This window comes from Haliotis asinina, chromosome 9 (genome assembly GCF_037392515.1).
Source record: "Haliotis asinina isolate JCU_RB_2024 chromosome 9, JCU_Hal_asi_v2, whole genome shotgun sequence".
In the NCBI taxonomy this organism is placed as follows: Eukaryota; Metazoa; Mollusca; class Gastropoda; order Lepetellida; family Haliotidae; genus Haliotis; species Haliotis asinina.
In genome coordinates this window covers 26470756-26542685 of record NC_090288.1, presented here as the reverse complement: position 1 = coordinate 26542685, position 71930 = coordinate 26470756, and the positions used below count along the sequence as shown (strand labels likewise).

Sequence of the window (71930 nt, the reverse complement as noted above, 5' to 3'; positions counted from 1 at the left end):
TACAAAATATTGTCAACATTAGTAATCACACACAGATTTCAAAACGAAAATAGACTGAACATATTGAACAAATATTGTATTCTGTGTCTTTCTAATTGACTGTATCAAGCTTTTCTCTACTGCACTACTAACCATTTTCTAAAATGACTACATTATCATGACAATGAAAGTTACCCCAGAAAGCCCTTTTTCAAATGCATACGCATGACACTTTGGGATCATCAGTTTGGGCTGAATCTGGACATGAAAAGGCATGTAGTTTACTTACTGGTCAAGAATCCAGAAAAAGCCCAGTTGATCCATCCTCCAATGACGATCATTGGAAGAACATTGGTGATGTTGCCTTTCATCATGTCTGTCATCATTGTTGGGTCTGGGGAGTGTACAATGAAGCTTCAGTTTCAATTTAAATTTCTATAATAAGTTAATTGTAAAAGTTACTATTTCTTTCAAAACAATAGTCATGGTAATACATATAAACATACTCTAATGTTAAAGGTATCAAGATGCATAACACAATACACAAGCACGCCTTGATCAGATTTACCTGTCATTGGATTCTTGACTTGAGCTTCCCTCTTTTCTGTCTTAAAAAATCCCTTTTCAGCATTGTTGAAGAAATTCTTGCGAACCAAGAATGACTGGAAAACAATAATAATAATGCATTATGAACTTACTCTCATCATCATTTGCAACAATGTTTAGGTAAGGAGTGAAATAATGTAACATGTGGATATGGTCATAAAGTATTCTAAATCACTCTTAAGCACTATTTTCAGAATCAGTACAATGCCTTTGATCATAGGTTGATACACGAGCCAAAAATCTTTCTGTCTTTTATTATCAGTATGTTTAAATGAATTAAAGTACCTGTTTGGGTATATATTTTCCATTTTCTCTCAGTATTCTGCTTCTGATGAGTGCATGGCTATAACAAAGCAAACAATTAATATAAACATTTTGCATGCATACAGAAGACAAGAATTGAAAAGCGGCAGTTAGGTTACAAAATGTTGTATCATGCTGATACGGCATAGAGACCACTTAACAAAACAATACCTGCCTCGCAACAAATGAAACATAATTACTGTAGTTCTTATTGTCATGATTGTTGAGCTGTTTGAGAGGCATTCTAGAAGTTGCTGAGATAAAGATGACAAGAATTTTTTATGGATGATCAACTTCTTTATTGCAGGGTAGCGACGTTTCGGTATAGATTCTTATACCGTTTTCAAGCGTATAAAACGGTATAAGAATGGTATAAGAATCTATACCGAAACGTCGCTACCCTGCAATAAAGAAGTTGATCATCCATAAAAAATTCTTGTCATCTTCATGATTGTTGAGGTAAAACCGCGTTTTATCCCTATAAGGAAATATTCAACACACAGAAAGTCACAAAGGATAAGGGCTCGGGAAGGGAATCAAAAGTCTAAGGATAGAGTTTAGGGAAACATATCCCACTAGATTTCTAAGGAAATAAATTCAAGAGAAACACTAGCCACAGATCAAGGTGGGAGAATTAAAATATGTGAAAAGTCTTCACTGTAAACCGGCCAAAAGAAAATACTTCTATTCATCAGACATACCTGTCAGATACTTGCTGTAATTCGGACTTCTTTTCTGAGGATATCAATATTGTGACATAATGTCTAATTATGCCAATTAGAAATGTGATTAAAACTATAGGCAAGAAAACCCAAACTCTTATGTTGGAATCAAGTAGCAGTTCCGCCATGTTGGTTTTCAGAGGAAGTGACCGCGAATAGTCGGGAGCATTTATTTTAACGTATGAATAATTGCATAATAACATCCTAGATTATGAAGACTTTGTTAATCAAAGATATGGGTTCAGACTGTCAAGAAGTATTGAAAAAATAGAAAATATTTGTTCACGACGGAACATACGTCCATGATCGCTGTCAATCATATTTAATGAATTAAATACACATTGAAACAATCCGTCCCTTGGCAATCCGCACCGGCCGGGTACTACCATCAACAGACGGTGCTCGTCAATTTGACATGGTCGAAATAACTATCATTAAATGTGATGTACATTGTTGTGTCATTCCGTCATGGAAGAGAAAAAATCCAAAGTTTTAGAATATGAAAAATTCCTAAATGAAACGTTGAGAGAGGATTTAAGGTATCTTTATGAAACATTCTTCAATATTTTATCAGTAATGTCTTTGATTAGGTTTTGTTTCTTTTAAAGTTGATCATCTTCATCAGATTTCTTTAAGGGGAATACTGCACTTTACCGGGCGCGCCTTTTCAGATTAATTTGCGCTCCCTACAGATCGACAAGGGTACCTGATTCTAACCCCAAGCCCTAACCGTAACCCCAAGCCCTAGACCTAAGCGTAAAGGATGCCTAACCCTAACCCTAAGGATCGTAAGGTCGCTGCCCCCATAGACTGCTTTCTAGCCGACATAAGATGTGTTGAACTCATGGATTGGAAAAGAAAGCTTTTTTTATCGTATATCACGAATCAAATTTATCTAGTACAACACTATCACAGTTCCGATTAAGAAAACTGCACAGAGCAGAATGGAATCATCAGTGGCTAAGGCTTGGGTACATTTCTGTATTATGATTTTGGCGAGGGTAAGTTTATGCATACAGAAACATACCTGGGGTACGTATCTGTAGTACCCAACAATGGCCCCATCTATAGGTGACACCTAGACACAGGATACAACCACAAATATACAGAACATATTACTGTAGGTCATGTGCATCAAAGAAGGTATTGCTGAATATATCAAGTGATTCCTTGTTATGCTTAACAGGTCAGTGATTAACAGATAATGGTGTAGTGTTGCACAGGTGTGAGCCTGCTTGGCGTAACAGGATCTGGTGGTCAGGCATGCCAACCTGTTTGCTGCATTTCATCATATCCCAAAGGGCCCACATTGATGCTCATGATGTCAGTCACTTGATTGTCGTGTTTGGGCCAGATTATTTACAGACTGCCATCAAAGCTCGAATATTGCAGAGTGCAGCACTTAACAGCAAACAAACAAAGATATGAAGCTGTAAAGTTCATACACGTGAAGACCATGCATATAGCTAACATCCAAGAATGACATGTGATTTTTGTCAACAGGAAAATTCTTGATGAAAGGGACAAAGTGTATAGTCAGATTGCTGAATACCTCCAACTGAAGACAGTCATTGAGAAAACAAAGGTAAAATTGTAACCTTTATTACAAGCTGATAACATCCTTTCAGTTTCATTCAATGATATGTTTGACTATATCTCAAAATGTAACCCTGTTAAAAGCAGTTTAGCAAACTTTACAGATCTTTTTTGTAAAGCATGGGCAAAGACATTGGATGAGTTTGTTTTTTCACTGGGGATCATACAACTCGTACAGAAAGAGTCTACCCACAATGTTGACTGCAAGTATTTCTACATCCAGTCATAGGTGGGCTCAATCCAGGGGGCCTTGATCTTCCTGGATCACTAGCCTGGTGCTTAAGAAAGATTACCCAGCCTGTGTCTGTGTGAGCCTAGATAGCCTTCAGTAGTACTATGCACACTGTCTCACACCATGTCCCACTGAATCAGGTCAACAACTTATATTATAGTTTGACATTGTAGTTCTGCTTTTATGATGATGTTTATATTATCTTCTCTCCAGGATGCTGATGGTGGAGAGATAAAGACACAGGTAGATCTGGGCTGTAACTTCTATGTTCAAGCAAAAGTGTAAGTCAGCATTTTCTTCCAATGTAGACAAAGATGGAAAATCATATTTCTTGGCAGACAAATATGGAAAACCAAGGACCATTTGCACAAATACATTTCTGTGACTTTTTTCTAGTGTTTCAGTGTAAGACCTTAGCTTTTGAAATTGCTTACAGATGTATAACTGAAAGCTGGTGTGATTTGTGATAAAATAAGGAATGAGGGCACAACTTCCCAACAACTGAAAGTTCAGAGTTGTTTGAGTTGGGCAGGCCAGAAAAAGATGATCCTCAAATTGAACCTGGTTGCCCAAGTTATATTTCTAAGTTCGTTGGTATCATGCCAAGTTATTTATGTGTTTATATGGTAAATGACTCATAAATTGCATTTTCTTGACAAAAAACAAACAAGCATCATTGTTTCAAATGTGAATTAATTTAGCAAACTAAAAACATCAAGCATGAAATTAAATACTCAGCAATATCCCTAGCCTGTGATATATGAAAAAGAGCCTGTTAAACTTGCAACGTTCCATTTATCAGTTAACATCATCAAAATGATGTATTTTCTGAAAGATTTTAATAGCAAAGGTTTAGATCAATACCTGCCTAAAATATATCTTCTCAGGTGTTATTCATATGAAGCTTCCAATAGGGAGGTATTTAAGACAATCAGACCGGTGGAGATTTTTTTCAGGCAGCCAGTCAGGAAAATTGGCAGCATTGGGCGTGCAGTTATTTCGATCACTGCTTCACATACTGAATTGACGTAAAATAAAGTGAATACTTTCTATAGCAGCGCTTAACCGACTCTCCCTACTGTGCGCACATTTGCTACTGGGTCAACAAGCTTATTATTATGAAAAGCTTTTTGTTAAAGAGACAGCACATGCTTCATACAATAGTAATCTCTGGGGATCCTTTGGGATACTTCTCCTCTGTCACAAACTAAAGCTTATGATGTGTTGGTAGTTTAAGTGTCTGACACAGATGGGTACACCCTGTAGCTGGATCAGCTGCTTGCATTTTCCATCAGTTTGGAGTATGCAGTTTCTTGTGGCAGCTGCACTTACAGAATACAGATAGTTATTGTTCTTTCTCTTTATAATACTCCACACGTTTGCAATGTGCATTTTCTGTTGACAGCATCACCTACAGGTATGTGCCAGTAACAGGCATGTTACCAACATTCATGACACATGAAGACCTGTGTTAGAACTGGCTTTCAGCGACCCATGCTTGTCGTAGTGAGTGACTAACAGGATTGCTAGGCTGGTTAACACATATTGTATCCCTGTTGTGTAGGTCACAGTGTTGATCACTGGAATGTCTGGTCCAGACTTGAACATTTACAGACTGATGCCAAATAACTGGAATACTGCTGAGTGTGGCATTGAAAAACAAACAAAAGACAAAGAAACATCTGACACTAGTAGTACAGACCTGTTTACCCACTGACATTTGACCAATAATGTGTCAGTTTCTTGTTTGTTTGCAGACCTGATACCTCCAGGATATGTGTAGCTGTAGGATTCGGTTTCTTTGTGGAGTTCACCCTTGATGAGGCCCTCAAGTTCATTGACAAGAAGACAGCAGCTCTGACACGCAGAACAGATGATCTGTCTAAAGATGCAGCTAAAGTCAAAGCCCACATCAGGCTGGTTCTGGAGGTGAGTTCGACAAATGTCCACTGTCACTGCCAGGTGACAGTGTTGTTACATAGTTTCTGAAAAGATAATGACTGCATCAGACCTCAAGTATAACAGCTTGTGACATGTATATAGGTCTGGCATTTATGGGACGGGGAATCAGAAATTGTGTTGGTCCGTCAGTTCTGCTTCTAAGTTGACACACATTTTTTCAAAATTTATTTGCGAATTTTTTTTGCAGAAACAACTTTAGTTATATTTAGGAAGCTTTCCAAGTTCTTGTAAGAGATATTTATCAAGACTAGGATGTTTTCTTAAAGATTATATGACTGTTCCAAATTACTTTTCAAAATTATCTTTAACTTCCATACTACTATGTGAACAAATAGATTCCACTGTGCTCTGTAGTTGGGTGGGCTGGGTAGGGGAGTGATATGTGTATATGTGTATGTTGTGTTTTAAATGGCACCAGACAAAGTGGAAAATAGTCCAGTGTGATAATTATTACTATTTGTATTACTCATCTGAAGATATCTTTGTGGCATTCAGGGTTTGATACTCATGAAGATCCGAAATAGAATATTGATTTTCAGGAACCCATGCTTGTCATCATGGGCGACTAACGGGATTGGGTGGTCACACTCATCGACTTGGTTGACACATGTCATCAGTTCCTAATTGCGCAGATCGATTCTCGTTCTCTTGATCACTGACTTGTGGGGCCCAGACTCAGTTATTTACAGCTGCTGTTATGTAGCTGAAATATTGCTGAATTCACTCACACATTCAGGGTTATAACGGTGCTTAGCCACTTTTGTTTATTGCGTGAGGTGAGCTGGTCAGACTCAGTAACTTGGATAGATGTGTACCTTGAACCCAGACAGCACCTGTTGCTTGTAATGTCAATCACTTTTTTATCTGATCCAGCCACTTTCGAGTTAGCTGTTAATCATTGAACAAGCTACATGGATTAGCTACCAGTTAGCATCAGAACCTTGGTGTTGTGTATTATTGTACCTGATTGTCAGTCAGTTTGTCAGGTGAACTATAAGGGGAAGTGTCTTGACCTAAGTGTCCAGGATAGCTATGTGGATCATTCAGTTAGTATTCAGTTTATACTGTTGACTATTCTCAGGGCTTGAGAGAGGTGCAGCTGATCAGTGACAAACCTGATGTGGAATACCATGACCCCCAGGCCTGATGAAGCACACAGTGAAATGAGAGGTGGGTTGGATGGACCCCTTGGCCTGATTCCTGACCTCCTATGCCTGATGTACCGCACCCTGCCCCTTTCTGCCCTGATGGACTAGGTGTATATCATGAGCCATTGTCTATCACGTCTGTGGAGAAATGCACCATCATTTATCAGACCTGTGTTGAAATGAACCATTGTTTTTCAGATCTGTGGTAAAATGAACCATACTCTATCAGGCCTGTGGTGAAGTGAATTACTTATTATTGACTGTTTCCTCCCGTAGATGCTTCAAGAATACTCCCCATGAAATGGACATCCTTTATATATCCATATTTCCAAACCGAGACAGTGTACAAAGTATTGTGGAATGGAGACATTGTATATACATGATTGATGTCAATAAAACACATGACCTTACATCATGTTGTAGACTTCATCTTTCATCAGTATATTGCATCCAGTAAAGTGGCACCAAACACATAGAGACACCAACACTTCTGGTCCAGTTGGAACACGTTTAATTCCTTACATTATACAGTGACCTGATAGCACACCTGGAGAACCCACTAAGTAATGCTGGCTAGGTGTACATCAGTGAAAACTGGTCCTGCTGCAAGTCATTGATGCAAAGCACATGTGAAGACTGGCGACTACTTTGATGTGATTTAATAAACACTTTCCATGCAAAACACTTGCCATAGAGTAGGAGACTGTATAGTTCCTTTATTGTTACAGGCATTCTCTTCCCACAGAGGTTACTTGTCATATCTTCCTACGAACCTCTGTTCTAATACGGCCATATTTCGCAGTTCTCATAAAATCCCCTAGCGACATAAAATGGCAGCAGATATATCTCCCTTTTTTCTGTCCAATCAGAATACGTGTTACATCGACTTAGATTCAACTTGACAAATGCAAACAAAGTGAGAAACAAAAATGACATGACTGAGTTCTGTCTAGAAGAAACATTTGAGTATCGTGCTCGTGAAGAGGTTCTAGTTTTCATGATGCATACGGAAATTACCGAGATCTTTTGAAACAAGGTCGCTGATTGCACTACTAAATCTGATTGCCTCCAATCACGAATCTTGAACACTCGCACCATGAAAGAGTCGTATTAGAACAGAGGTGATGTAGGAAGATGTGACAAGTAACCACTGTGGGAAGAGAATGTGTTACAGGCTGTTGGTCTGAGATCCGAGACACGTAACTAGATAGTACAGTGGTCAAGTGTAACATTATTTGAAGTGTACATATGGCCAAGATAAGTCAAGCTTATTAAAATATTACAAGCTAAGCAGAATGTGTCCTGGTTGAAGACATACTCATCTGTAGATTAGGTCTATGAGAATTGAACTGCCAACCTATACAAATTGTTTGTCACTCATCTATCTTTACAAGCAGGCAGGGTAAGAGAAGCCAAGTAACAGTGACAGACAATGGGAGAGCTGACACAGAGGGGTGAGTGAATGAGTGTAATTTTATGCCACACTCCACAATATTCCAGCTCTATGGTGGTGGTCTGTAAATAATCTGAACCAGACAATCGAGTGATCAACAACATGAGCATCAATCTGTGCAACTGGGAACTGATGATGTGTCAACCAAGTCAGCATGACTGACCACCCATTCCTGTTAATCACCTCTTACAACAAGCAGTTGCCTTTTTTTGTCAAGCATGGGTTGCTGAAGACCTATTCTACCCCAGAGCTTCATGGTCTGCACAGAGGGGAAGAGCAGGACAGACCAGCAGAGAGGCAAGGCAGGGAGGCACTGATACTGATCCTGCTGTCTGCTGCCCAAGTGTCAGCTCAACTTCAGTGCCTACCCCTGGTAACCGCTGTTGGACTCAATGTAAACTGTTAGTCCTGCCTTACGTACTAGTACATCGAGAAAATCATCCATTCTTTGTATGCCAGCAACCCATAAGGTTTGAGGGGTGGTGGGGTAGCCTAATGATCAAAGTGTCCACTCATCATGAAGAAGACCCAGGTTTGATTCCCTGAATGGGTACAGTGTATGAAGTCCATGTCTGGTGTCCCCCAGCCATGATATTGCTGGAATATTGCTAAAAGTGGCGTAAAAATGAATCTCACCCATGTGTCTGCTGGGTTTGATATGATTGATATCAGTAGACACGACAGTGAGATTCTATTTATCATCAAAATCATTCTTCATTAGTTTTCAATTAAAAATCTTTCAACACTGTACTACCATCAGACTTGCAGTGCAGTGATCTCATAGCATTGTGACATCATAGTCAGGCATTGTACAAAATCTGCTGCCAAAACGATATCTCCAAAGAGGTGTCATGATTTCTCACACAAGCGATATCTCCTGTGGAACACAGTTTGGGATGATAAAACCATACTCCCTCACTCATGAGATCTGGATTGACCTGCACAAGAGGTGTTACACAAGCTAAGCAAGTTGACCTCAACTGACAAAAGATGTCCAGACATGAATATCCACAGACTATTGTTATGCAGCTGGAATGTTGCTGACTGCAGTACATTTGACAACAAACCAACCAAACGTTCAGCAAGGTTAATACAAAACAAAGATAACTTCTAATCCAGTGTTTACTTCTGGAGTCCTAAGGCAGTTCAGTGCAAATGCTCACTGCATCTACCTAGCATAACAAGAAAATCCCACTCTATAATCTAATAATCTTGACCTAGGGGTAAACTTCACCAAACATTTCTCAAAGTAGACCACCATACTTCTGAGGGTATATGCTTTGGTCAGTGACTAAAGTACCTCATACTTATGGTCACCTTGACCCTTGACCTTTCTCCATGGCCACTTAGAAGAATGTCATGGTAAGACATACGTAAATGTCAATGACATTCTCATTGTTAGAAGACAAAAGCAAAATAGGTCAACAACTTGAAACAGTTATTATTTACTGAGCCCATTAATGTGTTGTTATCCATGTATATTAGGAAATATGTATGTGACATAAAAAAATGTCGTCATTAAATTGAAAGTGCAGATGTATTTTGGGTGAATTCTTTCCTTTTTGATGAAATATTTCATATAACATATATACTGTCCTTTTGAAATAAACATGGTTCCAGGAATATTTTCACTGAAATGATCCTCTTGATCTCGAGATGGACATGAAGTGTCATTGTGATGTCCAAATGTTCAACAGAGAAATATGTAAATTTAATAGTTTAATATATGTATGCATAAACATGGATTTTTATCCCATACAACTCCAATGAAATAAAGAAACTGCTCTTTTCATACAGTGATGGGAGACCTATCATTATTTGTGGGTATTGCAATGCACAACTTTGATGATTCTTTGACTTGTTTTTAGGATTATATTATAATCTATATTTTATCCCAAACACTTCTCAACCAGACTGTCTCACTCTATCCTTCCTTTAACCTAGCCTATTGTGCAATGCTTCAGCCCTAAATGATTTTCTCCATTCACGCTCTCACAAGAGCTCCTTTGCAGTTTAACATATTTGTTAAAATCAAAATGCTATATAAACAGAGACTAATAATTAGTCCAAGGTGGCAATCATGGCTGAGGACTAGACTGAATTGAACACACTCACAGAGTCACAGTTTTCACGACATCATGGCATGAGAAGCATTAGATGGTGAAAGGACGTAGATAAAAAAATGTCTATCCTTAATGTTTGTTATCACAGTAAACTGTGTGTAGTCATCATGTGCCAAGCTGCATTCATATATCATCATGTTTGTGCCAGTTATAGTCAGTAGTGGGTGGTATTCTAGTCGTAGCAGACGTGGATCAATCAAATTTCAAACCAAGGGAAGATAACCAGTTGTGGCAAGTTATCTTGACTGTTCCCTTCCTTGTGTGTGCATATATCTTCCCTGCTCCTTGACTGGTGAGAAAACCTGAAACAAAACCCATTTCAACAAACATATACCTCAGATTGCCTCAAGTATAATGGTGTTCATCTTTTGGTGTAGTACAAATATATCCAAGTAACATACTGCTATAATATGCTTTCTTTATACCAGCCATATTACATGAACTTACACATGTCTGTGCTGTTGGTTTGTGTGTAAGGGTAGATAGTGAAACGTGCTGTTTGTGTTGACTTCATAAACTTATGTGCAATCTGTACGATCTGACTGTATCTCTTAGATAGCATATCAAGGACTCTTGATGGTAAATCTTTGGGATGCTTCATTATGAGATGGACAAGTGACAGGCCTTGTACGAGACTCTCGTGGTTATCTTTATATCCACATAAAGCAATCACTCATCTTCTGATGCATCACAACAAGTCAGATAGTATGAAAGTTAAATTTAAAAAAAAAAATGCCAAATCAAAATCAAACTTTCTGATCTTGCATGGTCAACACATTAACATGTTTTCTGTGCCTAATTTGTGGCAACTTACTTTCCTCCAAGTAGTTATTGCAGGTTAATCAATGATCTAGGGTATACAAAAGTATGGCCTGATCAGTGTTGACACAAAGACCTAAAGTCACCAGGTACAGTCAAAGAAATAGCTTTAAAGTGACATGCCTGTCATGCTGTTATTAGGGTACCTTCATGTTTAAATTGTCCTGCGTGAGATGAAGTTTTGTGGTCAAACTTGATGTCATCGTCAACAGCCACTGAATCAGCTATGACCGTGATGTCAGATTTTAGATCTTTTCTGCATTTGAGATTGATGTCACCTGCAAGTACAAACACTCCACTGATGCACTGCAGACGACTCAGATAATACATGTAACATACCATCACACACAACACTTGTATAGCAGATGCACACGTAACATGTAAAACATTATTGCACAATGTAAGTAAAACATCATAAAATATGTTAAAATATCATCACACAAAATAAGTAAAACAATGACACACCAAAAGTAAAATATTATACCATGTAAGTAAAATATACAACTTATAAAACAGCATCACATAATGCATGTAAAACATCGCCAAACATGACGTGTAGAACGTCGCCAAACATGACGTGTAGAACGTCGCCAAACATGACGTGTAGAACGTCGCCAAACATGACATTAACTAACAATACATGCATATCCACAAGTAACATGTAAATAATTAGCACACATATGTGAAATGTGACATCCCTTTACATGTAAGACATCATTTTATTACAAACCCATTTAATTTTACAACAGTAATACAGCCATGCAATATGGCAAGCTAAGGCCAATTCCATATTGCACTCTGATTTCTGTAAAGCATGACTGGATTGCCAATGAATTTACATATATAAGACAGTGAGATCTCTTATGAGTGCCCCAAATACAGTCTTTGAACCATGATAGTTATCAGATGGGAGTTGTTTTGTGTCAAACATTATTCTGTTTAGTTTCATTCATGACCTGAAACTGGCACAGGATTGTTTCAAAAATCAAATTCAAAGACATTTGAAAGACGTTGTGATCACTAAAGATGGTGTGCCCAAATAGTATCTTAGAACCATTATGTAAACAGTCATACTAGTGCATTTAGGGATTATGTATTGAATGTATTGAATGAGAAGATTTCATGATAGGAGAAAAACGAGAAGAATGACATCTTCTTGTTTAATACACAAGGTCCAAATGCATATAAAGTGTGACTCGAATGGGTCTGAACATCATAACGATCTGCTGTTTGCCATACACAGTGCAACATCACCTGATCAATTTGCTACATCAGTCTGTTGATATTAGCGTTGGTGTAATAATATCTCACTGTATTTTTTTCCATGGTAGCAGAATGTCTCCAAGAGACTCAGCAACTGTATCTGCTGCGCGATACTATCATGAGGATATGTGAAGAAGACGGCAACGATTTTTCAAGAATTCCAGGCATATAGTTGCGTGTGCAGCATTTCTCTTATGGAATAATCCCTACTCAGGATATTCCACAATGTTTTGTGGCTCAAGAATGAGACACGAAATGCTCCTTTTTTGTCCTATTAAAATTCGAGGCATGATCTCTTTGAAGCAGACAAAGACGCATTTTGCATGTGTATGTAAACATTTACAATGTGACACCAAAAATGGAATTTGATTGGCCGCGCCACTTCCTACTTGCCAAATAACTAGAACAGGCTCTACACACTTGCGACATAACCAATGCAGGTTTGAGCAGCCGCTTTGTAGTGATTGTTCAACTCAGTTAATCACTCAGATGACACAACTTGGTCGAGTTCGCATATCAATTTGACAGGCCAACCCGTTTAGTAGGAAGTTCAGTATATGTCAGTGGTAGAGATAAAACATCACTACACAAGCCACATATAAAGCATCACCATATATACAAACAGCCACACATGCATTGTCCACACAGTTCACCTCACTGTCATGAGAATCACAACTATAGATATTCTAACATATGGATACAAGTCACTCTAAAGACATACCTTCACCACAAGAGAGATCTACTTTGTCGTGGCGCTCTATGAAGATGTCAATATTGCCATCATCAATTGCAGCAGACAAATCTCCATTTAAAGTATCTGAAGGCAAGAAATGTATTTTAGGAAAATAGAACACATTAATTAGTATTCAAGCTGATAAGGTTGTCCTTTGATCTGTGTAATGTCTAATAAATGAAAAAAGTCACTCCTAAAAAATGTACCCAATAATTCAACTGTTAAAAGAAAAATGAAAAATCTAACGAAAAACAATATAGTAGTATGTAAGAGTGCATTCATTTGCCATGATTTTGTTTGAAAGGCTTGTTAACAACCATGACAAATTTGTACTTTAATGGTTAGATAGGTATACCGAAAACATTTACTATGATCCAAGTTTTGCATAATGTAATCAAGAAATATAAGTAGAAGAATTTATTTTTGATCATGCTCACCAAAATAATTAATACAAATGAAACATACATTATTTAGCTATGAAATCTACATGATCCGTGCAGACCCATGTAGGTCCCGGGGTAGAATAGGACTTAAGCATCCCATGCTTGCCATAAAAGGCGACTGTGCTTGTCGTAAGAGGCGACTAACGGGATCGGGTGGTCAGGCTTACTGACTTGGTTGACACATGTCACCGGTTCCCAATTGCGCAGATCGATGCTCATGTTGTTGGTCACTGGATTGTCTGGTCCACACTCCATTATTTACAGACTGCCACCATATAGCTGTAATATTGCTGAGTGTGGCGTAAAACTAAACTCACTCACATACACATGATCCATGCTAGTTTTTGAAAGCTGATAAAAGTGTGCCCATGTATGTGTTAGCCTCCGCTACTATGTCGATGTGTGTCAACCAAGTTAGTGAGTCTGACCACCATTAGTCACCTCTTGGGACAAGCATGTGTTAGAATTTGTCTTCAGCAACCCGTGGTTCTTGTACGAGGTGACTAATAGAATCTTGTTCAAAGTGTCGCAAACTTGTTTGACATGCATCACTGTATTAAAATTATGTAGCTCTATGCTCATAGTGCTGATCACTGGATTGTCTTGTCCAGACTAGATTTTTTACAGACCACTGCCATATGGCTGGTATTTTGCTGAGTGCGGCGATAAACAAGAAACAACCAAAACATCAGGTAATTTCCCTTAAGCTGCATTTGAAACTGAAGGGAGATAACTCAGATCACACGTGTCATCTTTCTTCTGTTCAATGGGTCTGTATGGCCTGTGAGAGGGAAGTGGATGGTTCGTGATAGTTTGTGTACCACTACATACCTACAATGAGGTTCCCAGTGTCAAGTTTAACATCTGTGCTTCCATGGCAAGAGCCAAGGTGAATATCACCGTGGCAACTATAGAAGTGACTTTTATCTGCATAGACGGCATCTATATGTAAATCCCCCGCCTCTGTGATGCACTCTACTGTGGAACCCTGGAAGCGCTTCCCCTTGATACACTGAAAGAAAGAGTTTTGCATGTTTGAACAATCAAACAAATAGCTATCAATTAAAAGAAATAGTTATAATTTTATCAAAAATAACACCATCACAAGAACAGAACTTTTTGACAATACTAAACACATATTACTGTTGAAAGTTTAAACATTTAACACTTTAGAAAGATTTGGGATTTATATCTTTTCCTGCACTAACCAACTTCAGTGAGAAAGTAATGTAATATCATATATGTCTCACCTGCTCACTGATTATTGAAAGATAACATTAAACAGCCTTTATTTTCAATTTTGTCTCAGGACCTGTTCAAACATTTATTTGTAGAATAAAAATGTAATTGCAAGATTTTATAATACTAAAACAGTTGAATAAACTCTAATACCAGAGCTCCAGATACGATTTGCTGCATGTTCGTGCTGTAGTCACAGTATTTTTTGGAGTAGGCACTATGAATGTTGAGTGAGTATTACAGTTACCGGAAGTTAGTGCTTTCAAATATATGGGAAGTTCATTGAATTTACTCAGTTAACTCAGCTGATTAAGCAGGTACGCACTCAGCTTCCAGGATGTCATACCTAATCAAAACAAACTTAAATATAATGGAAATGACTTCATGAAAAAATCACACATCCTATACTGACAGCACAACACTGATGCCATACAGTACACCTTGATAGCAACCAGTGTCTTTTTCATTGTGTAAGCAATTTCTGTGAATTTATTCTGTCTGCATATGTTTTAAAATTTTTGCATATCTTACAATTTAAATGCATAATTGGTATGCAACAATTATTTTTCAAAGAAAAATTGGAAATTTTTAATGTGCATTTTACCTGGATATGCAGTTTATCCACACATTTTTGCACAAATCCATGTGTTTTATTATAATATGAACAGACAGTCTATAGACAAACACAGAGACATAGACACACAGACACAGACACAGACACAGACACACACAGACAAGCACAAATAAAGATGATTGTCAAACATGAAACTTTTGATATCCAATTTCCCAAGTAGGGAATCTAACATTGAGTGACGAGCGAACACTTTCACCACTAGTTTTCCCCAACCCCACATTCCACATTGATGTAGCTGAGTGGGTGGGTGAGTGTGTTAGTGAGTCTGGTTTAGCCCTGCTGTTAGCAACAACATCCCAGCACGGGACACCAAGTATGTGCCAATGTGGGAACCCAGGTCTTTTCCATGACAAGCAAATGCATTAGGCACTAGGGTAATCTAGTGTGCTAGGATGTAGCGGCCAATGGCACAGTGTTGTTAAACTGACCAAACCCTGAAAGTCAAGGCAGCCTTGTCGCAACCTTAAATATAATATTTCTGGAATTAGGGGGTGCCTCTTTTTCAATTACTAAATGAGTAATCTTCAAGTACCCTGAACTCTCCACCCTCGAAAAAAACATGAACACACCCTCTACCAGTGAACTCTTAAGCTTAGAGTGAGTGAGTTTAGTTTTATGCCACTTTTGGCAATGTTCCACCAATATCATGGTGGGGACACCAGAAATGGGCTTCACACATAGTACTCATGTGGGGAAGTGAACCCGGGTCTTCGGCAAGACACATCAACGGTTTAACCACAAGGCTACCAAACTGTTCTCCTCTAGATTAGAAGCTTTATGAGCATAAAGTGTGGTGCAGTGTTTTTGTTTTGATGATACTGATTTAAAATAAGAAAACACCTGAGACTATACTAATGTTTCCTCAAATAACTGAAATACAACAACAGGACACACTGGTTTCCTTGGAAACATCGATTTACCCCTTTCCCTGCAGCTTTGAGTCTAATGTTTCCCTGCAGCAGAGCATCACTTGTGATACTCCCATTACCACATTCCACAGCCACCTTGCCACTCTGAAAGAAGCAATACATCTCATGGTTACTGGTTCAAAGTCTTTCAGTAGTTCTTGTATAAATTGCTTTTGTGAAATGGATCACAAGTTAGAGATTGGACAGGGAGTTATTTCATTGATAATCATGACTAATACTGAAAATGCAGTAAAATACATCTACAATGAACATGCAGCACAATAGATGTATTGAACTGATTCTTCTTCTCAAAGATTTGCTGGATATGTTCCATGTGTTCTGTCAAATTGTGTAAAACCACAGTTTAGGCCAAATAAAAAATAGTTTTGATTACACGTCTCTAAAATTTGGTTTTATACCTAAATTGTTTATTCAATCAAGCTTGAGGCCATCATGTTGATTTTCTCTGTCAGAATAACCAATGTCCATAGGTGCCGTGAAAAAACAATGGTATACTGGGAGCTTATTTCATTCATATTGCTTAAACAAAGCAGGAGCAACACCAGAATTCAAGGGTTGGTTTGGTAATCCGAACTACAACATTTTTTTAAGCTTTACACCACTTCTTGTTTCCTTTTCAAAATTGTATTTTGACAAATAGAAATTCTCTTGATCGGTTTTGAATTAAAATATTTTTCCTCAGTGTTTTCCCATAAAAATGGAATATTTACAATTATGTTTCAGAATATTTTTTTGTATTTGCATAAAATTATTACATTGTAAAAAATTGCAAAAATATGCCCTGGTTCCCAATTAACTTAAATAATGTATTCCTAAATATAGACGTTGCAATTCAACAAATGTTGATCCTATAAGTAAAGGATTACCTTAATATTCTTTAAAAGACAGTCTCCTCGTGTCAGCACCACGTCAATATCATCACACTCCGTCTTTTTGATGGACACGTCACATGGCTGTTTGTTCCTCACTCTCACATCTGAATAACATAGACTGAATCATTCACACATTCGTGACTACATTTAAATAACTGAAATCTTCAGGACATCAGACACTATTTCGACGGGACGTTCATGTTTGTACAAGTTGGTACATGATGACAATACATACAGCATCAAATAAGTTTAATGACGCAGTTGCTGAGGAGGATCTAGGATGAAATCATGAATGATGTGAAACCCAGATAATGCAGTGATTCATTCTCATCGTAACAAACATGTTACATGATCTCATGGACAGATGAAAGGTGTGATCACTCATTTTCTGTAAGTTCATTCATTTAGGTTGTATAACAAAAACATATACCCCTGGACAGGAATTTCTTTGTAAGGGTCCGTTCAAAATTTATGGATGGTGGGTGGGGTAATGATGATTTGTTTCCAAATGAACAACTTCAAATCAAGGTACATACTTGGGTTTACACATATTAGCAAGGTGTTGGAGACACAGGAGACAACACAGTGTTCATATTTCCACTTTGGAAGATACATGGCAGCTTTGCAAGTCTCGGAACATTGTATCTGTAGAAGAAAGATATCCTAAAAGCAGTTTTAGAACCATCTTCTGTGGTAGGTCTCAGACATCAGTTGTCTTCCTACAAATGTCGATGTTTACGACTTTAAGGAGTTCATAAGAACTTGCTTTGCGCCATCATGTACGGACAAAGAGAAGTGTGATAGTGACAGTAATTTGAACATTAATGTTCACTCAGCAAAGCATTGATATATTGATAACCTGATGAACCTTTCATGTTATCTGTGTTGAGATGTGATCTGAATAGTGTATCACTGTACCAGCCATTCAACTGCACATGTGCATTTCAGGCAAGTTTCTTGAAAATGTTTAATGTTTTGGAAACCTTATGGGCCTTATTTCACTAGCTGCCAGTTCTTAATGACTGATTCATACTTAAAACGTATGTTAAGATTAAATGGCAAATTCTTGTAATGTGGTCAAATCAAACGTGTCACTGATGAATCCCTATTGGCCAATTCACATTTTTTGTTACTCAAAAGGCTTTGAAAAATACAAGAAAGCCAGATTGTAATTTTTCTTGAACTTTTATGAGCAGGCAAACCAAAATCACGAACATATATATTCTTGATAAATGGGTGACTTTTAATGATATAGGAAACAATCCAAATGAAGGGTTTTTTGTTCTTTAGATGTGTTATTTTAATCATTCATTTACTTGTACCTTTAGATCATGAAAGTAACATCAAAATTGCTAGTGTACTCCAGTACGAGTTTCTTGTTGATTTTTTAAAAATAAGCATAAAAATTAACATTGGAAATTCAGCTGGACACCGGTACCGACTGATACACAGGTTTGCCTGCCCAACAGAACAAAACACTGGACTGGGACATCTGGCAATGGGCTGTTTCCACCCTTTTTCCTGTGTGCACAGTGGTGGCCAGAATTCTGAGCCTTGTGTAAATGCTACATTTGACCATTTAAATACAGCTGATGTTAGGAATGTCTGTGTCTGTTCCTACAGTTATTACAAGCAAGTTGGTAACTTGTTCTGCATATTGATTAGAGGTTATAAAATTCACAAACATACCAGCATAATGGCTTTGTTCAGATATATGCCATGTTGACTGAATATGTCACAGTCTGACAGGTTTATGTGGCTAATGCTGGTCTGACTGAGTGTGCAGTAGGCAATGGTCCACGCTGTGTTGACTGAACATGCCAACTGGAAGTGGTCAGTGTGATGCTGAGATACATGCCAAGAGCGATCCCTGCCATCCTTACAGAGCTTGCTAGCAGACAGTGAGCCATGCCATGCTTATATGGCATGTTAACTGGCAGTGGTCCATGCCATTCCTATAGAACATGTTAGCAGACAGTGGCCCATGCCACGCAGACTGAATGTGTCAGCAGACAGTGGTCCATGCCATGATAACTGAGCATGTCAGCAGACAGTGGTCCATGCCATGCTAACTGAGCATGTCAGCAGACAGTGGTCCATGCCATGCTAACTGAGCATGCCAGCAGACAGTGGTCCATGCTATGCTAACTGAGCATGCTAGCAGACAAGGACCACTTGTCATCTAGACTGTGGTCCATGCCATGCTGACTAAGCATACTAGCAGACAGTTGTCCGTGCCATGTAGATTGAGCATGTTAGCAGCCAGTGGTGATTGCCATGTAAACTGTAGTCCATGCCATACTGACTAAGCATACTAGCTGACAGTGGTCCATGCTGTGAAGACTGACCATGTTTGCAGACAGTGGTTCATGCCATGCAGACAGTGGTTCATGCCATGCAGTCAGTGGTCCATGCCATGCAGACTTCTAAGGTCCAAGTGCATAGTCATTTGGATATGACTTCAATCAGGCTGAAAATATCGTCACAGATTAAAATCAGGAACTGATGGAATTGAACTAGCCAGATGAACTATTTGTCTTTCTACCATGACTACAGCAAATACTGGATTGTGATTGGTTAATTAAATAATTACATAAGTCCACAAGCATGCATTTTCTCCCCATTATTATTTGGAACCTGGATTAGGGGGTTGGTTAGAAAACAGAGCTGGCTCCATTAGGGACTGGTGTTCTAGGCTGGGTCAGAAATCATAGCCTGGCTTTAGGTGTAGGTTGAGAAATGAGAGACAGAATGTACCATATGCTTTGTCAGCTCCAGCTGATATATCCACTCTACACTCTGAGACTGAGAGGCTTCCCCCTTCCTCCCCTCCTTGTCATGAAATTCTGTAAAATTACCATTGAAACTCTGGGGTATAAGAACTGTGGATACCCCTATTCCTCCCACCCTCCCAAACACACTCACCCACACAACAAACCTTTTCTCAATAGCAAGTACCCCTCTTACTCAAAAGTATCTGTAACTGCCCCTGTCTTCATCTGAATACAATGAACTTTACATAAGCCATATACGTACACATTCTCAGCACATCATGTACACAGAATAATTTGAACTATTGCTTGTGTGTGATGATGCTACATAGGCTGGATAACAATGTCGGGAATTGGTTGAAATTTCACAACTGATGACTGGTTCATTACCAACGAGCAATCATTGAAAATAATTGGATAGCAGAATTTTACAGATTTTCCAATTCAGTTTGTAATTGCAGATAGGTATAAAGAAAAAAAGCTTGTGGTTCTCTGTTGTTGTGTTTTGTTTTATAAGGAAACTGAAAAAATTGCATTTGCGAATTTTACATCCAGTGTAAGATGATGCACCTTACTAATTAAAAGTGATGACTCAGTATATCATGAAATTCTGAAAATAAAGTTCCCTGTGTCTTCAAGAAATATTTAGTCATAACCTTTCAGCAAATGAAGTGAGTTTGCTAAGAATTAAACATGTTTTCTGGCCCTGATAGCTTTTAGGATACGTTCCTCCTTCAAGTATTTCAAACACTAAAACAGTTCCACAATTGTTTGTGTTCAATTGTGAGAAAATATGATCAATTGCTTACTCTTTTGGTCACTGCAACGAGTCTTCAATTATTTCGAATTTAATTGTAACACCACCTCTGCATAACATACAAAAATATATTGAGTTGGGCGACTTGGGCTGTATAGACTTACATGTTGACTTAACAAGACATAACAAAACAGCAGTCGGCTGAACCTGAATGGGCTGAATTGGAAATACAATAACTTACGCTATGTTTGTGATGAACATACTTCTAAACAAACTGACGAACAAAACAAACTGATATTTTCGTATATTTTCTATATGTCAAAATGTGCACACGAAAGTTTGGCTGTAACAAACTGAAATTAGTTGGCCCTTTGAATTCCTTGTAGCAGTAGTTTACTGAACTAGTTTCAAGAGTCTCCGTGACAAATATAATTCCGTGACCGTATAAAACAGTATGACTTCATGTGAAGTACTGGTTGAATATAAACCTGATAATTACCAAACTTGAGCGGTAGTTTAATGCTGCATGTCACAGGTAGGACTATTCCGTCTGCCATGTCGGTGGTCACAGTCAGGTTCTTCTTATCACTACACAAATCTATCTTTAAGTTGTAAATGTCTGCAAATGACCTGGCTTTGTCATTCTGACCATCCTCTTTGGTGAGTATCGTTATTAATGCCTTGTTCATTTCTGGATATTCCTGTGGATTTAGTGTTGATATTTCAACATCAAAAGGGACGTTTATGTCAAGTTTGCCAAAAGGTTCAACTTCATAGATCCATTTTTCTATTAATCTGTTAGCAAAGGAAGATTCACCAGTAATCGATTTTGATAATAGTCTCTTTGAAACTACCGGTTTGTGCCCACGAGTCACAGCAACCAACATTATGGCAGATCTGTGAATTCCTCGGTGTGAATACTGTGATAGTAAAGTCTGGTGGAATAATTTTCTTATCATTTTATCCGATTGAAATGTTCTCCGGCTTATTCCACATTGGAAATACGCACAACTTTGCGTTACAATCCTAGATATCACACATTGAAACATGGCACAACTGACAGAGGTGTCAACTAATGAATTATCTTTCGTTCGTTGTTTTTCTTCACAAAATAATTATGCATGGAAAGCTCGTCCACAGCGACATCTGCAAGGGAATCCCCAGACTCGTTTTGATGTATGAGGGAAAACCCCTTCCGGTGGAATTCCCATTCAATATATCCACAGAAGTGGACGTACAATATCGGCAATTCGTGTATATTCAAACATTTATATGAAGCGAACTTGTGATAGTGTTTCGTTGTTTCAGTGTTTCGCTGTTCTTGTTTATGTGTTTATTTCATGTGGTATTTGGTTAGACCATTCTCCACTAAGAGGGACGATTGTAGTTTTTGTCTTTCCAACGACGCTAATGTAGACATCCAAACTGTATAAGTTGCATTTTCACTGTTACGCTACACTTAGGTTTGGTTTGAGCTGAAACAAAATTACTTTAATCACAAATAATAAAAACAAAAGTGTAAGTTATCAGACTTTTAATTGGGCTTAACTATTTTCATAATACATATTTTGTTCCAAGTTTCATGTTCCTGAAAATCCGCTTTTTGGAGGCATTGAGTTTACTTCGTCCACCATTTAGGGGAGAACTAGCTTTGCATCTTTGTCGCACCTCACGTCCGGGACAGTAAAGTTGTGATTTAAAACGACAAATATCTATAAAATTATCAAATGGTCTGAAATTATATGTCTTCTTCATATTTACTGTACATCACGAATTCTTTCAATCGTAGACATGATGTTGGATGAAATATGATTAAAACAACACATTCAAGAACTCAGCACCAATGCTTAAATGAACATATTGTTTACATTTTCGAAGCAGTATTCCAACTCTTAGGCTGTGTTCTGCAAGTACTCGAGTATGGATCAGCCAATCTAGTGATCAACATCACGATCGAGCGTCGATCTACTTAACTGGAATACCTTGACATGGGTCAGCAAAGTGAACGAGTCTGACCACCCCATCTCGTTAGTCGTCTGTAACTAACGGCAATTACTGAAGCCCAGTTCTAACCCGGACCTTCACCCGTCTTACAAAACAGAATGACATGCACTTGATGGTGATATGATGTCACGCACGTTACCGAAAGCGCGGTGTGGCCCTGTTACCAACACTGTCGTTCATATTTGAACGTTTTGAAAGACCAGCATGCATATACACTTCCGACAGAACGTTTCAAACCTTTGAAACATCTACCAGCCATGTCAGTACTGTTATTGAACATCTAGAAAGCAGACATTTACTAGAATTAAATAAATTAAGTTATATAGATTGTCCCATAGTCAGTCTAATACTATATATTACTCTGTGGTGACAACACGTGTGACTGCCAAGAGTGAGATTGTTCACGATGAATAGCTGTGCATTTCCTTGGGTACTTTTCACAGGTTACAGGCATGCAGGCAGGCAGGCAGACAGACAGACAGACAGAGACGGGCGGGCGGACAGAGGGACGGACGGACGGAGGGACAGGCAGATGGACAGACGGACGGACAGATAAACAATAACGGTACTGTTTACGATGTGTTAGCTCCATCTGCGTGTCACTATGGGTTACGCGGGTTTCGATTGTTATCGTTGATCTTTCAACTAATTTGTGGACTTAATGAAAAGCGAACAGAGCTGTGAGTGATGGCATCTCGATACACCCAGTGTGAAATACACACCTCAAGTCAGTCGTGAAAATGAGTATATTCTTCGACTCACTGCGGCGAACGTATGTATTAGGAGGTTTTGGGATTACAAACCTTTCACTTATCCGATGTATCGACTTGAACGGTTATGCAGTGAATACACTATAGCTACTATTAGAGCCACGATATTTCAGCGTCTTATGTAATATGTCGACTTTACCGATACCCGATATCAGGACGATACAACTCTTGGCATCATGTTTGTACTGAGCTGACCTTTATTTTCGCAAAAGGCTATAGACATAACACAATAAGGCGTCAGTACAGGTCCATGTGATATAAAATGGTGACAATATTTCTAATTGAGCGAAAAAGTTGATGATTTGATCAAAAGTGAAACATTCTTGCTTTGAACTAAACCGACTATTTTGAATTACAGGTGTTGTGTGAGTATTGTATGTAGGAGTAAGTCCTTTTTGTAAAACGAAAATAATTCCCAGCCAATATTTTCATATTCTTATAAAATCTGCCTTTCGAAGATGATTCGATATATAGAGTCATTTCAAAATAAAACGACCTGTCAGACTATTATGAAACAGAGTGTTAGCAAAAATATCATGGTGAAAATTTATGAGAGATCCGTTTTACAAACGTTGTAGCCATGTTTGAAGCAATGTGTCGCATTATTGGGTTGTCTTTTAATTGCGTTGATCTGAGTGCAGTCAAATACAGAGGCTATATATAGAAGAATAGCAATGTGTTATGTCGTGAACGTGCCTAATGCATTGGACACATATCAGGCCGACCTCCGTTTACTGTGCTATAGTTCGGGTCGACTCTCATGTTCATTGATTCAACGCCAAGCTCATACTGCCTTCGAATGTAGTGCTACCCCACGCGATGAACTACCTTTTTTATATGGTAATTTGACCCGCGTAGTTTCCCTGTCACTAAGGCGCTGAATGTTTGTCAATTTCACAACAGCGCGTCAATCAATCGAAGTCGATTCAGCCGGGAAATAGGCATGGCTGGGTCTGCTTGATGAATGGTTGTTACCAACGAAATGTGAACCATGTAGACCTACATATCTCCAAACAGAAGCTAGTGGTTTATTTGTAATTGTTAACAACGATTTGGGTTCCAAAGTTATTATTGTATTGTGTTTTCTAAATTGACCCAAGTTACGTTAGGCTCTAAAGTTAAAGATATGTATTACGTTACTTAGAAAAATATGTTCAATACACTTCACAGTTTGCAGTATCAAACAGACATAAGAACTAAGAATGCATTTGTCATTAGTCTCGTTACATATAAAACCAGTTGGTGAATACCCTTAAAAAGCTACAGGAATAGTGAAACAATTGGGGTATGATAATAAAAGTGAAAAATGTTAACATAGGTGTTAGGTGTTGTCATAAAAAACAAACAAACAAAAACAGCAGCAACAACAACAAACCCCGAAAAAGAGAAAAAAAGGAAAGAAACCCAAACCAACCTGCAGGTTTATATCACTGTAAAAAAATCACAAAACCCTGAATTACCCTTAATGACGTTTTGCATGAAAATCAATATCCGATTATGTGAGCCCTCTTGCTTTAAAGCACAGCTCGCCTCTTTAGACCAGATTAGGTATCCTACTTTGGACACTTAATTGTCTAGGCTGTTACACCCACAAATACACGCAATTCTAGATATTTGGTGATACTAGATATACACTTCTTATTGTTACGGTCATGTAGTTAGGTTTAATAGCACTGAAGACAGCACTTAAATTAAATCTGGCCATGGTTGTGTAAGTGTTTGTGTGGTGGGTGGTTGTGGGGTGTTGGTGTTGGTGGTGTGGTGATGGAGATGGCCGGGGTTGCGGTTGGAGAGCATGGCGTTGAGAAGAACACTAACCGGACCGAATCTTGGACAAGATGTCTAGAATCTTTCACATGACCCGCATATTCTGAGCATAAAACCTTCCTAATAAATAGGTCAACGTAACATTGCTATATTTAACTTCTGTTACGCCAACACACTCTTAAGAAAACACTAACGGCTTGAATTGGTACTGCGTAAACATCACCGAATTATCCATTATCGCCGGCTATTTCAAGCTCAGCATCTGTCATTGATTTGAGGCTGGGCTTCAATTGTCTCCCAGAACCCCCAAGGGCATGGATGTACTTCCTGTCAACACAATACCTATTTGTAAGCCACGGGCTTTTGAGTTTTCAAGGACCGATAGCACCACAGTGAACACGACTATTCGATTTGCTCCACAAAGAGTCCTGGAGATGAAGACCTATCTTTCAGCCGGGTTATCTCGACGCGTGGGGGGAAGTGCCTGTTCGTTGTGAATTCCATCAACACAGATATTGATGATGATCATTTATTCATACACATACTTATTTGTCTGAATAGGTGTAGACTTGCAGTTATTCATGCTTGGAGAGATGTGTTATTTAAAGCCAGAACATTGTAAGACAGTGCACGTACTTCCATTATGGAACATGGAATGGAGATAATGCGCCTTGCATGAAACGACTGTTTTTAGAATGAGACATATTCTTTGTTATGATAAAGCCCTTGTTTTGTAAACCTAATGTGTTTACAATGCTATTATTATGTCAGCGATTTCAGAACAGTTGTCGGCCACCTGTTGACTGTCGGATGTTGCAAAAAATATCCATTTTGATGGTGTGTTATCTTACCCCGGGGGACTGAGTCGTTCCATGTAACCAGTGAATTGTCAGATCCCTATTGGAATCTGTAAAGACCACATGAAAGTAGTCGACGGCAGGTTGATGCCCGCGGCGCAAAACAACACGCTGTTCCCTGCCCCCTGTCTATCTCCCAACTCACAGTACATGTACATCCAGGACCAGTACTTGATCACTTATGAAAGGATAGATATAGTCTCAGATGAAGGAATGAAGGAATGAGAGAATGAACGAACGAATGAGCCCATGTGGATTCTGTGCTGAAAAAGGTCACAAGCAGGTTTAGCTTGAACGAAGAAACACCATATTGGCGTATGGTCTTGCTGGCTGCCGAGTTTGATCGCGGCTCATCTTTTACGGACAACGCTGGCCATGTCGTCACAATATCAGTCAAGAGCTTGTGTAATCAAAGCATGGTTATTACAGGCTACTCAACACTTGCACAAGAGACATGGCGCACTGTATCCAAGTTTTGATATAACAAGACCCATATGTGTCTTATTGATCTCTTATTCTAGAGCTGACCGGCTTGGTGTCGTGTCGTACCTTGGCTGCGTGAAGCGAGGCTCGCACTCAATGTCACCCGTGAAGATCCGGGTTAGAACTGATCTTCGTCAATCTATGCTTGTCATAAGAGGCGACTAACAGGGTCAGGTCGTCGTTTCTCGGTTGCGCAGATCCATACTCATGCTGTTGATCACTGGGTTGTCTGGGTTGACTCGATTATTGACAGACCGCCATCATATTGATGGGACTTTTTACTCAGTGCAGCGTAAAAATTGAACTCAATAACTGCTTATGTCAATGTATAATCTACAGACACAGTGCTTGCACAGAATGTGGGACAGATGACCTAACATGTGTGTAAACATTATGAACAGTTTGATTTTGTTGGTCTTCGAAGTATTGTCAATACACCAATACATACTGAATATATGTTATATACATTTTACGACAGGCCTAGCTCATTTTCATGGGCGTTAGCCCTACTCTTGAACAATCAATGGAATGACGTAAACAGGTTTGGCAATGATAAGCTGAGAAGTTGAACTTTCCATAAATGGTATTTTTAAAATTATGGCATATCTTCAAAGCTGACTATATCTTCATACAGATATACAGATGTTTGTCTTTTGCTGAAGGTGGACCATTACAGGCTTGCCTACTGGCTTTGTTTGGAGACAAGCAGAGCGTAGGAAAGTAAATTGAAAGGGCCGGTGTTGTTCTGTGATCATGGTGATTTTGCCAAACATAAACCCTGTAGAGATCCCGGAGAATGTTGAGTCAATAGGTTGTTTGTGACCCTGATGAATACTGAATATCGACCTCTAGTCCCACTGTGAGCTGACACATGTAGGCAAGGAGGTGCAAGTTGCACAACGGTGGAGGGGGGTTAGCAAAGGTTGGACAGGAACATTCATGCTGTAACACACTAACAGGCGGATATTCGCTCACCCATGCTGTGAGGTGAATATGACGATACGTTATCACATACGTACCGAAATTACGAGAGAGAGAGAGAGAGAAAGAAAGAGAGAGAGAGAAAAGAAAGAGAGAGAGAGAGAGATGTCCCTGTTATGATCTGCATATGAATACTAGTATATTCAATATATTATATCACATTGTAACATCACTCACTGTCTGTCTATCCATCCATCCATCATCCTATCCATCGTACGTCCCATCAACACAATTTCAGCCGTATTACGAAGCGTGCATGTGAGTATGTAATTGGTTGAGGAGGTGTACTGCCTGTGGTGCTAGCGGAACATTAAGTGTAATACACACCTGTCTAAAGGTGTACATTTCAAGTACATATCACCTGGCAGTGATATCACTAAAGTTAGGTCATCCCCGTCCCCATCAAGCCCCCCATCCCCACCCCTTACCCCCTCATCCCTAACCCTAATATGCCCTGTTTGTCCTGTACATAACACACACTGTTGTCTTACACACAGATCATTGAGGTGGTGATGTGACTTACTCACTAACTATGAGCTAGTTCAATGCATATCATCAAGATATGCGCTCCCGATTGAAGCAACGTACATATCACAACACACACACACACACACACACACACACACACACACACACACACACACACACACACACACACACACACACACACACACACACACACACACACCGACATAGCAACGCGCCACAGCAACGCAGCATGTCGCGGCTTGTGAAATTGATATGCATGAATATCTTGTGTAGGTCAAGAACACCTTCTACGATACAGCACGGGAGACATTGTACTGTACAGCGAATAAACTTCCACAACACTGCATTCGTCGGTGTCTTTGATGACATTAGACGTCACCAATTATCGATTAAATTCAGCGTTTTTTTATCGACTATTGTGGGGTTGAATTAAAGCGACATTTCTGCATACTGCCACCCGTGTTCGCACGACGTAGCTTGTGAATTGATTTTGATATTAGGAGCACGCAATGCCAGTTTATAATGAGATATGATTGGGTTTTATTTGGAAGGTTTAGCAATAATTCCCGTATGACATGTCTGTGCGCGATTTGTTTTTCTGTGACATAATTAATATACTTGCATTTATGAGACGTTTAATAACTAAATGTGACAAACACAGAAACACACACACACACACACACACACACACACACACACACACACACACACACACACACACACACGCACACACACACACACACTCTCTCTCTCTCTCTCACACACACACACGTGTGAATAACTTAATTCCTCTGTTCAAAGGATTACGTGATTTGTCAGAACAAACATTTGTCTATTTGCCTTTTATGATTAAGTGGTTTCTTCGAATACATTGCAAATAATGACATTGATTGAAGACACAATCAATCTTGAATAATGAGTCCTTCACGAATAGCTCATGGGTTTTTAATTCTGTTCCTGAACCTCGGTTGATATAGCCAGCTGCTGTGTTGGTCAGTGCTGTGGGTATCGTTCGTCCCCAGGAGTCAATAACATCATTTCAACAGCTTGTTAGTTTCAGCACAAAATAACCACATTTTTGCGATCACTCTCAGATAGGCGACGAAAGAGCCTAATGGGTAAAGTGTTCGCTCCTCCCACTGGAAACCAGGGTTTCATTCCCCACATGGGTACAATGTGTGAAACGTATTTCTGGTGTACCCTGCCGGCATATTGCTGGAATATTTGCTAAAAGCGGCGTAAAACTAAACTCACACTTAGATATTGTTCTTTTTATAAACAGAATGTTGGGTAACTGAAGAAGTTATATTATTTTTCGGAATATTTACTGTAGCAGGGCTATTGGAGGGACAGTATAAATGTCGCTAACTTTTTACGAGGTTCTGTATGCATGACCATCCAATATTCTTTACTTACAGAATATCGGGTTTGGCATTACTGCATGTATTTGCATTTTCTTATGCAAAATGAATTAGGGAAAAGACAATCAGTTTACATCATGTTTTTTTCCTTTGATAGTATATTTCCAGAAGAACCACCTGGACATTTTGCGTATGTCAGTTGTATGTTGTATAAAATTCTCATAAAAAGGAATATGACACACAATTTTAAAGACATGAAGTATATTATATTATACATTATAGCAAAGTTGTGTTCTCCATAGATTCCCCTTCACCGATTTCTAATGCTACACAGTGGTTATATTAATGCATTAATATGCCCGATATAAGTACACCTGAAAGTCGTCCGGCGGGTATGGCCTGTCAATGGCGACGTGCCACAAGGGAATGGTGGCCACGGTGGTTGCTACGGACGCACATCAACAATTCTGCAACCATGGCTGCAGATCCACAAGTTTGGAGGTTGACACAACGGTGACTGTTTATTCTATGGCCTAGTTTACTACACATATTAATGGTCCCGTTCCCCGCATTCCGCCGCTCCCTGCGGCTTTGCCCCTCGTCAGCGCACTGCAAGGTCGTTTGAGACGGGTACGTGAGAGACCGATGTGAAACTTGTACACCTACTCAGATATAAATGGTGGCTATAACTCCTTATAAAGCAGACTCACTAACAGAATCTGAAGTGTGCGAATAAAACATTGCCCGAAAACGTCTGTTTTATTTTTCAAATATTTATACATAACGTTTCTGTAACCCGCCTTGATATTGATGGAATATATCTAAAAGATGCACTCTCTCACTCAAACTGAGAATTGATAATAATCTAACAATCAAGAATCAGCTTCACGTCAAACAAAGCATTAGTTTTTATCAAACTGATATAATGTGCGTAATTATATCATAAGAACAATGTAGTATGCTGCTATGAGGGCACACACACGTTTGCCGAGTAGGCAGTAATACTGGTAATGAACCAATAACTAATTTAAATTGTCATCTGTTTTCATTTGAAGAACTACTACCGGTTGCCAAAGTGCTGTTTAAGTCCTCGTATTAACAGTTGTTTGTATAGAGATCACACATATACACATAATACACTCTGAATCTCCAGCATTCTAAAAGGAGCATGACACTCCTGAAACCCAGTGATTCTCTAGGAACAACGAGTGTCAACGTTATCTTTCGGTTGGGTTGGTGTGCTGTTAAGGAATGGAGTTGGGAATTGGTGTTCTTAAAGGGGTGAGCTTTAGAAGTTGGTGTGCTGTTAAGAGGTGGGATTGGGAGCTGGTGTGCTTTTAAGGGGGTGAAGTGTGGTTTGGATGGGGTTTGTCACTGACGGATTTTTTTCTGGAATACTAAAGGACGGGTATTCTTTTGAACTGGCTTTCTGTATTGTTACACGTGTGCGACAATAGCCAACAGTGAGTTGGATGGTGAGTGAGCAGCTGTAAATGAAGGTTTATGTATAGTTCAATAGTGAAACGCTTCCTTGCTGTAATGGGTACACCGTTTATCCCGAGAGCTAATCCCCGGTCGGCTCATCTCAAAGGACTTGTTAGCCTGTGTGGCGGACTTTCTGTAGGTGATGCAGAGTGAGTGAGTGAGAGAATTTAGTTCTACTCTGCTTCAACAATACCACGCTTTAACCATTTGGTTAACACCATAAAACCGCCATGATATTTATGACAAGAATCAACACACACGGCCACACAGAGATCCCCTACCCCACCCCACCCTCTCTCTCTCATACACCTCTTTCTATTTATATACACTCTTCAAAAAAGAAAGACACGCAAAACCCAAATATCAATGAAAATTTGGCGTTATTCAAGGTCGTGTACATCAACGGGAAACGAAGATACATGAATGAAATTTTGTGGAGCAATGCATTGCTATCTTGTCCATATTTCATGAGAATAACAGTCATCACAGTTATTACTGCTGTCCACCAGATGGTTTTGAAGTCAGTACCTCGTATGACCACCTCCAGCTGCTACCACTGCCCGACACCTCCTGGGTACATATCAAATCAGTCGTTGGATGTTTTGTTTTTCTCCATTCCTCCTGCAGCGTGTAGAACAACTGATGAAGATTCTGTGGTGTATTACGACGTCGACGTACCCGTCTGTCGATCCCAAATGTGTTCGATTGGGTTCAGATCCGGGGATCTGGAGGGCCAAGGGAGGGTATTGATGTTGTTATTGGTCAGGTAGTCCACGGTGGCACGTTTCTGTATGGGGCCTGCCGTCGTCCTGTTGCAAGAGCTGCCGTTGACGGTCATCAAGGTGAAGGACGTGCGGACGGAGAATCTGGTAGATGCATCGACTGGCAGTCAGATTGCCTTGAACAAGCACAAGTTCCGATCTGCGGGTTTATGAGATCGCTCCCCACACCGTAACACTCTCTCTCCGCCGAATCTGTACACCTGTCTGATGCAGTTAGGAGCAGAACGTTCATGACGTCGACGTCGTCCGTAGACATGGTCTCTACCATCACGTCGCTTGAGGAGATAACGGGATCCATCGCGAAACCATATGCTCCTCCGGTCTGCCAGGTTCCATGGCAGCATCGTGTTACACCATCTCGCTTGTCGACGTCGATGTAGTCGTGTCAAGGAGGGAGTTGGACGTTTTGCACGTATTCCAACTTCTCGGGGACGGTTACTAATTGTCTGATGTGACACTTAACGGGCTCCAAACTATTCTTGTGCTGTGTCCCGGGCGGTACGATGGCGGTCACGTAGGTGGGTTACCCGGATGTACCGATCTTGGGGAGGTGTGGTGACTCTAGCTCTTCCTGATCTTAGACGGAATCGTTTGACGAAATCAATTCCACAATCGAGCTATTGTGCTGGGATGAACGTTAAAGATTATTGCCACCTCACTCTTTGATTCGCCAGCTTGCATTCGTCCAATTGCCTGATTTCGATCGGCAGCGTTGGGACGTCCCATTTTCGTGTACAAAACGTGCAAAGATCGTGGATGAAATTGTGAGATTCATTTGGGTCTTTTATAGTCACATGCTTTACTCATGCTTTTGCACGTGAGAAACGATCATTGTGCCTGATATTCGTGCTGCATGACATCCACGCACATCATGACAACCCTGATTGATAAAAACTTTCAAAATATTTTTTGGTCAAGCATGATCTTCTAGAACATTCCAGAGACAATGTGCAACCCTAAAAATGTTTGAGTCTGCATATGTGTACAAAATTGTAAGTATCATTTTCGAATTTCATTTTGCGTTTCTTTTTTTAAAGAGTGTATATGTTACTCATAGTTTGTAAAGTACCACTACTTTAAGAGGTAGTGAGTGGCACTGTAAGCATCTGTTGAAGACACGGGAGAAAACACGCCACGAAAACGCCTCCTCCGTCTGTTGTGCCACATAATCCAAAACCAGCAAACCAACTATAAGTGGTTAGAAAGTAATGCCAGTGAAACTGGAAAATTCGCACACTGGATGTGGGTCGTTCAGTGTGCCATAAACCACAGGTATGCTCGTTCACTCTTTCACTACCAGAGTTGGCCAGCTAGCATCTTGGTAGAAGGTATTGATTCTATCTCTGGGCACAGCAGTCTGACGCCTATAACTGTGATATCATCAATACGGGCCGGGTACCATGGAAATCAATTTCATGTCTCTTTCAAGCTTTGATCAGGTCTGACCACCCCACGTGAAACACAAACAGCACATATCCGGTGTTTGGTGGTAATTACTGTTAGCACTAAATTGAAGGAGTTCTCCGTTAAACAAACACGTCTGAAGAATCTAGTACAAATATCAACCCTCGTATTCCACATTTCTTAGAGGATATTGAGTGTGTGATCAACTGCATATCATTTGATGGCGTAATATAACATCTATGACGATTCTCTCCATATATAGAGTTATTTAATAATACATGCAATAATATTCCACTTTCGAAGCGCCATTCCAGGATGAATATCTCGCTCAAACAAAGATGCTAATATCACTGCCCTAGATAAACCAAGCTGTCCGTGAGGCGCTATAAGGTTAATAGCCACTTGACTTATCCCACCCGGTACCCATTATCTGCTGGGTGAACAGGGACACTTTTGAACAAAATCACTTGCCTAAGGTGTGACCGCATGTGTCATATGCGCTTTGTTGTGGGACAGGACTGGACTCTCAGGACTAAAGCTGCCAAACATCAGGATAACTGTAGGATATAAACTGTGGACGTAGCGTATACTCTGCTGTGGTAGCACATACAGGAACACATATACAGTGTTACCATAGCATATACAATTTAACGTTTCATGTACAATACTGATACACAGTATATATACAGTTTGTAGTCATATGTAACATAAATGGCGATGTTTCAAAACGAATGAGCCAAATTTACCTCGTTGATAGCATTGAATAATGACAACTGCTCGTTTTTGTAGGTCTAGGAGAGCTGTGGTATGGCGGTTAATTTCTTTATACTTTCAACGTATCAGCTCTTCTGCTGACATGCTCTTATCAAGCAGGTTATTGCTTTGGTTCATGTTCAAATCCATAAATATCTGGTGTTGATCGATTAGACCACTCCTTGCATATTTTGACATTAACGGGAGTGCGTTACGAAGAGTCTTGTTACGTATTGTGTCGTAGAAAATGTTCTGGCATAACGCATTGGAAACTGGAATCTATATGTAACTGGACTCAGTATAACATCACTGAAATACTGCTGTTTAATGAACCAGAAGTAAATGTAGCGATCTTTGTGAAGATACTTCAATCTTCCTAGGGTGCATATCTCACATTGCTCATTTGATATTTCACGTAAGATGTGTACAGATGTTTTGCAGTGGTGATCTTTTTCAGACTTCGAGTAGAACACATAACGACACGTGTGCATGCGCGCGTAGGTGTGTGGGTACTTGGGTGCGTGCATGTTTAGGTGCTTTATCAGCACGTGCTTACACCCGTGACTGCCAATGACTGACATTTGCTTTCTCATCACTTTGTCACCACAGTCTTGGGACACGCCAGGTACTGTCAGTGAATGACATTTGACTTCAGATAACTTTATCAGCACAATCGGTGAGAGGACACCTCACTGTCAATGGCTGGCATTTGCCATCAGATGGCTTTATCAGCACAATCGGAGGGAGGACACCTCACTGTCAATGGCTGGCATTTGCCATCAGATGGCTTTATCAGCACAATCGGAGGGAGGACACCTCACTGCCAATGACTGACATCTGCCTTTAAATCACTTTATCAGCACAAGAGGGAGGACACCTCACTGCCAATGACTGTCATCTGCCTTTAAATCACTTTATCAGCACAAGAGGGAGGACACCTCACTGCCAATGACTGACATCTGCCTTTAAATCACTTTATCAGCACAAGAGGGAGGACACCTCACTGCCAATGACTAGACTAGAGTCTGCCTTCAAATCACTTTATTAACACAATCGGAGGACACCTCACAGCCAATGACAGTCGTCTCCCTTAAAAAAGAAAAAAAGAAAAAAGAAAAAAAAAACGCTCCCAGGAACTACAGTGTGAGTATTGTATCAGTTTTTTGTGTGAGGATGACCGCGACGATGATGACGATGATGATGAGGAGTATGATTACTTACAACGGAAATAGTGTGTGTGTGTGTGTTGGGGGGTGGGGGGTGGGGTGGGGTTGTAAGCATTTAATAAAATGCTCGAAACATGTTTATTGAATTAAAGGATCAGAAGATGTTGTTGGTGCATATTGAGGTGACAGGGTCATCTGATGGACATATCTTTAGAGACCACATGCTCCAGGTAGAAATATATTGTTTTTAAGAATTGTTTGGAGCGAAAGATGTGTTAACATGGCATGGTACCATACAACATGCCAAGGCTAGTGTCCCCACGGTATTTGGAGCTTTTGGATAGTCACGAGTCCCCGTGACGTACCTTAACCCAGTCATCGCCCTGATCTTGTCTCTTTGCTTATCTGAGACCCAAGTAGGGGATGTTTGAGAGTTTTAAGTGATTTGGTAAACAACTCCCACCGTAGGGTAACCATAGCTGAAAGTTTTGAATAACCACCATATCAACAGGTGAATTCAGGGGCATTGAAATTTGAGACAGGTCACGTGACCTGTTCTCTGCTGCAACGTTCATCATAAGTGGAAGGGTGTTCTCTATTTTCGAGCTATTCGTAAAGTTGGACGCGCTGCTGCTTAGCAATAGGGGAAAACAATTTTCGTTGGTCACATTTAAGGGCCAGTGTTAAGGCAAACGGCCTTAGTTTCAGGTGGACAGTCTCCCTTCAACAACTTGGTGCAAGGGTTAATTACTGAAATCTCAAAATGGCAGAACTGGACATGATGAATAGGGATCCCAACAACCTCAATGACCACCTGAAGGTACGTATTAATTAAAATTTTAAATTTAAAAACAAATACATCTGTGCAAATACGTCTTAAAGGATAATTAAACTAAATATATAACTTACATACGGGAAACGGATAAAATGAAAGTATTAGTATGCGCAATACATGCTTATAGATATACATTTTGGTTAATAATTGTGCAATATATGGAGGTTAAATCGTTATGAAGTCTAACAGTAAGCTTACTCTGTCATTATAATCTAGCTCGTGCAGTAATACGCGATGTATATGAAGTCCTCCAGGGTGAGGAAAAAATGGTTTTTATACAAATTGTATGACTAGCAATCTCTACCGGGGGGGTGGGGGGGGGGGGGGGGGGGGGAAATATGCTAGCCCCTTTTCGCAAACACCCGCCATTTAAGCCAAATGGGATGGTCTTAGTCGACGGATAACCAAAGCAGATTTTTCTCTGGCATGCACATTTTATATTCCAATGATTCCTTATCATCCGGCCTTATTTCACGGAAAATGGCATTCATTTGCATCTAGTGAACTGAATGCGAGGGTTTAATGAGTCTGTTCGTAGTTGGCCTATATCAAATTTCCCTCCATATCCCACTTTGACATAAATCATCAAACCAGCTACGTGATCGATCGTGCCATGTATCGAGTGAATGGTTCTGAATGAACGCAGACGCATAGGAAATCAATGAAGCTTTATTGAAAGTAGAAGTGCAAGGACTGGGTTATGGGTTGTACTGGATGTGTTTTCAGCTAACGTATTCTGTTATATCTTAAACAAAAAAAATATATCTACGTTGAAACAAGTGCAGCAGCAAGTTTCTGGAGCGCTTCCGGAACTCTTTGTCACGCTTCGTGTCACTTTAAGAACTCTTGACATACTGTAATAAGTTGTTTTGAACATGAGCAGGTATCGCTACGTGCTGTATTCCTTAAAACATATTAAAACATTCATATAATTGGTTTTCCCGCAGTTTTAGTAATATTTGTTGAATTACATGAGAATTAAAGAAAGCTAAACTATAAATTCTGATTCTCGATATATCGTCACACTTATTTCGAAAATGATAGATATAGTTTCTACATTAATATATATATATATATATATATATATGTCTCTATATATAATGTATTGCGAGCAGTGCACAGTTTGGATCGTTTGTATATCGTTGTTACGTTGCTAGGGACCTGTTGTCCTTGACAACACAGTCACTGACACGTAGTGACCGTGGAGGAATAGTGAAATGTATGTCTTTGGATGGTTTTGTCAATAAAGGCTTTTATCCTCCACTCTAAGTGTCAGATAAGATGTCTATGTAGGCGAACTACATGCTCTGTCAATTTGAATAACTGGGCTCCCCTGTTGGAGAAAGGCCTGTGACCTATAAGTGTTTGTTGTGAAAAGACCTGCACAGTATCAACTATTGATATGACTCCAACTTGAGACATATTTGTATGCACGAATTTGTGTATCAACGGACAATCTACTAGCTGCGCTTTGCAATGATAAATACATTCCTATATATATTGTAGCAAAATGTTTGTATGGTTGTTGTTTAACGCCATCCTCAGCAACATTCCAACTATACATACATATATTAGCTACAAAAATTAAGGGAACTGATGAAATGACACTGAATGTGAAACTGCTCTGAATGTTCACTAAATCAAATTTGGGCGTGAAGTTCAATACCTGGTGTGTCCACCATGTTATTCAACACATTCATGACACCTTGATGGCATACTGTTGATCAATTTCCCGATGGTTGCCCGTGGTATTGCCCGCCATTCCTCCTGGAGAGCTGCACCAAGCTGAGCGAGGCTGACGGGTGCAGGGTCCCTTCGACCGAGAATGTCCCATAAATGTTCAATTGGGGACAGGTCTGGGGACTTAGAGGGCCAGTCCAATGTATATATGTCCACTCTTCGGAGATAAGCTGTGACATCATCTTGGACTTTAAAATTCCTGCTGATGATTCTAGCCAGTGGAGCCACGACAGAACTCAAAAACTCCACGTATCGCTGACTAGTCAAGGATCCATCAACTATGACCAGATCTGATCGCCTGTCATGTGTAACCACCCCACACCATGACACTACCCCTGGTTGATAATTGTTGCTCTGGCATACCGGTCACCGTTACGGTGCCAGCAACGTTTTCTGTCATGTGTGAATCTGAGGCAAAACCTAAATTCACCTGAGAACATAGCGTAACGCCAATGGCGCAAAGCCCGTGCCTGATGCTGCCTAGGCCATGCCAATCTTTGGCGCCTATGGTGAACTGGAACGGTAACACCCTTGAAACGCCGCCTTGCTTTCTTTCAGACGGACTCTTATAGAGCCAGTTTTTAACGGTTTAGTGTGCAATTTGTCGCCCAGTGCGTATACGGAATTCCCTATTGATGGCAGGTGCTGATTTGAAGCGACAGTGTATGGCCATTAATGCAAAGAGACGATCCTGTCGTGGTGTCGTGGATTTTGGCCTACCACGCCCAGGTCCCATTACAGCCCCACCTGCTCACAGTACTTGTCCAACATGCGTGAAATTACACTTTTTGATTTAGCAAACATGCGGACAACTTGACTCAATGATGTCCCCTCCTCTATCATCCTCACAATTCTCAATTTGTTTGTTCATTGTGATACTGCCGGAGGCATTTTTCAGCATGTGTTCAACTCTACTGCATTAGTTATTGGGAATTCACCAATACGTTTACAGAGGTTAACTGTTGGGTGCACTTGCATCACTTGTTGGTGATGCATCATGTGGAATTTCATTGGATGTTGCAACTCTACGGTAACTCACCCTTTCATCTCAACGTTTGCTGCATTCGGTGTCTTAGCAATAAAACATTGAACCAGTTTATGAGATTGCTTGCTAGAACCATGGCGTTGTTGATTGTCGATCACTATTAAGTTAATAAAAAATGGAATTGCGGCAATTGTAATCAGGAGACATAGCATATTATGTAACACAACCTTCTGTTGTCCAAACATGATTCGAGTAAGTGTGGTAACCTTCAGACGGTACCGTCTCGCCACACGTCGGACATGCTGCTTGTGTAAAGGCGACATGCGGTGATGGACGAGCAATAGTGAATTTGGTCAACCCTTAAACACACCTTACCATTCACTTTAGCCAATGCTGGTGGTAATTAGATGTCCCGAAAAGACAATGTTCACAGGAAATTGTAGAAGCTCATTTTTCATCCGGCGTTAACATCTTGTGAGGGTAATGCGTTTGACCAATCAATATTCAATTTTTCAACTCAATATGTATCATACAAAACCGGAAAGTTTATTATAGGTACAACACAAATGTAGGACAGATTGATTATTGAATTTCATCCGTACCATCATCATGAATTTCCATGACCAGTCCTTCTGCATTTCAATATGTTGCTGACACGTGAAGGTCCCGGGGTAGAATAGGCCTTCTGCAATCCATGCTTGCCATTAAAGGCGACTATGCTTGTCGTAAGAGGCGACTAATGGGATCGGGTGGTCAGACTCGCTGACTTGGTTGACACATGTCATCGGTTCCCAATTGCTAAGATCGATGCTCATGTTATTGGTCACTGGATTATCTGGTCCAGACTCGATTATTTGCAGACCGCCACCATATAGTTGGAACTAAACGCACTCACATAATACCACGTTTAATGAGTGAATATATTGAGTGAATTTATATATGTTGTAAAATCTCGAACTGACACACATCTAAATCTAAAGTAAATTTTCCCACGTTTGCAGGTGATGTTCGAGGATGTTATCGGTGAACCCGAGGGAGCCCACAGTGCAGATTGCGTCTGGCGTAACTCCTACAAATGCTTCAACTGTGGCAAGAGCTGTTGTTATGCCTTCCTCACCTTCGTCTGTGCTATTCCCTTGGCTCTCTGCTGGGGATGCGAGTTCGCCATGATGTCCTTCCAACACATCTGGCAGTTCACGCCCTGCCTCCGGCTGTTCAGCAGTTATCTTGGATGCTACCAGAAATTCTTCGGCTCCATCATCAACTGTTGTCTGGCTCCAGTCTGTGAAGCATGTGGTCTGTGTTTCAGTAAAATAGCCGTCGCCAACAAATAACCATCAGCCTCAGAAGGTCAAAATGCTCAGGTTCCCGTTGGACGAGGTGTGTTTATGAGGATGGAAGGGACATCCTCACTATTTCCCTAGTTCTGTCTCGCCGGCTGAGAAAACTGTCTTCCCCATAAACTGTGATATCTTTCCTGTACCTTTTTATTGTGTACATATATTAGTATTACGTTTCATATACACGTGTATATGTACCGACCTTGTCTGTATCTTCTCTGTTGTTTGCTTCGACAATCACATATGAATGAGTTTGTACATATATTATTTCTGTACAATCCAAATAAACACATACAAACGTGTGTTGTCTGAAGGTGTTTTTGGAAGATGATCAGTAAAAGGTGTGTTGAATATCAATATACATACAAATATTTATACAGAAGGAATATGCAAACACACTGATGTTTACAGCGATATTTAGATTTAATGAAACGTAATGGTGTCCTTAAGAAAGGAGAGGAGCGTTAGATCATGAACAGATTTTTCCAACAAAATTATTCAGTTTGTCCACGTTGACATACATGCACACACATCATGATCATAATCTCTACAATATACGGACTTTCTCGAGAAGTGTGTCCATGAAAGAACTAGGATCCATCACTGATAATACTGCAATCCAAAACCGACAGACAGACAGATTTATTCGGTCATAGTCACAGGTCAATAATACACACATTTACCGAAAGTAAATACGTACTGAGTAAAGCTGAATATAGTTTGGTATTAATGAATGTCACAACTAGTGAAAGATATTTTCTTAGTGATGTTAAATTATGGATATTATCTGATGGCAACAGTCGGATGAACGTTTCAGTTCTGTCTGCTTGAGTCAGATTTGTAAAAAACAATCAGATCTTTGTTGGGAATATTTTTGACATATCAATGAAATATTGAGTTCATGTTCTATGTAATCAAGGGCAGCAGAATAACAAAATCCAAACCCCCATGCAACACTACACCAATGACATACCGACCTCAACAGAAACACAAAGCCGTTTGCATGCTTTGAAGGAAAAATGACCAACTTTTTACACGTTTTCTCCGCCAACCAAACCAGAATAAGGCACTAAGTCTTGTCCCGCGGAGATTTTGTAAGCCGATATCCATGATATATCGGTACAAGGGTGAATCGATATTTACGTTAGTGTTACGTAGTGTCGTCTACAAATAACTTCGGCTATATTCAAATATATCCTGTGATCTCCATTGACCCGTCTGTACATTTCTGATGTACAAGAATTTGCTTTGGATCTTTAATGAGGTTTTCCCGATTAAATAGACGTGACATTACACATAATTGTTAACTCCAGTATTGTGTATTGGCATTAAAACTGAGAAAAGCAAATGAACGTTTAATATAAATTCCAATATATTTTCAGAAAAGGCATGCTGTAATTTTATACTGTAAGCTATATTTTACTATTTGCAGTCATTATTACCAGCATTTTAAGTGACAGTTGTGCAGTACTTATTAGGAACCCTGTGCTGGCAGACTGAATATGTCTTGCTGTCTTTGATGACGTCACTAAAACATACACACACATACACACTTACACACATACTCACACACACTCACATACTCACACACACACTCACACACACACACTCTCTCACACACACCCCACACACTCTCACACACATTCACACACACATTCACACTCACACACATCGGAGGATGTAGAAATACAGTGAGTGATTCAATGATCCTATCTTCAAATCCACGATTTTATTCAAAGTCTGTAGAATCAGTGAATGTCCTTGAATCAGAGCAGAATTTTCAACCCACTTCACTACAGTCTGAACTAGACAAACCAGCGGTTGCCATTATGAACAATATGCCATTAAGTTAGGCCACATGACAATCAATCCTTTAAGTAACCGAACTATGGCGTCTGTCAAACTTGGATGCCCGCCAACATTGACTGCACTGTCTGATACTTTCTTCCGTATTTTCATCCGCACCTTAGATCCTCCTTCTTACCACACATCCTACCCCTAACCCCCAACACGCACTCACAGACATCTCATGGTCGGTTTAAAGATACTAGCGAAGCGCTTTAGAGTGTACCTCCTTAGGACATCTGTACAAGTCAGGTCGGGATTTGATGTCAAAGTACCCCACTTTTATTTAGCTGTCATATTTGAGGATTTCCTATTTAGAAAACATGTCAACGCCTCTAAAGTACACGAACAGGGTGATCCATGGTTCAGCTGCTGGAGTAAAAGTAGGCTCTGTCAATTTTCCGATTGTACCCAATCTTCACTTCTACTTACATACACAATCTTCACATCTATTTACCCATCACTGTACGACCAAATGCATCTTATGAGATCAAACAGAAGATAAAGGTGATCATAAGTTTTTTGAACGCCAGGACACACTGATCTAATTTGTAGACAGCGTTAACTTCAGGTAGATCATAACTCGGCTAGACCCATGCTTGTTAGAGACGACTAAGGGAATTCGATGGGAGGCTCGCTGACTTGTCTGAAATATGTCACTGTATCCCAGCTGCTTAGATCGATGCTCATGCTGTTGATCACTGGATTGTTTAGCCCAGACCCAGATTATTTAAGGGCCTATAGCTAGTATACTGCTGAACGCGGCGTTAAACAACAACCAAACCAAAGCAAGCAGGCCATGACGTGGATGGAACACTACTTCAGTGAAATAATAAGTATAATTTCGAAGCTTATGTGCCGTTTCGTCGTACAGTCGTGATCGGTTGTTTCATGTGTGTGATGTCTTGTACATGTGGCAAAAGTAAGATTAGAGAAGAATAGCTATATGCAATGGTATCAGTCTCCAGTGTGCAAGCTCAGTCATGTCAGTGACCATAACATATGCCCAGTGTAAAACTTTCCCTCAGAGAAGTCACCCGTTCACAACGACTTAACACAAACAAAAAGCTGTCAGTGTGATACGTAAAATTACGACAGGAATAACGACTGTTCCAACATCTGAACCATGTGATTAGTCTTCACCCTGTTCTTTCTCTGTGGGAGGACCTTATCTGTCAAATCACCCTCGCCCAGAAACATCTACAGGGTAACCGTCACACAGTATGGAGGGGCAACGTGGGATATTGTTTACAAACCACCCGTATTGACATAATGCATATAGTAAACAGGATACTGCCAATAAGAATTTAACGAAACGCACTTACGTCTTTCGATGGGCATATTTACATTATCCTTGAATAATAATGCATTCAACTTTGAACTAAAACGAGTCAATTCAGGTTTGAAACGGGTTACGTGACGTGGTGAAGGGTATACACTTTTTCACAGTTACTCATGAACTTGAGATGTCGCTGCTTGGCAACCGCGGAGAATATTTTTCGTTGGTCACATTTAAGGACCAGTCCTGAGACAAACGGTTGAGTTTCAACAGGACCAACAAGTCAACACAGGGCAATTTACCTGGTCATAGATCTCAACCAATATGGCCGACCTGGACATGATGAATAGGGACCCCAACAACCTCAATGACCACCTGAAGGTATGTATTAAATGAAATATATCATTTGTATCAAGTGGAAATTAATATGAAGTGTATACGATGTGAAAGTGTCAATAATTACAAAAAGAAAACGATAGAAATTGATTTTCTGTAAAAATGTTATTTGCAGATGGATACACATTTTGGATATTTGAATATTTTTGTCTGTTAAAGGTTTGTATGATAAGGATGTACGCATTATACATACGTACTCTATGATATATATGCCAACTCAACTAAAAACTGTTCCTAATGACGTGTAATCAGTCAAATCAGCCATCGGCCTCACATCCTGGGGATAAAGCCGGTCAGAACCAAGGAATGCTGTAATCAAATAGAGGGTTATTGTATTATTATTTTCTCGATGATATTTCCACCACTTCACACAAACATCACAGCAGTCATCGGTTGACCAAATGTTCTGAGACATTAGTAAAAGGAAGCGTAAGACTGAGGTGATCAGAACAAGAACGGGGTTGAATCAGAACACACATTAACGAATGTTCGGATTTAGGATGAAAACAGCTTGACACTTCTCAACAAGACATATTGTCATTTACTATACGTGCACCTGAGGATGAACACACTGCTCAGTCATAAGTTGTGACAATGTGCACATTTCGGAGTGAAATGAGTTTTTAGAAGCTGCAAAGGGGTGAACAACTTCTTTCACGGTGGGGTAGCCTAGTGGTGAAATCGTTTGCTTGTCACGCCGAACACCCAGGTTCGATTCCCCAGGTTCGATTTCCCCCATTGGTACAATACGTGAAGCCCGTTCCTGGTGCTCTCCGACGTTATAATGCTAGAATATTGCTGAAATATTGCTGAAAGCAGCCTTCAACACATCCACACTCACAGAGTGGCATAGAGAGATATAGACCACTGGAGCTGTTGAACAGCTATACGAACACACTGTCGTCCTAGGAACGGAATGAGCACTTTTATCCCCCAGACCATCATTAGAAGCAACATGTGTTATTGATAGTTCCCAAGTCAAGCAGTTCTTTCTCCACGAAGAAAAACGTCACAGAAAAAAACGCCTGTCCGAGAGGCCTGAGCGGCTTAGGTGGCTGACGTTGTGTGCCCGTGTAATCCCAAATATGACATATGTTACATTTGTCCACTTTCTAAATGGCATTGTATAATCACCGATGATGTGACTTGGCAAGCTTTAGAGACGGTGTCATTGCCTTTAGTGATGCATTGTCTTTAGTGATGCATTGCCTTTAGTGATGCATTGTCTTTAGTGATGCATTGCCTTTAGTGATGCATTGCCTTTAGTGATGCATTGCCTTTAGTGATGCATTGTCTTTAGTGATGCATAATCTCTTTGGTGACGGCTTCATACCAGACTGCTTCACGTCTACATCAGTGGCGTGCTTCACCGTCGTTGTTACGGATCTGAGACATACAGAACCTAATTGTGGTACCATTCAAGATAATTCGGCATCGCTCAAGTGGAGCAAACATCTCGAAGAATGATGATGCTTGTCCATCCTGTGGAAATGTAATCGATGTCTTCAGGTACTTTGATATATTCAATTTGGGACAAAGTGTTGTACCTATGCCACATATTCCCGGCAATGTGTTTTCGCCCAGGTGTCGAGCGCCTCATTCGGAAGTGGAGAACGTAACCCGATCTTCTGTCCAATTGCGCCGATTAGATTCGAAACAGGGGAGCTTACTCTGTATACTGACTCTACTACACAATTTCACTTCTAGAAAAGGTCGCCCTACAGCTATGTTATAGTGTCTGATAGGAGAGAAGCTTTGTAAATACCAACAGTGCGAATCAGTACATAATCACTGTAAAGTGATTCTTGATGTCCAAGCTTTACGGAACAGTGGGAAGTTATAGTGTTATAGTGTCTACTTCAGGACAGCCATGTCCAAATATTTTCTAAAGTCAAGTGCTTGCTCCCATAGTGTTCTTTCGACAAACGCTTTAGCTGAATCAGGTTTTTGTGATCTAACTACGTACATTTAGATCATGCCCGTATCTGTGCGTTGGAAATTAACACATGTTCCATAATTTGCAATCACAGCTACTCAGTCGAAAAGAACGTATAACAACAACAACGTACTTTACATAGAAAGACATTTGGACAAACAAGATGATACCTATGAATGCCTATGTGTGTTTGATAATACCATGAATATTATGTGTCATAAACTCCAAGATATTATTTCTCTTGCTTGCAGGTGATGTTCGAGGATGTTATCGGTGAACCCGAGGGAGCCCACAGTGCAGATTGCGTCTGGCGTAACTCCTATAAATGCTTCAACTGCTGCAAGAGCTGTTGTTATACATTCCTCACCTTCATTTGTGCTATTCCCTTGGCTCTCTGTTGGGGATGCGAGTTCGCCATGATGTCCTTCCAACACATCTGGCAGTTCACGCCCTGCCTCCGGATGTTCAGCAGTTATCTTGGATGCTACCAGAAATTCTTCGGCTCCATCATCAACTGTTGTCTGGCTCCAGTCTGTGAAGCATGTGGTCTGTGTTTCAGTAAAATAGCCGTCGCCAACAAATAACCTTCAGCCTCAGGAGCGACGTTGCATGTGCATGCTCAGGTTCCCTTTGAACGAAAATGGAAGGGCATATTCTCTACTTCTGGACTTCTGTCTCCCCAGTAATACCTGACCTGAACCCGTTGGAACCCAGTGTGTACATATGTTACTTGTTAGAATCTGCTCTATTGTTTGTCTCGACAATCACATTTGTATCAGGTCGAACATAGAAAATGTTGTGTGTAATCCAAATGACTATGTATAATTATTCAATTGTCGTTTGGTAGCTGATTTGACTTTACAAAAGTATTATTATTAGATATGTAAACAACGTGCTGTACACAAGTAAAATCCTTATAGAAATGAATGTGTGTTGTCGGGAAAAAGTATGGGATGGTGGTGGGGTGGGGTTGTTGGTGGTGGCGGTGGGTGCGGGGAAGGGCGGCATACACAATGTTGAAGGAAACTTAAAGTCCGAAAAAACACATAAAGACCGAAACAACAGCATAAAACTGCATTATCATTTTTTTCAAACAGAATCAAATAAAAGACGTACCATGAACCTGAGTGAGTCTTTAATTTGTTAGAGTCGAATCCAAACCATGTATTACAATTTCACAGCATGTAAAAATACGCACACACGATCGCAGGCACAAACATACATGCATTAATACAAAGACTTATGAACAGTTAATGAATGGTGAGAAGATGGTGAATCAAATATAAGGCGACAAAAACATGTTGATGGTATATCGTGTGGTACAAAAAAGGCGACAGGAGTGTCGATAAAACCTTATGAAATGGACCAAACAATGAAGCCGGTGAAATAGTCGTTTGTACACAACAGTTAATGACACAGTCCGAATCAATCTTACAATTACAATCTGAGTGAATCTTTCCTGCTCCTCTTGAGGCGCCTTGCTAAAGGGGCATGGTGGGTGGATAAGATGTCAGGCTAGTAATCCAGCGAGTTTGAGATGTCGGGATCGAGCCCAACTGTGACCGGGTGTGAAAACTCTGGAGTCATCTTTGTGTGCAGACACTTTCAGTGTTGCAACAACCCTTAGTGTATAGTACACAACCCTGTGCACTTAAGAGAACCGAAAAATCCGTCGATATATGACCAGATGAATACGTGCAAACAACCATTTGTGGGTACAGCAACGTGCAGTACAACGTGGACAAAGCGCTGTGACTATGTGTCCCAGTCCACCCAATTGAGAATGGGTAGCTACTAAGGATGGGAAAGCAGCATTAACATTGTGCGCCTTGTGGCTGCAAGAGCTGTATGATCCTCAGGGAGTAATGAGAGAAAAATACCAGCACCTTGGGCATGTACTAGTTGCCTGGATACATGCGCTGTATAAATATCCTAAAATGATAAAGTTCGGTTGTTGACGCCTGCGGACAAGGTTTCGACCATGCGTCTCAGGGACAGGACAAGACAGGCTTGCCATTACAGTCTAGTTATGTTTTACTACTGGGGTGGTTAGTTACTATACATCCACGAGGGACAAATGTGGTTTCATCTTGAATCGTTTGCTTGTTATGGTTTAAACATACTTTTATTCGTAAAGAGTCTGGTTTGGTAGACAAGCAGAACTTTGCTTATATCAACACCTCGCTAGTACATATATCATCCAAACAACTCACACAAGTACTGGATGCACAAAACGAGAAATTAAATCAGATATAGTAGAAAGATAGTCTGTTCATCTTATAAAACTTTATTAGTTTAATGTCGCGTCTTATGTTTAGACTTCGTTTAACCTGTGAGGGTTCGTGTCATGAACTGCGCAGCATGTTGTACGAAGTGCGTCTAGATGTAACTGTTCAAGAAAAAGCGTTTGATCATTCGTACAGTTATCACAGATATGATAACAATAATCAAATATTCGCGTCACAGACGATTTGGACATGGTGTCTCTCGTTTTTCTGGAGAGGCGATATCTGACACTTTGCCGCAGCTGACGCCGCAATATTCCAGCTATACGGCGGCGATGTGTTGAATTCGGTGATCATTGTCATGAGCATCGATCTATGCATTTGGGGCACAATGACACTTGTTAACAAAGTATGCGACCCTGACCACCCGCATTTTATAGCAAGCATTGGTTGCTGAAGACCAATTCTAACCAAAATCGCCTATGTTGTTTTCAGTGATTTTCGCATTAAGTTCCGTCGTACCTTCAAATATATGCACTCATCTGTGAAGAAAACCCGCTGTGAATATGCACAGACCTTGAAACAAACATATCCAAGAAAGAGGATGCAAGTATATATACTGTAGAAAGTCTAGATTTCCACAGTTTCTGAAAATGAAGAAAGTCTCAAAGCTCCATTTTAAAATATTTTAATTTTTCTGTTTAACTATGAACTGTTTTTTCTTGTGAGTAAAATATTTTCAGTTCAGAGACTAGTTGTTAGTCTAATCTGCACTCATATAAAGACCTTACACGAGAACATCTACAACCCTTCAACCGATGGCGCCTGGACAGAATGTATGTTCAACCATTTACTTCCTGCGGAAACCTGTTCCACTCTCGTCTGAACTGAGGCCAAGACCTATTAACAAAAAAGTTACGTGTAACTAGTTCTGTCAGTCTAAATTATGTGATTATTCCTCAAGTAGTGTCACTATATCGACCATGAATTGCCAGTCTGATAATATATTGCACTGGAGGTAAGAGCGGAGAAATCATTAGGGCTTTCGACGATTTTTCACCCGTTGTTTGTTTGCATTTGTTTACCGCCAGCAATGTGGGTGATTTAAAAATTATTGTCACTTTGGCAATATTTTAGTCATATCATTACTAAGAAGGGTAATATTTAAATAATTTATATATCTTAAAATCTGTCCGCGAAGGACAGCAGAACAGTTACTAAACTGACCGGAAGAAGAAAGTATACATGATTGTCTCAAAAAGTCATTCTCACTGATCAGCCACTTTGTGTGCTGGCGGTTAGGTGCCTGACTCTGAGGGTGCGGATTCGAATCTCGGATGGGACTCAACCAAAATTTGTTCTTTACCAAGAAAGTGAAATCCCAAATATGACATATATTGTATCCTCGATATGTAGTTATAATATTTTCTATCAATGACACATTGACGTTATGAACGCTTACAGTTGATCACATCTGCTCAGCATCTAAAGGCGACTTTTCAATGAAATACCTGCTTTTCTAGTGTTCGTTAACTGTCCTAGCTTTGTGCTTTGTTCTTATGGTGTAAATATTGGTCCTGTATGTTAAGAATGTATTCTTGTCTAGTTCCTTGCATCCGATATTCTTTCGTGGGTACTTCACATTAGGTTCTCAAGTTTGAGCTATTTCATGTGTCATATGCAACTGATTATTGAGCATGAATTGTTCTACCCTTGTTGAGATAGATTCGATCAACAACCAAAATGGCTATTCAGTGCCTTATGGAGAGTAAAACATCTAACCACATCCTTTGATGAGAAAAACACCAACGTATTTGTCATTCTTTAAATATATTCTGTTCCCATCAGAAAAAGAGATGGATTAACGTAGCGTCTTTCATGCTCCGTCCTGGGCGTGCGAGCAGAGTGTAAACCAGGCTGTGCAAACATGTGCTTCTCAGTCACTTATCGTTGTTTCATCTGGATTAGTCTACCCATGAACAATAACCCTAATTACATGGCGACAAGGTCACATATTGCCCCAGTTAGACAGCAGCAGTTGACCAAGCATTTCTTCCAGTTGTGTAGGTAAGTTGTATTGAACATATCACCTGTTGTTATGAAATGTACATTCACTATGTAATGAGAATCAACTTTATATCTGCAAAACAGTCTCAAATGCTTTTAGGCTTCCACACTTATAATGGTATCAACATTTGTATCATTTGTGTCTTTCAGACAGTGTAGCCTGTGTGCAAATAGATACACATAAAGATGGTTCATACATTTGAAATACGTTTGATTATCAAAAAAAAAAAAAAAAAAAAAAAAATAAAAATAAAAAAAATAAAATGATGACACAGTTTGAAAATATTATTTCAACTTACAATTTCAGTTCTACATTTCATTCATGGAAACATGTATGTGAGACAGGATCTGACATATTGTGGACTTTGTGTACTGTGCATGACTACAAACACATGCATTGGAACAGATTGGAAAGAGAGGCTATGAAGTACAACCAACTTAGCTGATTGTCAGTTTTAATACTGTAATTACAAAGTAGATTTACAGAACCTGAACTTGGAGATACGGGTACGTTAACGCATATTACACATGACGTTCAAATGAAATTATAGAGTTCCAAAATTCTAAGTTAAGATAGAGACTTCATCCAGTCAGTCGCTATGTGATAATTAACAAATGTATTTCCTGTACAAGCTAATACTAAAGCATAACAGTTGCGGAGTATTGTGAAAGGTTTCCTTGGAATACACACAAGTATCTGATACGTTTTGAAGTCGATCTATCACGATCGCCTAATCAGCATGAACGCAATAACAATGATCCTCTGATGAGATTACCTTTAATGTTTATCGCTTTGATTTTGCATGTTCATACCATTGAAAACTGGTGGTCATGATATCAATCACTGGATTGTTTTTGGTCCAGACCTTGTCACATCTGAATGTGTCAGTAATTTGGCTATAACGTCTTTTCGCAACATGATGCTGACAATTCAAAACAAATATCTTCGTAGCCGGTAAATTTGAACTCCACATTTTTCCGGTCAAGGAAAGGTTTCTTTTCCCGTTGTGTGGTTTAAATGCGAAATTTCCTCAAATGCATATTCGCATTTTATTTAGCCTTTTGTATAGGTAACCATTGGTGGAAATGGACAGTATCGTTAAGACAGTGCCGATATCAGTCCGATGAACATGCTTTCGTATATATTTTCTGTCCCGGACACTACCAACAAAATGAGCAATACTTAAATGACCCGTGTCACCAAATCATTTTCAATGTAGGTTTTGTTCAGCTGCAATGAAAGCCCGACCTGACTATAGCCCGTTGTCTGAGACAGAAAGCGCCCAACGTACCAGAACAACAAATTTCCCCATTCATTTAGATCCGCATAGAAATGCTTCAATAATATAGAGGTTTTATGATGAGATTGATTGTATGTAGATTTGAATCTAAAGAAATATCCTTCGCCGTCCCTAGAGCTACCATAATAAAGATCCAAGTTACCGAAAATGAAGTGTTAGAAATCCCTAACGATTTTATCCATGAGGCACGTGATCCAGTTCGACCAATGGAGTCCGGTCATTGACTGACTCTGGAATTAATCGTCAATGTTTCTCCGTAACCACGCAAACATGTATATAATGGCCGCTGAGACAGACACGGATACAATGTGCCTTTGACAGTAGTCTCAGCAAGCAGCTGGTTTGGTTGTTCTCCAGTATTTCCAGTTACCTGATATCAAAATGGGTGAACAGTCAACCATTGATTTCGATAACCGAGATCCCAACAACATCAATGACCATTTGAAGGTACAGTTTTTGCTTTGTTTGTTTGCCATAGGAAGTCGTACAAACAACAGTTTTCTGGCTTTATGGCGGTGGTATGTAAATAATTCCACCAGAAGATCCTGTGATCGACATCATGAAGTTCGGTCTACGCTATTGTGATAATATGACATGCGTTAACCAAGTCAGTGAACCTGACCACCCTATCTCATTAGTCGCCTCGTACGACGTTTGCATGGATTGAGGTGCATCGCAGCATGTGTGTGTGTGTGTGTGTGTGTGTGTGTGTGTGTGTGTGTGTGTGTGTGTGTGTGTGTGTGTGTGTATTTCAGCATTGCAGCATATGTCCTTTTAAGCTAATTGTCGGATCAATTTGGTAAACAATATTGTACCATATGTGCCACTCATCTATCAATCATCGTGAGACAGTGTGAGGTACTTTTCTCTCTTGCCTTGTAAATTTTGACATAAGACATTCAAAGTGAAATTTCTGCCACTTCCTGCTTCCTCACTATGTGATGTCATATAGTAGTATTGTTTCTACTATAATTTTACATCTATACGCTATGTCGATTCTAAAACGATGAATGGCAGTGTTTACAAAAATATATTCGAGTATGTATTGGATAACATTATGCGTTTTGCACGATATGTTGTCAAGCAAACAAAATTTACCAACTTATGATTGTGAAACTTCATGGGCGAATAACACAATGTCATATTTCTGCACAATTACGCATTACTGCATCTTAAGAACATTTCATTAACCAATATGAAGCAACTTATCCATATAACATGAAAATGCGTTTCCTCTAACGTTTCCACTTTCCATAGGTCCAGTTTGAGGATGTCTTGGCTGAGCCCGAAGGTGCGCACAGCATTGACTGTTGCTGGAAGTTTACCAACACCTGCTTCAACTGCGCCTTCAAATGCTGCTACATGCTGCTGACCCTTTGTGGGCCTCTGTACGGTCTCTACTATGGTTGGAGTTATGCTATGCTTGCTTGTGCTCACATTTGGCAGTATACACCCCAGATTAAGGCTTGTGAGATCAACTGTGTCATGATGAGGAAGGTGTACACCATCTGCCTCAACTGCTGTCTGACGCCGTTCTGTGAGTCTTGCGGTGCCTTCTTCAGCAGGATACAAGTCAAACAATAAGACAGAGAGTATAAAAAACTGTCAGGCCATTCTTACCCATCGTAAAGTATTACTGTCATTTAATTCCGATGAGTCTAGTACCCTTGCAATAGATATCCGGGACACAATGAACAACTGGATTCTGGGAGAATCCGAAGGCAAACAGTGATGTTGAGGCATCGAACATCGTCAACATGTCTTTCGGTGATATATTGGAGAGGAAGCTTGAATCTCCCCTTTCCGACTGTCTAAACTACCATGACATGATCTACAAAGGCATTTGTATGTAGTCACGAGTGTATATTATACTTACCGAAGAAACACATGACCCAAGTGTCACGTCCAACGTCTTTATATGTGTACACTGGACATATGATATATTGTATTGTACATATTCATGTCCAGAATTTGGATCAATAAACCGTCTTTTGTAAAACCCTTACTCTGTTTTCAATTGAATATTTGATGAAGATCTGTACGACGTCGTGTAATTTGTTTGAAAGCAACAGCCCAGGAAGTGCCACAACCACCCGTCTTTCCACAATACGGCGGGAAGCTAGTCATGGATGCCCTGTGGCGGCTTCAGTAAAATGGGAATATATTCAACCATATATACAGGCATTTATTCTTTTGAATGTGGTTCTGAACTTGAAATATTTGTTGATATTGACGTTAGTATCCTGTTGTAATGGTGGGAGAGACAGATAGTTAGATAGATAGATAGATAGATAGAGATAGAGAGAGAGAGAGACAGAGAGAGAGAGAGAGAGAGAGACGGGCTCTATTTCTCACGGGTATAACAGATGTTGTCGCCTTTCGCTCTGAATACTGAAGTAGTGGTGTGATTTACTCACGGATGAATTTCACGTGTTTATTCAAAAGTATTTATGTGACACTAGTACTATCCCTCCTATAGTAGGGAAATGTTTCGTTTCCTATTTCATGACATGGGAGACAGATTCAACGTCTCATCGGCACTATGTTAGTCAAATTATGAGGCGAGCGAAAAAGAGCGAGCGACCGCGCACACGCACTCACAAGCGCACACACATACACACAAACACGAAGAAGAAGAAGAAGAAAAGCGACAAAAGCTCCTTCACTTTCATATAAGGGATCACTGCCAAAAGCATAACTAAATGAATGATTATCAGGAGGTGGATATGTGAATCACTAGTGATCAGGTTTTCGCACAAACGTGAACTGACTCGGCTTCATAGTTTACAACGTTCTAAAGAAAAAAACAAACAAACCAACCTCTAAAGATTAGTTACGCATCAACATAGAAACGCATACTAACCTTGGTTAAAAAGGTTTTGACATTGTATGATGCTCTCGAATAACCACTATTCAGTTTCATGGCAGTGTACTTTCTTGTTAAGCTTTAAAAAAAAAAAATAAAAAAAAATGACAGAATTATGATCTTGTTCGTCTACAAGTCAAACGTAGGATTTTGATTTCAGAGTTTAACCCAAATCGTAATCAACACCCAGAAAGTTGGTTGGTTGGTTTGTTGTTTAACGCCGCACTCAAAAATATTCCAGATCATGGCGGCGGTCTGTATATAAACAAGTCTTCACCAGACAATGCAGTGATCAGCAGTATGAGCATCGATCTGTGATAGACAATCAGCTAGACTGACCACCCGATCCCGTTACTTACCTCTCACGACAGGCATGGGTTACTGAAGATCCATTCTAACCCTGATGTTCACGGGTCCAGTGCACTGAAAGTTCAATGAAAAGAAGTTGAAGTAAAGTCAAACATATGTTCAATATAGTTATACCACGGTTCCTTGTCCAGTTTCAGGAAAGTAAATGTCTTCACTCAGTGAGTAAGGTTAATATCATAACACATCCATGTGTCGTGAGTGCAAATTTACGGAATTTCTTTCCCGTTTTCAATGCAGATATATCGACACAAACGAAGAAGACGTGCAAAACGTTTGTATTTAAGTTGAATGTCGCTTTTCATCTGTGTGTACAGTGTAAATTCAATAACGAAATAAATATCTAGATATGTGTTTCTAACACTATCCAAATGTTAACTAGATCACATAGTTTGTAAACTCATGATATGTGATCAGGTGGATATTTATCACGTTACGCAATGAAACTAAGGAAGTGTACAGACCTATAATATATCCAAGAGCATGAATGATACTCTCATCAGAATATCAGACTATTGATTCCTTGATTTAGGTTTTATTACTTTATTGACTTGCCGCTATAATTTCCGTTTTCTGGTGTGATTCAATCAAAGCAATGTCAGTAAATCAACTACCTCAAGCAGTCATAGGGAATGCTGGTTTAGATTCATTAAACCATATGTGAACATTTCCATGAGAGGCTAAATATGTCCGGAATAATCAATTACGGTAAGCACAGTAGGATCTGTCAGGTGTATTCAAAAGACGACCAAGTGATTTCAATACACTAGCTATTTGGCAAGGAGTGAACGGCCGTGTAAAAGCAAGGGCGAAATCACCCACTGGAGCAAGACCTACACCCATACATCCTGCAAAGTCTGAAACGTACTGGGAACAAAGGATATATATTCATTGGTAAACAGCGTGACCACCTGGCCAATGAACGACCATTATCTGATTCTGAGGTTAAGGCATTGAATGACCCTGTTACTATGTAAACACGTACAAGATAGAAATCCTGTCAAAGTATCAACACATCTTTTCGGACAGTCGGTTGGCAGCCTAACCTTTCCCCCAGGTAACACCTGTAAACAAAGTTCTCCAAAATGCCAAAACAAATGGAATCAGACATCGATTTGGAGAACCGAGATCCTAACAACATCAATGACCACTTGAAGGTAAAATCTTATTCATTATACTTTCCCCAACCCTTTTATGATCGATTGTAAAACGCAAATCCCCGGTAGTACTTTGAAGTCGTCATATCAAGATTCAGTGATAGACATTTGTTTCCTAATCAAAAGCTGGTACATATTTATATCGATTACCCACGTCTTAGTGATAGAAATTCACCAAGAGCACATACATGAAGGACTGGCTATTACGTAAACGTAACTGGGATTAGATAGACGAGTCTTATAAACTTTTCTGGGGTTCTCTCTACTGCAGTATAGCTAGTGAAGGCCTAAAACCAAATTTGTTCAGAAATATAATTGTCGTGAAGTGTAAGCGAAATCTTATCCTACTAAAACGTGCTTTTTAATACTATATGTGTGAATAATTTGAGCAAAACCAATCACTTAAAGGCCTGTTTGGCGACTGAACATGATGATGTATATACAGATTCCTTTGTTTACAAGCAGCGGTCGTACACCAGGAATATTTCTGGATGTGGCTTAGTTGAGAAATATCAAAATTATAATTGAAATACATAAGAAGTATGAAATATTTCATTGTGCTCAAATGACATATCATGACATTGTATTGAGATGGCACACAGATAGATGATCAACAGATGATCAGATATTCTCTGTCTAAAATGTACTGCCAGTATTGCAGAAAATAAACAAGGTGTGCAGAAGTGCAGTTCACATGTAAAGTGGAGTTCATATATCAGAAAATCTAACGTTTACAATTTTCGCTCCATAGGTCCAATTTGAGGATGTCTTGGCTGAGCCCGAAGGTGCGCACAGCATTGACTGTTGCTGGAAGTTTACCAACACCTGCTTCAACTGCGCCTTCAAATGCTGCTACATGCTGATGACCCTTTGTGGACCTCTGTACGGTCTCTACTATGGTTGGAGTTATGCCATGCTTGCGTGTGCTCACATCTGGCAATACACACCCCAGATCAGAGCTTGCGAGATCAACTGCATCATGATGAGGAAGGTGTATACCATCTGCCTCAACTGCTGCCTGACGCCATGCTGCGAGTCCTGTGGTGCCATCTTCAGCAGGATACAAGTCAAGCAATAACACTGACTCGTGCCTACATTTCTGTGAATGGGAATTAAGTAATTAGAAATAAATACACGAACTACGATGACATTCTTTAACAAAGTAAAGCATAAATTGATGTATATACCCTGTCACTTTTATAACAAATTTCACAGCGTCTGTTCTCTTGATCACAAGGCAATAGTGAGACATACCGTGTTCTGCCATCAAGAACAAACTTCATTTGCTGAAGTGTATACGACTGTATACTTAGGCTCACTTGTTATGTATGTAGTAAGAAGAATCTATTATTGTACTTAATAGTTCTAGAGGAACTTCTGCAACGAATACATATTATTGTGTTATGCAATGCTTTGTTTAATGATAGTTTTGATTCCATTAATGAAGGATTTCTTTGGGAGTTTCCATGTCGTAGAAAGATGCAAAGATCTTATGCGCTGCAGTTTACAGTATAGAAGTTATATGCCTTAAATCTTTCAGTGCTTTATCATTCAAAACTTTGACTTGATTCAGGAATTACCCGTTTATCCCTGTGCTGAAAACCCAACGCTCACATAGTTAAAACATAACTGAGATGAGCCGGAATCGAAAGCAATGCACATAAGTACCTTTAGTGTTCCTAGTACACAGTTATCCAATGAAGTGTGGTGTCTTAGACGACTGGTAATAACAGCGACAAAACATTTTCCACGCCCATAAGAAATATGTTTCTTTATGTTCTCACTCAGTATTAATATAGTTGTATGTACCTGTGAATATTCGAGTCTAGACTAGACATTCCAGAGATTGACATATTCGAATAGTGATGATACCACGTGTCCAAAAGGGTAAGGAGTTGTCTCATCGATGCCACCTGTCACAACATAGACAAAGGCGAGTCAATTGTGAATATGGAAAAATCGGGAAGCACGGTAGAAGTCAAAAGTGAACTACATCGGATGTAATGTTTGCCACAGATGCGTCCAATAAAGAAAAGTAATCAACATGTCAATCATCAAAGGTTCTGAAAGGTTTATTGAAGACTTGTTGTAACCTCGATCAAACATTTTTTGAGTCAGAGTCATATGCAATCGTGGTGCAAAGAACGTGTTCGATTATTATTAAAAATAGTGACAACAAAAATATAAATGTAATCACAAATTCAGTTATAATAGAAGCAACCAGTCTACACTAATCCTTTTCAGACCACATGGGGATGTGCGGTCGAGATGATCAGATGTAAGTGTCTGTTTTTCAGTTGTTTATGAATCAATACGATTGATATATGACGTGTGGAGAGAATTTCCAAATTTGGAGACAATGAAAACACAAATGTTCGATGGAATTTCCTATTTTGACCTCTCCCATATGCTTCTTGTATTTCCAGGTGGAAAACTGTCTAGGCTTTGTATTTGCTTATGATGAATGCCACCCGTGGCTCAGCATAGGCTGACCTATTCGTAAACATCTACCTTAATCACCATCTGATAATGAGTCACAAACACACCCTTTGATGGTAGTCTTAATTGTACACTCTACATTTTGCAGAGAGGAAGTGGACAGGTTTTTGTAACTATTATCTCTTTGGTGTACTATCAGTATACCAGTAATCGTGGTTTTCGCCAGCGTAAGTAATGATAATCTCCGTCTGCATAACTTCATGTAGCCAACCTATTAGCTCTGATATATGTTAATTCAAATAGGTGTAAACCTCAACTCGTTCACTCATCTGGATGGCTATAATTAGATCAAGACTGTAGAAAAAGAGCAATCAAACCACTGGTCATGAACTTTGCGAAAAATCATTTACTAGATGAAAATGTTACAAAACGTCGTTTATAAAACCGTCAGGAGATCAGATTCACTTGATTCACCCCCCCCCCCCCCCTCACACACACACACTGTTCGATGAAATGGGTGAGACCCTATTAATCAATATGTATAGTGGATACACTTGAGCTGGAACAGAGTCCTCACAAAACCATAATGCAGTCGATGTGTTGAAAACCAATTCGTATAGGCACAATGGGAACTGTCAGATTTATTCAAAGGTCCACACAAGTGTCTTCAATAAAATAGCAATTCAGCGTGGAAAGTGAATGAGTCTATTTATGAGGCACCGCAGCAACCATCGTCACCAATAAAAGGACTAACACTGAGAATTCAATGCCCGAAAATATGGGTAACTCCTAGGGACATGCCGTGTTTATGGCAGTGGATCACATGACCGCACTAGGCCAATTACCTTAAAGTGAGTGTATGATCCTGTAACTATGTAAACATATACATATAGGAGCCCACATTGAGAGTTAAGACACTTTGGCTGTTAAGCTCAAGGGAGTAGCAGGAACCATACAGCACCTGAACAAAGTCAGCTTGATTAAAAATGGCAGAACAATCTCATATCGATCTGGAGAACCGAGATCCCAACAATATCAACGACCATTTGAAGGTAAATCATCATCTTTTCTTACTTTAGTTACTTACTAAAATTAAGAAGAGTACGTAATTGATTACACATGATTGTCATGTTAATACTTACTGGATGGATAGTATCTTGTGTGAAGCTCATGAACACACGAACACTTGACAATGTTCAATCGCAAATGTGAAAATGCAGCCCAAAACTGTCGATACGTGTGTTTGCAAGCTAGAAAATAAAGACAAAGTTAAAAGATATACGATTACTATTTAATGGGCTATTTCTTATGAAGCAGAGTCGTACAGGCTTGTTTCTCCCTCCTTTTGTAGGTCATGCGCTTTCGTGATCACAGTCACTTTAGTAAAAATACTAAAAAATCCCCCAACCAACCAACAAAACAAAAACAAAAAAACATCAACAAAAAACAAACAAAAAAAAAAAAAAAACAAAAACAAAGAAAAAAACCAAAACGAAGTGAGTGAAGTGGTGTTTCCTTATTTGTTTCTTTGGTATATACACATCTTAAAGAAATACATAACATTTATGAATCGTCGTCAATACGTATTTAAGTATTTGAACACGTTTCATGGGATTAAAATACACTATATGATGAAAATTCCAATTACTGCAAAGTTCACACGCCAGACAACTGAATGCGTTTCAACTAACGCTTCCTAATCTTGAAAATACAGGTCCAGTTTGAGGATGTCTTGGCTGAGCCCGAAGGTGCCCACAGCATTGACTGTTGCTGGAAGTTTACCAACACCTGCTTCAACTGCGCCTTCAAATGCTGCTACATGCTGATGACCCTTTGTGGACCTCTGTACGGTCTCTACTATGGTTGGAGTTATGCCATGCTTGCGTGTGCTCACATCTGGCAGTACACACCCCAGATCAGAGCTTGCGAGATCAACTGCATCATGATGAGGAAGGTGTATACTATCTGTCTCAACTGCTGCCTGACGCCATGCTGCGAGTCCTGTGGTGCCATCTTCAGCAGGATACAAGTCAAACAATAACACATTGACATCATTTTGAGCTTTCCTGACATTCTAACACCATGAAAAATCGATGTAAGACTGAGCTGGATGACATTAGCACACACACTGGCTTTAATGTGAATACTTAATACTGTCAACTATGGAACTATTTCGGAAAGAACTACCGAGTGTGCACACGAATCTCCACGTATAACGGCAGGAGAAACGCCCAGTAAACTGTCCAACCAATTCTAAACGTGGTATCCTTTTTCTGACTTTCGTCTCGGATACTCAGGACAGTCTGTTAATATTTCAGCTTTGGAAAGTACAAAGGACATAATTCTGGTCCGGTTTCTTTATTTGTGTACAAAGAACTTGATCTCAACATTTTATATTCGGGAGAACAAAGTATTATAGTGTACATATTCGCGCTTGCATTACTGTGATCAATAAACCGTCTTTTATACAATATGATTATTTGTTTGGTTTTCTTTTTCTTGTTTCTTTTCCTTGTTTCTTTTCATTCTATCAGGACGAAATAAATGCAATTTATGGTTTATAAAAGTGAATATGATGAGAGACGTGTGATAGTTTAGTTGATTGAATGTTCAAGGACTCATGAAAATCCTCTTAGTCTTTTTTAAGGTGGGCGGTGGCGAAGTTTAAAGGTTGAAACGTTCACTCGTCACGCTGAAGTCTCGAGTTCGATTCCCCACATGGGTATAATGTCTGGAGCCCTTTTCTGATGTGCCATGGCATGATATTGTTGGAATATCACAGAAAACGGCGTACAAGAATACTCACTCACTCACTCATTTATTAAGGCCTTCCCCCATTATTTTCAGCATACCGCTTACAATGACTTAATATGATTCACCATACAATCTAATGACTACAAAAACCTATGATTTTAGTTACAACTACAGAGCTTTAAATACAAGCGACAACATCCATGTAGAAAATGAATACATATTCAATATTAATAGTGACAGGTGCTCGTGAAAAGGTGAGCATCCTTCACAAACACATGCAATGTCAGTGTCATCTGAAAATACATACCATACAAGTAGAGTGAGTGGGTGAGTTTTACGCCGCATTTAACAATATTCCAGCTATGTGGCGTCGGTCTGTGAATAATCGAGTCTGGATCTGACAACTCAGTGATAAACAGCATGAACATGGGTCTAAACAATTGGGATACGATGACATGGGTCAACCAAGTCAGCGAGCTTGACCATCCGATTTCGTTAGTCGACGCTTAGGACAGCCAGAGATTACTGAAGGTCAACTTTTAATCCAGATCTTCACGTGTTTCATAGAAACAGAAAATGGGGCGTTGCATTAAATGATAATTCTGTCACCTGTCGAAATCGGAAACGTCATCTAAATACACCATTAAAGTTGTCATCGCTATGACGCAGCCTTTGGGTTGTGACAGATTATGTCCAGGCATAGATCCAAAACTACAGAACATTTTAGGGCAGGATTCCACCTCCTATTTTGGCAAACGATTGGTATCATCACTACTTCATTGTGATTCATAAATATATGCCCATGATATAATCTATGGCTAAATGATAAATAATAAACTTGGACTACGGACATAAAATCAGTTCTACATAAATTTGGCTTCGGAATAGTCTGGATCCAGCGGGAAATGCAGGCATCTTCATAGTAACTTTGACACAAAGGCAAAACGATACTTTAACTCAAGACTGGCACGCCTCTCTATAGTCAAGCAGTAAGTGTTCAACCTACAGACATTTCAAATCTATTCTAACCGTTGAAGCTTATTTGACACTTTCAACTACGCAAAATATTAACTAAATACCGGTGTTCCAACTTTAAAATAGGAATCGAACTAGGCCACCATAACAATATTCCTAGGGAAGAAACAATTTTCCAAGAGATGCAAGAAAAAGAACATTTATGTCAAGGAGGACGAACTCCATGTGTGACTGAAGTGCCCATCATACACTCCATGTGTGACTGAAGTGCCCATCATACACTGAACTGAGGAAGACACATCTAAAATCTGTTTATTCCATTTACAAAATCCAACCATGAGCATACCAAAAGCTCTGCTACAATCAACTGGAAAAAAATACTTTGCAGAATTTGCGCTATTATCACGTCTTATTAAAACAAAATCAGAATTAAAGCATGCTGTATATCTAGTTCATATGTATAAATGTTTTTTTGGCAGGTGGCCTTATACTGAAACAAAATCTGTCTGTCTGTCTGTTTGATTTAAGAACAGCCTTCTGCACGTATAACGACACATGTTTCTTCAATACATTACTCTTGTATCGACCCAATAGTCATAACACATGCGCGCACACTCACAATTGTATAAGAGACCATTGTGAGGTGTGAGAGGATACTCAGCAAGGAGACTCATCCAAAACAGTTATTGAACACATTTGCCTGGAGGCGGAGTAGGTGTTGCTGGACACTGTGTTGGAAGAAAACAAATAGACTTGGGCTATTTTTGATAGGCCACCACATTGTTTCTTTAAAATCGAATTTTGATGGGTAATATTCAAGGTAGCTGTAGTCGGGTGGTATCAGCCTGACACACAAATAAGTCTGATTGAAATGAGATCAGACCCTATAAAACTCCTCACTGAATGGCTCTGTGTAGAAGCTAACACTTACCCGAGGCTTCACTATACATCGCTTTCAAAACGGTTTATTTTTATTGCTGAAGACACATCACGTGCCCTCTACAGTACCATGTGCCTTAATGCAAGCTAGACATATATGGCATATTATTTGGACATTGTAGAGCCCGTGGTTAAGTAAATAATATATAGTGTTTATCCCACAACAGGTTGTCTCGCTTCAGTTTTGAGACAGTACTGGTAGCAGAGCCCGTGGCTGCACGTTACAATTAGACAAGGCTACAGTGACAAAATGGATTTGGATTTGGAAAACCGAGATCCCAACAACATCAATGACCATTTGAAGGTAATCCTATCTGTACTAATCTTCGACGTTTATATATTTCAATCAATCCGGATTTCTTTCATCTAAACAATAGTAAGTAGTTTTTAAAGAATTAAAGCAGATATCTCTGATTATGAATACACAATGCCATTCAGAAAGTGCTCAGATGTAACATACGTTATATTTTGGATTCAGTAAAGTACAGATTCTGGTACTTTTGCTGGTTGAATCCTATTGGGGATCCAAACTCAGCAGTCTGGCCCACCTGGGCAGCTGAGACAACCGATGCTTTAGATCAAGTACCTTGTGCACCCCTCTAAAATCTGACACGGCCAATACGGCAAACGTCTTATTGGCATTCTGTATTCATACCGGACCCGTGCAAGTTTACTGTGGAAGTGTAATCCCAAGTATAGCATGTATCTAGGATTAGCTAAATGAACTAATGTTTTCTGTACGTTCTCTCTATGGAAAGTTAACCGTAAGTTATTTCCGAAAGACAAAATCTTCGTTGACTTTAAAAAAAGTCAAAAGCAAAGCCAACACAAATATACATTCACACCATGGTCCAAGGAAATCTAGACCTGGCATATATGCACCGAATGTGTACACCCCCTCACATCCACCACCCCAAACCACCCCCACCCCCAACACAGCAAAAACACCCCCTCCCAAATCCCCCTAAGAAACAACCCACAAAACAAAAACAAACTGTGACCGTAATTATAAAACAACTACGTTTTGACTGAAGATAAAGCTAAAGTTTCATAAAACTGACTTAGCCAAGTCAAAAACTTATGTTGGTATTCACTAAGCGGCTAAGTCTGACACTCAGTCCGCTGGCAAAATATGATTTGTCGCCCGCGATCGGTGATTTTTAGCCTACCAGTGGAAGTCTTTTTACAGAGAGACAGAAAAGTACCATCGGAAAAAAGTTCCGTACAGTTCAAACGATATGCGAACAGCATCAAATCGATATCATGGCAGACGAAATAACAAGACTTATGTCTAAGTCTGTTGAAATTCAATTTTTTTAAACTGACTTAAAGGTCATATGCAACGTAAAACACAACTTTGCAGATTCTGATACCTTTGGGTATCATCAAAAACGCCAATTCAACCTATAAAAAGTTGAAAAAAACTGCGATAAAAAAACTAACTTTCCCCCAGCGCTGGGAAAAATGGTTTCAACAGCTACGCTGCGCTGCGCTCATAACGCACGCGCAGTAAATAGGTTAGCAGACCTTGAAACAGTATGCCTCCCTCGTGAGCAATAGCCTAATCGTGGTTGTATATACAAACAAGTAAATAATCTACTCGTTGCATAGACTGTGATAAGCAGACTCTCTCACAGATAAAAAAAAAATCATTGTTTGCTTTATTGACAATTATATGTCTGCCTGTCTGTCTGCTGATGACAATACGTAATGCACAACTTCAATCATTGACCACATGTAATTTGAAATTAACAGTGGGCTGAGTCCGGAGGTGCCCACAGCATTGACTGTTGCTGGAAGTGCACCTACACTTGCATCAACTACGCTTTCACATATCACTTGTATTCATACTGGTATTTTCTGACTAAAATATATTGCCAGTATATTTTCAAGAGGATCAGAAGTGCTGTTCACATGTAATGCGGAGTTCCCATATATCAGAAAATCTAACGTTTCCACTCTGTAGGTCCAGTTTGAGGATGTCTTGGCTGAGCCCGAAGGTGCGCACAGCATTGACTGTTGTTGGAAGTGCACCAACAAATGCTTGCCTTCAAGCAACTGTGCCTTCAAATGCTGCTACATGTTGTTGACCCTGAATACGTATCGAGACCAAACATTGTCTTGTCTTATTAAATCCAAATCTCAATCAGTATGGTAATTTACTTTGACCAGCAGAAAACAGACAAGGTTTGATACTGTCAGCTGCAGGGACGGATGGACAGTTAAGTCATAGATAGTTGTTAAGTGATATACTTTCTGTTTTTTGAAGCTATAATAGTAAATATCCAGATGATGTGTCCGGAAATCAATATAATACTAGTGCCAGTTGTCAAGAGCTCAGGTCATAAATCAGTTGAAGTTGGGAGTTATTTAATAATCAGATTGTTTGGACGCTTGCAGCCTGCAGTGCGCATGGAAAAATGCGCATGATGAATGGACTATTGTTATTTCAGAAGTCATGTTTTTTTGTTGTTTTTTCCTCTTTATCTGCAAAAAATAATAGATTTGCATGGCGTCCAGTTTGTGGTGTTCAATGGCGCTGAAAATTGATTATTTTCATGAACACTCGATACTGTGACACGTTTTGAAAGGCACTAGCACGAGCCGAAAAATACATATGTATTGTGCCATATTGCTGACTGTTCCCTGAATGTATTTACGTCCTATTCGTGAGTGCCAGGTGTAAGATTGAAATAAACGAGTGGACATTTCCCCGTGTTTCTTTATACAAAAGATCAATTACATCGATCGTTTCAGCTAGTGTTGGCACAAAGACCCCGTGATAAATTTCTTAGACGTTTACAACTTTGGTGTAACCAAACGAACACGCTCATACCAGGACTCAAGCCTACTTGTTTAGGTTTCTGATATGCCTATGGGGTGTAACTGTGCACAATAGTTAGATGGCTGGGCCACACATGGTGGTAAAATAAAGTTAAAAAGTTGAAAACACAATGGCTCACGCAAGAGTGGTCAGCACTTAAACGAGGGGAGGGGAATGTCTTTATGCATGGAGCTCAAATTACCAGTGTCCTCTGTTACAGGCACAGCAAAAAATGTACCTTTTGTTCATATTTGATGAAGAACACCACGTGACTATTGGCCAATAAGAAACATCACTATACCTTCAGCAATGTTGACATTGTGTCAAGGTAGTTATGTAAACGAACCTGTCGTCATGTACACATGTACATAAACTATGTTTTAACACAACTGACCACACTTTACCTTTGTGGCAGAGCTGATTGTTTCCTTTTGAAGGATGGCAGAACTTGACTTGGAAAACCGCGATCCTAACAACATCAACGACCATCTGAAGGTAATACTATCATGGCAAAACATTTAAAGGTGTTAGGAGTATGTAAGGGTATGTGAATTATCTGTCATCTGTTTAAAGGGGAATGAAGTGAAGTAAATATCCGCTGTTATTAGAGTAACGTGCCGAAGTCTGCCACATGGTAGAGAGGAACTACGTTTTCACATATATGTCTATATTCCAATAAAAATAGTTAAAAGCACAGAAATAAAAACTGGGTGACTTTCCCTTAAGGAAATTTTGAGTCAACGTTTCCTTTCCAAAGTATAGTTATATTTTGAAAAATACCAAATACCACTGTTGGTTTACTTATTTTGATACCAGGTTAGAACTGAACCTCTGCATGACCGCGGGGCATGCCCAGTGCCTAGTGCCCAGGTAGGGGTTTGAAAGGGACTGGCATGCCCCAGTTTGTCAAGCTCCCCGTCTAAATTATTGTATTTTAACTTGTACACAAATGTAGGTGTCTAAATTGTTTTAATGTGTTTCCTGAGTAACCTATCTAAAGGTAGGATTTAGCGTTATACGTTTAAACAAACACCTCCAGGAATTGATTTGTCGGAACTACCCGTTATGCAGGAGTAACTGTTAATATTCAATAAATAAAGTTTCAAATGTTGATACTTTGCATCCTATTTGTGTCTTTTAACATCAGCAATCAACTTGAAGCGTGTCACTAAATATCATAATGCACAAGTTCGAATGATTCTTTGAATGATGTAACAGACACACTCATTCGACATGACATGGTTTTCGACATATTTTGTGAACTGTTGTCCAGTTCATATAAACAGAGAAAGGATGACGAGTATCTTGGCGAAGGTGGCGATGGGGCTAATTTGGTTCGTTTGTGTATCTTTCAGTGCTAACACATTCTGATTTTCAGTGGGTAATCATTATACATATTGATACGCACCTTTGTGAGACATGGAGAAAAATACTTATAAATAAATAAAGTGTTATCTGCATTGTAACATGGAACACAACCCTCGAACTATTCAAGAGTTCCTATTTCTAGGCATGTAAACTGGTTTACATTTGACAGGTCCAGTTTGAGGATGTCTTGGCTGAGCCCGAAGGTGCCCACAGCATTGATTGTTGCTGGAAGTTTACCAACACCTGCTTTAACTGCGCCTTCAAATGCTGCTATATGCTGATGACCCTTTGTGGACCTCTGTACGGTCTCTACTACGGTTGGAGTTATGCCATGCTTGCGTGTGCTCACATTTGGCAGTATACACCCCAGATTAAGGCTTGTGAGATCAACTGCATCATGATGAGGAAGGTGTACACCATCTGCCTCAACTGCTGTCTGACGCCGTTCTGTGAGTCTTGCGGTGCCTTCTTCAGCAGGATTCAAGTCAAACAATAACACTGACCTACCGCGATCTCTCTTGGCAGCGCATAAACAATGTACATCATTTACGGGAAAATGACGTTGGCGAATCCAATACTAGTATATACCATACATATTGTCCATACTCGAGATGGAGGTACTGCACTCCCCTAGCTCCCAATACTACCTACTGTTACCCAGTGCAGACAGACAGAAATATGTCACAGTGACATAGCCTCAGTGATTCTGTTCTATGGCATTTCTTTGATATTTTCCTTCAGGAGACTGACGACCCTATTATGAATGTTTCGCGTTTCAAATTGAAAAGACATCGTCTCCTGATATGAATTAATACGTTTCTATACAAAGACCTTGACCTTAGCAAACTGTGTCGCATTATAGTAAAGCTAACGTCAATTATCTGATCAATAAACATTTTTATATTTCTGCTTTGAACTGATTACTTTGCCTGTTATGGATTTATTGCCCTATTTGCCAAGAGCCTTGAATTTGTTTTGAGTTATGCAATAGGACATTACCTTGACATTAAACGTCACGTTATCGAGAGCATGGACCGGTGGATGTTGATTTAAAAACGTACTCACACCTCAGTTACATGTAAAGCTTGTTTTAGATCAAATATGTTTACACTAAGTTTTGTAACACACAAATCAGTTTTTCATTGGTGTTCCATCACTAAATCATTGCAGATGATACATGTCCAGTGAACGAAGGTCAGCATAGTTTTTACCCCTTTTACCGAAATTGGGTTGCAAAGGAACAGTGACAAAGACCGAAATACGTGTCATGCACATAATACGAAATACATAAGGAGCAATATAGAAAAAAATATATATAAATTTTTGCCAGCGTGTAAACTTCCATTAGCATTCAAACTTAAATTACGTTCGGCTGCATCTGTTAAAACACACCCTTTCAGCCGATACAAACAATAACATTCACACACACACACACACACACACACACACACACACACACTCACACACACACACACACACACACACACACACACACACACACACACACACACACACACACACACACACACACACACCGTATCCACATCAAACCCGTTGTTCACTAACCCTTTTGTTAGATCAAAATACACATGCAGTTGATCTCATAAATACTACTCAACCCTGCATCACAAGCGTGAGAGGCGCTTTGTGTTAGCACGGCCGTCGCAAACTACAGTGTGAACATTAAAACCATTCCAGTCGTTAAGATCGCCTTCGGGGGTCTGGCCCTGTTAATACAACCCGAAATATTTAGATCCATCACATGTCAAACGCACATCCCGACCACAAATAGGTAGAGGTTAAAACATAGTCGAACCTTTAACTTGAGCTCTGTTATACTGTCCCCGGACACTTTACAAAACGCCGCAGCGTAGGATTGAACTTGACACGATTCAAACCGTATCAATAAGACAAACAATTACTTAAATACAGCTGTACGATTTGGGATCGCAAATGAATATCTTGGCTTTGCTAACATGAATTTAGTTTATTTCTAAATATAACGAAAATATGATACACGAATCCACGTGCGTGACAAGTCGAAACTGTTATTGTTCAAAACCCATGTAAACGTGCCAAAGTTAGCACGCACACTTTGTGACACTATGTAAGTGTTCATCAATATAAATAACAATCATGAACTACTTATAAATTATCTTGGCCCTCTGTACCCACAGGCTCTTGTGACTTTGCAAAGATTAAAGAAATTTTAAATATGTAAACAAAATTGAGATGAACTTCCACTCGAAATGCTTCACGGTACAATACATCATGACAATTGTCCTAACATATTTTACTGTGAAGCAATTCTAGTCGGATGGACATTTCAAAACAATATTTTGTAATCTGAAATCCTCGCAAAGACACGAAGGATTGTGTTCCATGCGAGTCAGTCACCACACTGCCACAATCCATGTCCTTTGGTCGACCTCAGTTGCCCGGATCAAACTATCAGTCAAGCTCGATTACGTACATCGAGACTGCAAATTCCCGAGTTTGCCATAGTTATGAACATCACGAGTTCACCAACACACAACTTGTGAACAAATGAGCTTTTGTGCTGGAGCTGTCCATCTCTTTGTCATGGCTCTGTCATGTTCATCATATAAGGGATGGCAAACGAACAAGTGTTGATTACAAATTGTTTCCTTCGCCTCTGGGTGGGAGATACTTTATGAGGTAGTGGGTTCACATACATGACTGGTAAGAGAAAGGCCGGAGATTGATTTTATTTTAACACTGCATTTATTTCCACTTCATGTTATACAAAGTTTAGGATGTTCTCCGGCTACTTTCCAAATTATAAACAGAAACAGATGATAGATTTATACATATCATTAACTTAATAAATGTTAGAGTGAGAGGGTTTTGCTTTATGCCGCTTTGATCAATATTCCAGCAATATCACAACAGGAGATTTTCACAAGTATTTCTTATTACCCTATGTGTTACAGGGGTTTTACATGTGTATTTCTGTCCAAAAATGTGTGGGAACAGTTACCCTCAAGAAGTAATCTTCGCTCTCTTTCTCATTTGCATAAATGAATTTCAGCATCGCTTCCATCTCTGACAATGAAATAAACCATTGGCTGGAAATCAAACACCACGCCCAGTAATTCACTGTGGCGCTCTTTTGAAGATCCCCTTACCGGTGGAAATAATCAGTCAACTCATAAAGGCTCTCTTGGCCTTATGGTAGCTTCATATTTGCCTCAGTGGTACTCAGTAACGAACTGGACATATGATATGCACTGTGACAAACTGGATAAATTACAGTTCAAGACAGTATTAGCAGATGCATCATAAAAACCCAATCACGACAACAACTTGGAAATAACATTACACTGACTGTGTCGAATCTGCTGTTCAAATAACAGCTATGTTCAGGAACGCTACTAAATATTTACCCTTTGAACATGATTTTACCTTTGTTATGTCAACACAAAACGAAGAAATATCTTTAAATGATGGATGAAGGTTATGTTATAGCGACTATTGTTATTGGATTTCTGTGTACGTGATGTACGTTTATTGGCTGACGTTTATATATTACTTTAAAGTTCTATAGAAGAGGTATAGACTAGAATGTATACAGAAACTGGGCAGTGAATGCCAGTGTCCTTACAGTTTCTGTCATTGTAATGACTCCTAGCTCTGGAAATTCTTTTAAATGACACAGAAACGTACTGTAGACACCACGTGACTACTTTAAACCAATAGAAGACGTCCATCCAAGATGTCGCAATGTGCTTGCGTAGAGAAACTTGGACTGAAGTTCACATATATATATGATGTACCACAGCACCTCAAGCATTGCGCTGCTTTGGACTTGGGGCACCGGGGAAGTGAAACGATTCAAGAAATTGAACAATGGCCAGTAGAGATCCTTACAACATGAATGCTCTTGGGAAGGTAATCTTGTTAATATCAACGTGTTCATTTTAGTGGATTTGGAAAAAGGAAAGAATACAGCAGTATATTTGCCCTCCAGGAAACGTATACTTGACACTCTTCATCAGAATTATATCCCAGCAATATGATTTTCTATAAACGCGTATGGTGTAGATGATAATAAATTCATATGAATTCCACTTGAGTGCAAATAAGTATACCTTGTTTGTCCATTTTTAATATATCTCGTTTAAGATTGTATAACGTGGATGATTTTTGTAGCTTGCGAAAAAATGTAGTCACCTTTTCCCTTCTCTACTTCAAGTTATTTATTCCATATATTTATCCGTGTGGAATGTGCCATAATGAGGTACTAGGCTTGAGCAACAGAAACATTATCAGTGGTCACATTTAAATAATGGGGTGGTGTTAATGACGTTTTCATTTCTTTAGAATTTCGGCTGAAGATTCTTGTCCTTTTAATTTCACCACTGAAACATTTTATGTATTGGAGTGAGTGAGTGAGTGAGTGAGTTTAGTTCAACGCCGCTCTCAGCAATGTTCCAGCCATATGGCGGCGGTCTGTAAATAATCGAGTCTGGATCAGACAATCCAGTGACCAACAACACGGGCATTAATCTGCGCAATTGGGAACCGATGACATGTGTCAACCAAGTCAGCAAGCCTGACCACCTGATCCCGCTAGTCGCCTCTTACTACAAGCATAGTCGCCTTTTGTAGAAAGCATGGGTTGGTGAAGGCCTATTCTACTCCGGTACCTTCACGTGTCTTAAAGTACCGAAATTCATGCTTCTTTGATACGAAAGATGCATTGGGGATACTGCTAGTACTGCCATACCGTTTACTGAAACACTAGAGACATCCACATGTTAGATGCACATTCAGCGAGTGCAACATGACGTTTCCTGCTTTCACAACCCAACAGGTACCGTACGGAGATCCCAGAGCTCAGCCTGACGGTGCCCATGGAACTGGGATCATTCCAGCAGCGTACTTAAGGTATTATACAAGTTCAAGATGTTATAAAGATTTCACCAAAGACAAGGACAATCTGTCGCATTGTCATACATGATAATTATGGAGGTGTAATGTGTGTTGTTTGCAGTGACGTTCTGGTTAGATTTCGGATCCACGATTGCTATAATCAGATACTGGTACACTGGTCAAACTTACATTTTTCCCATCAAATGGCTAGATATGTGCCCGAGTGACTCGACTTGCATTGTGGATCCTTTGTACAAAATCATGTAGCTACCGTTCCTCTACTTCAAGTAATGATTCCTGTCATGGAATATGAAGAGTCTATACAATATGTGTTAAACGATGAACTGCCAGCACTGGTTACACAACAGTGTGTTTTTTCGTTACGCTGTTTTGCCCGGGGTTAGGATAATCATGCAACTGTTCTAGCTGCCAAAAGTATAGTGAATGTGGCTTTCAGTTAAGACTAAGAAAGCCATATTCAACCGCTTTTGAACGTCTCTCCGATGGACAT

At 39.6% G+C, this 71930-nt stretch overlaps 9 protein-coding genes across 10 annotated transcripts in view; 7 read left to right on the top strand and 2 right to left on the bottom strand.

Annotated features, from left to right (window-relative positions):
* The window catches only part of LOC137296134 (ER membrane protein complex subunit 3-like), a 4431-nt gene extending 2666 nt beyond the window's left edge, over positions 1-1765 (bottom strand). Inside the window, exons 1-4 of the mRNA XM_067827835.1 lie at positions 1590-1765; positions 871-928; positions 548-641; positions 269-373 (exon numbers count right to left, since the gene is read on the bottom strand). Coding sequence (XP_067683936.1) covers positions 269-373; positions 548-641; positions 871-928; positions 1590-1738 — 406 coding nt within the window. The 5' untranslated portion in view covers positions 1739-1765. The remainder of the gene's footprint in view (positions 1-268; positions 374-547; positions 642-870; positions 929-1589) is intronic.
* A 193-nt stretch (positions 1766-1958) lies between these two features.
* Positions 1959-6967, top strand: LOC137296207 (protein UXT-like). Of its 2 annotated transcripts, XM_067827941.1 has the most exons (6): positions 1959-2149; positions 3114-3195; positions 3652-3719; positions 5196-5367; positions 6482-6570; positions 6747-6967. In XM_067827941.1, exons 1-5 carry the CDS (start codon positions 2079-2081, stop codon positions 6545-6547), a joined length of 459 nt encoding a protein of 152 aa, XP_067684042.1. In that variant the 5' UTR covers positions 1959-2078; the 3' UTR covers positions 6548-6570; positions 6747-6967. The 2 variants fall into 2 exon arrangements, with proteins under 2 accessions (XP_067684042.1, XP_067684041.1); XM_067827940.1 differs by having other exon boundaries at positions 6482-6960.
* Positions 6968-7042: 75 nt separating this feature from the next.
* Positions 7043-21734, bottom strand: LOC137297061 (protein FAM185A-like). The gene is made up of 7 exons (XM_067829026.1): positions 21084-21734; positions 17051-17160; positions 16176-16268; positions 14214-14394; positions 12928-13023; positions 11090-11221; positions 7043-10426 (listed from the first exon to the last, which is right to left on the bottom strand). Exons 1-7 carry the CDS (start codon positions 21631-21633, stop codon positions 10317-10319), a joined length of 1272 nt encoding a protein of 423 aa, XP_067685127.1. The 5' UTR covers positions 21634-21734; the 3' UTR covers positions 7043-10316.
* A 13860-nt stretch (positions 21735-35594) lies between these two features.
* Positions 35595-40081, top strand: LOC137296393 (caveolin-1-like). Its single transcript, XM_067828191.1, has 2 exons — positions 35595-35706; positions 39448-40081. Exons 1-2 carry the CDS (start codon positions 35650-35652, stop codon positions 39778-39780), a joined length of 390 nt encoding a protein of 129 aa, XP_067684292.1. The 5' UTR covers positions 35595-35649; the 3' UTR covers positions 39781-40081.
* Positions 40082-43234: 3153 nt separating this feature from the next.
* Positions 43235-45839, top strand: LOC137296516 (caveolin-1-like). The gene is made up of 2 exons (XM_067828317.1): positions 43235-43291; positions 45494-45839. Exons 1-2 carry the CDS (start codon positions 43235-43237, stop codon positions 45824-45826), a joined length of 390 nt encoding a protein of 129 aa, XP_067684418.1. The 3' UTR covers positions 45827-45839.
* A 5286-nt stretch (positions 45840-51125) lies between these two features.
* LOC137296338 (caveolin-3-like) lies at positions 51126-52518 on the top strand. Its single transcript, XM_067828111.1, has 2 exons — positions 51126-51282; positions 52093-52518. The coding sequence occupies exons 1-2, from the start codon at positions 51217-51219 to the stop codon at positions 52417-52419; spliced, it is 393 nt and encodes a 130-aa protein (XP_067684212.1). The 5' UTR covers positions 51126-51216; the 3' UTR covers positions 52420-52518.
* Positions 52519-55152: 2634 nt separating this feature from the next.
* Positions 55153-56302, top strand: LOC137296265 (caveolin-1-like). The gene is made up of 2 exons (XM_067828017.1): positions 55153-55224; positions 55976-56302. The coding sequence occupies exons 1-2, from the start codon at positions 55153-55155 to the stop codon at positions 56300-56302; spliced, it is 399 nt and encodes a 132-aa protein (XP_067684118.1).
* Positions 56303-58552: 2250 nt separating this feature from the next.
* On the top strand, positions 58553-60139 carry LOC137296264 (caveolin-1-like). The gene is made up of 2 exons (XM_067828016.1): positions 58553-58715; positions 59378-60139. The coding sequence occupies exons 1-2, from the start codon at positions 58650-58652 to the stop codon at positions 59702-59704; spliced, it is 393 nt and encodes a 130-aa protein (XP_067684117.1). The 5' UTR covers positions 58553-58649; the 3' UTR covers positions 59705-60139.
* Positions 60140-65571: 5432 nt separating this feature from the next.
* LOC137296181 (caveolin-3-like) lies at positions 65572-67430 on the top strand. The gene is made up of 2 exons (XM_067827893.1): positions 65572-65650; positions 66693-67430. Exons 1-2 carry the CDS (start codon positions 65594-65596, stop codon positions 67017-67019), a joined length of 384 nt encoding a protein of 127 aa, XP_067683994.1. The 5' UTR covers positions 65572-65593; the 3' UTR covers positions 67020-67430.
* Positions 67431-71930: the final 4500 nt, after the last annotated feature.

Coding starts and splice junctions, on each gene's coding strand:
- LOC137296207 (XM_067827941.1), top strand. CDS start 2,079: ATGGAAGAGAAAAAATCCAAAGTTTTAGAATATGAAAAATTCCTAAAT. Junction 2,150..3,113: donor ACGTTGAGAGAGGATTTAAG/GTATCTTTATGA, acceptor TTTTGTCAACAG/GAAAATTCTTGATGAAAGGG. Junction 3,196..3,651: donor CAGTCATTGAGAAAACAAAG/GTAAAATTGTAA, acceptor TCTTCTCTCCAG/GATGCTGATGGTGGAGAGAT.
- LOC137296181 (XM_067827893.1), top strand. CDS start 65,594: ATGGCAGAACTTGACTTGGAAAACCGCGATCCTAACAACATCAACGAC. Junction 65,651..66,692: donor ACATCAACGACCATCTGAAG/GTAATACTATCA, acceptor TACATTTGACAG/GTCCAGTTTGAGGATGTCTT.
- LOC137296393 (XM_067828191.1), top strand. CDS start 35,650: ATGGCAGAACTGGACATGATGAATAGGGATCCCAACAACCTCAATGAC. Junction 35,707..39,447: donor ACCTCAATGACCACCTGAAG/GTACGTATTAAT, acceptor CCACGTTTGCAG/GTGATGTTCGAGGATGTTAT.
- LOC137297061 (XM_067829026.1), bottom strand. CDS start 21,633: ATGTTTCAATGTGTGATATCTAGGATTGTAACGCAAAGTTGTGCGTAT. Junction 16,269..17,050: donor GTCTTTTAAAGAATATTAAG/GTAATCCTTTAC, acceptor TGCTTCTTTCAG/AGTGGCAAGGTGGCTGTGGA. Junction 11,222..12,927: donor AGATCTCTCTTGTGGTGAAG/GTATGTCTTTAG, acceptor TTGTACTTGCAG/GTGACATCAATCTCAAATGC.
- LOC137296265 (XM_067828017.1), top strand. CDS start 55,153: ATGCCAAAACAAATGGAATCAGACATCGATTTGGAGAACCGAGATCCT. Junction 55,225..55,975: donor ACATCAATGACCACTTGAAG/GTAAAATCTTAT, acceptor TTCGCTCCATAG/GTCCAATTTGAGGATGTCTT.
- LOC137296338 (XM_067828111.1), top strand. CDS start 51,217: ATGGGTGAACAGTCAACCATTGATTTCGATAACCGAGATCCCAACAAC. Junction 51,283..52,092: donor ACATCAATGACCATTTGAAG/GTACAGTTTTTG, acceptor CACTTTCCATAG/GTCCAGTTTGAGGATGTCTT.
- LOC137296516 (XM_067828317.1), top strand. CDS start 43,235: ATGGCCGACCTGGACATGATGAATAGGGACCCCAACAACCTCAATGAC. Junction 43,292..45,493: donor ACCTCAATGACCACCTGAAG/GTATGTATTAAA, acceptor TCTTGCTTGCAG/GTGATGTTCGAGGATGTTAT.
- LOC137296264 (XM_067828016.1), top strand. CDS start 58,650: ATGGCAGAACAATCTCATATCGATCTGGAGAACCGAGATCCCAACAAT. Junction 58,716..59,377: donor ATATCAACGACCATTTGAAG/GTAAATCATCAT, acceptor TTGAAAATACAG/GTCCAGTTTGAGGATGTCTT.